General features: G+C 44.7%; 1 protein-coding gene across 1 annotated transcript; it reads left to right on the top strand.

Annotated features, from left to right (window-relative positions):
* Positions 1 to 19,539: 19,539 nt before the first annotated feature.
* Positions 19,540 to 66,337, top strand: NPC1L1 (NPC1 like intracellular cholesterol transporter 1). The gene is made up of 20 exons (XM_044279188.1): positions 19,540 to 19,661; positions 20,494 to 21,828; positions 30,380 to 30,594; positions 32,757 to 32,857; positions 33,770 to 33,942; positions 34,808 to 34,936; positions 36,751 to 36,933; positions 37,637 to 37,751; positions 37,857 to 37,984; positions 38,099 to 38,236; positions 38,918 to 39,007; positions 43,596 to 43,786; positions 51,518 to 51,636; positions 53,600 to 53,726; positions 55,818 to 55,873; positions 55,969 to 56,119; positions 57,156 to 57,387; positions 57,839 to 57,952; positions 59,659 to 59,821; positions 65,196 to 66,337. Exons 1-20 carry the CDS (start codon positions 19,608 to 19,610, stop codon positions 65,423 to 65,425), a joined length of 4,044 nt encoding a protein of 1,347 aa, XP_044135123.1. The 5' UTR covers positions 19,540 to 19,607; the 3' UTR covers positions 65,426 to 66,337.
* Positions 66,338 to 72,089: the final 5,752 nt, after the last annotated feature.

The raw sequence follows: 72,089 nt of genomic DNA, 5'->3' as shown, positions 1-72,089 counted from the left end.
ACAATCTCACACATGGAGCATTAAAGTGCAGTGTGGGGGGCAAACAACATAATGTGGGGCAGCGTGGGGGGCAAATTACATAATGTGAGGCAGTGTGGGGGCAAATTACATAATTTGGGGCAGTGTGGGGGCAAATTACTTAATGTGAGGCAGTGTGGGGGCTAATTACATAATGTGGGGCAGTGTGGGGGTAAATTACTTAATGTGAGGCAGTGTGGGGGCAAATTACATAATGTGGGGCAGTGTGGGGGCAAATTACATAATTGGGGCAGTGTGGGGGGCATATTACTTAATGTGGGGCAGTATGGGGGGCATATTACTTAATGTGGGGCAGTGTAGGGGGCAGTATTACTAATCATGGCACTCTAGAAGGGAATTACTATTGGTGGGACTATGAGGAGCACTATTACTATGGGGGCACTCATATTTCTTCAGGATAGTATTTGGGGGTATTGGGGAGCACAGCGAGCTGCAGGATAACACTGTGGGGACTCCAGGTTGGGGGATGATGATAGAAAAGTGAGGAAGCTAAGATGTCCGTGTGTCACACTTTGCAGAGACAAGACGCGGCTGAAAGAAGTGTCTGGACCAAATGGAGAAGATGATGACAGAGCACATCTACATCGGAGGAGACATCACCTGTATAGCAAGTACAGCAAAATGCGGGGGGAGGGGGGGACTTAGAGAATTGGGCCATATTCATTAGGGCTGTATATATAGTGTATTTATGTATGTGTACCATGTATATGGTGTATTTATGTGCATGTGTGTTGGATATATATGGTGTACGTGACGTGACGCCGCGCGTCCGCCGTTGTGTTGGGAACCTGTCCTCAAAAATGTTTATCCCACCCCTGACACCCCCCCCCCCCCCCCCCGTTGGCAATCTGTCTGCTTAGCCCCCTCTCACATCAGCGGTCTGTCTACTATCCAAACACCTCCCCCCCCCCCCGGCGTTACCGTTTGGGTTGGTCGGCAGGCTCAGTGAAGGACGTGAAGGGATGTCAGCGGTGGCAGGGCGGAGCTTGATGGACGTCCCCTATGTGACTCATCCCGGGGGGGGGGGGGTGACACAATTTTCTACCGCACCGGGTGACACCAGCCTTAGCAACGCCACTGAATTCTGGTAGGATTGTGGAGCGAGTGTGGACTTCGCGCTGAGATGTGAGGGAAGGGGGGGGGGGTGTTATTTTATTTGTTCTGTGTATTTTATATGTTTTGTATCTTTGATGCAAATGTTAAATGTCAAATAAAAATGATCTGATTTAAAAAAAATATAAACTTGATTATTCGCCTATTTCTCTTGATTTGCAACATTTTAATGCCAATAGCACGAAAATGAGACTTTTCTAAACAGAAATGCGCCATATCAGCCAACCTTGCCAGACTACACTTGCAACTTTTAAAATATATTTGCGACTTTTGAAGCATATTTGCGACATTTCCACTGGTAAATTGTGACTTTTGTCTCAGACTCAGGGCGTTTTTGTTATTATTTTGTTTTTGTTGAATGTGAATTTACTGACAGAACCCGCTGTTTAAATTTAGCTAATTTATATTAGATAAAAATAAATACGTCCTGTTTTATTACTTACCTATCACTTGTTCCCACGAGTTGGTTTTCTTTTAATAAATGCGTCTTTTTGACCAAAAGTCACATCTTTCTGCCACAAAAGTGACTTTTTACAGAAACCACGACCACATAAGCTGGCTTAATTGTCCGCAACAATTTGAGCCATTTCTGCCGATAAGAGGATGATAAATGAGGAATAATATGCCCCCACTTACACTTTTATAACTCATGTCTGGCGTGATGCATTCTTTATTGTGAAAATTGTGTAGAAAACAGTTTATATACACTGCCTGTCCAAAAAGAAAGTTGCCACCTGGATTTAACTAAGCAAATAGTTATGAGCCTCCTATTGGATAATTACTGCATGGGCGATTATCTTTCTGCTGGCAACAAGGTATTTAAACCCAACTGATGCAATGAGTGGCTTCTCATTTCTTAAACGACCATGTCGAAAGACACCTCTCGTGGTCGTGGAAAATATGTTAGTCTGTCTGAGAAGGGTCAAATCATTGGCATGCATCAAGCAGAGAAAACATCTAAGGAGATTGCAGAAACTACTAAAATTGGGTTAAGAACTGTCCAACACATTATTAAAAACTGGAAGGATAGTGGGGACCCATCGTATTCGAGGAAGAAATGTGGCGGGGGAAAAATCCTGAATGATCGTGATCGGCAATCACTTAAACGTTTGGTGAAATCAAATCGAAGAAAAACAACAGTAGAACTCAGGGCTATGTTTAATAGTGAAAGTAAGAGCATTTCCACACGCACAATGCGAAGGGAACTCAAGGGATTGGGACTGAACAGCTGTGTAGCCGTAAGAAAACCACTGATCAGTGAGGCAAACCAGAAAAAAAGGCTTCAATTTGCTAGGGAGCATAAAGATTGGACTCTGGAGCAATGGAAGAAGGTCATGTGGTCTGATGAGTCCAGATTTACCCTGTTCCAGAGTGATGGGCGCATCAGGGTAAGAAGAGAGGCAGATGAAGTGATGCACCCATCATGCCTAGTGCCTACTGTACCAGCCTGTGGGGGCAATGCTATGATCTGGGGTTGCTGCAGTTGGTCAGGTCTAGGTTCAGCAACAGTATGTGCTCCAAGAATGAGGTCAGCTGACTACCTGAACATACCGAAGGACCAGGTTATTCCATCAATGGATTTTTTCTTCCCTGATGGCACGGACATATTCCAAGATGACAATGCCAGGATTCATCGGGCATTTGACAATCACTTGTTGTGCCCTGGCATTGTTCTTAGGAGCTCTTACAGCCTTGTCTCGTCTATCAGGTCAATGCTGTGTGGTATATGGGCCGACTCTATGCGCCTTCTCGACTTTGCAGCAAGCTCCAAGGCCCAGCGCTTCTGGTATTTCGCAGGCACAAATGACTTCCAGGTCTTTTGCCAGTACCGCCTCAGGGAGGCCGACTACACGTAAGTTGCTCCTACGTGAGCGATTTTCTAGATCGTCCACCTTCTCCCATAGCCTGGCATTTTCCATTAAAGCCCTCTTAAGCTGTTTGCGTACCTCCTCATAACCATCTTCCATCACCGCCATTCTTGTCTCCAGCGTCTCCAGCCGCGTGTCATGTTGTGCGACCTCTGCTTTTAGCTTGTTAAATGAGAGTACCACTGTGGATGACAAGGCCTCCTGCAGATCTGGTAAAATGCGTGTCGCCACCTCCACCGCTAGGAATTTATAGTCGATGACCAGTTTTTGCTCTTGTGTGGTTGGAGCACCTGCATCTTCTCTCTGCTCAGTTTGTGTCATAGCTGGCATTTCCTCCTCCGGTGGCTGCGCCATATTGATGTCAGTTGGCGCCTTCCCGGGATTTGCCGTGGTTTTCTTAGATTTACTCCCCATCTGGACAACGTACCGGTCCATCAATCGGTGATGTATTTAGGCAGTAACTCGATTGTCCGATCTGTGGCTCTGCCCAGACCGTTTGTAGGGGATTTTCGTGGAAAGCTGTGTCTGTCAGAGCGGAGTTCTTAGTACGCCCTTCTCACCATGCCGGCGCCGGAACCGGAAGCCGGACTAGCCGGTTTGACTCACATCCCTTGCCTGGCGCATGTGCTGAATTTGGTGGTGCAGAAATTCATTCACAACTACCCCGACATGTCAGAGCTGCTGTATGCCTTGAAGCTGCTGGCCTGCCCTGTAGCCAGTGTACTCTCTGAACGTGTATTTAGCACGGCAGGAGGCGTCATTACAGACATTAAAATGAACCAGGCCTGGATCTCTCAGGACTTGTCTGCACCTTGTGCAGAATAGACAGTTCTAACAGCCTTAACCATCCATCCTTGTACTGAAGTGCACTTATTCCTTTTTTTTTTTATATATGTCCCAATATTTTGGGGGATACCCCTATGTAAAAATGCAAAATAACACACATCTGTGTTGGCTACCTATTCCTCCTTTGCCGCCGCTTCCACCTAAACCGCCACGTGAGCCTACACGGCCACATCCACCCATTCACCGCCTCCTCAACCTCTTCCTCCTACATCATTCCTATTTTTTATTAAATTATTAAGGTCTTTTATGTTTTTTTAAGTCATTTCCCTATCCACATTTGTTTGCAGAGCATTTGCCATGCTCTTAAGCATATTTTGCTGCCTTTTGCAGCCCTCTAGCTCTTTCCAGGGCTATTTTAGAGCCATTTTAGTGGCCAAAAGTTCAGGTGCCCATTGACTTCAATGGGGTTTGGGGTCAAGTTCGGGTCCCAAACCCCAAACTTTTTTTTTAAGTTAGGCCGAACCTGCCGAACATCCAGGTGTCCACTCAACTCTACTTGTGACATTGCAGAAGCTTATCGAAACAATGCCACAGCGAATGCGTGCCGTAATCAAAGCTAAAGGCGGTCCAACTAAATATTTTTGGTGGCGACTTTTTTTTTTGTGTATATTGACGCAAATCAAAATGCCATTCTTTTTGGTGCATTTTACGCCATAATTATGGTGCAACATGCTTAGTGAATGTCCCCCATTGTACCTTCACATGCATTAAAGGAATTCAGTGTGCTGTCGAGTCTCTTGTAATTAAATTCTGTGTCATAAGCGTTTTTTCTTCTAGTAGAATAAGATCTGGGAATTACTTTGGCGCGTTCCTTGCTGAAGTCCTTGGATTTGCTCTTATCAGCTCCCGAGCTCTGCACCCTGAGATAATCTGATGGCATCAGTTATTGGGGTCAAATACCAAGGCTGTTCTCAGCTGAAACGAGAAGCAATGTCACTCAGGCTTGAAGACCAAACTGCCTTGACCGGCACCAACATTTCTATGCAAAATATATTATACTATAATATGTCTTACATAAATCTGCTCTTCTACATATCAGATATTCTATACTTCCAACATGTGATACTGCTCAGCGGCATGCTAATCACTTGGAAAGAATTGCAGAAAAGATTTGAGTTAGGGCTCATGCACACAAACATATCTTCTTTCCCTGTCCGTTCCGTTTTTTTTGCGGACCATATGCGGCACCATTCATTTCAATGGGTCCGCAAAAAAAATGGAAGTTACTCCGTGTGCATCCCGATTCCGTATGTCAATTCTGCAAAATAATAGAACATGTCCTATTAGTGTCCGCATTACGGACAAGGATAGGACTGTTCTATTAGGGGCCAGCGGTTCCGTTCCTTAAAATACATAATGCACACGGACATCATACGTATTTTTTGCGGATCCGTTTTTTGAGGACTGCAAAATACATACACTCGTGGACATAAGCCCTTATCTTGCCTGTTTCCATTATTGGAGAGGGGCCACAGAGGAAGGCAGTGGCTATACTATATAGTATCCTTAGGGGCCAATATGTAGGAGTACATTAGTGTTCACAAAATAGAAGTCCACCATCATTAACCTGATAAATCATAGTTTTTTGGTAGGAGTTATATTTCTACATAGCAAAAAAATTACTTGTACAGAAAAATGTAAAAAATTGGATCAGAAGAACGGAAAAATAATGGTGGTGTGATCTCTCACTAAGGCCTCTTGCACACGAACGATACGGATTTGGTCCAGATGTGTTCAGGGTGCGTTCAGGAAAACTTGCACCATTTCGCAAGCAAGTTCAGTCAGTTTTGTTTGTGATTGCGTTTAGTTGTTTAGTTTTTATCGCGTGGGTGAAACGCGCGTGATAGAAAACTGAATGTTTACAAACAACATCTCTTAGCAACCATCAGTGAAAAACGCATCGCACTTGCTTGCGGTTGCGATGCGTTTTACACACAGCCCCATTCATTTCTATGGGGCCTGCGTTGCGTGAAAAACGCAGAATATAGAACATGCTGCGATTTTCACGCAACGCACAAGTGATGCGTGAAAAACAACGCTCATGTACACAGACCCATTGAAATGAATGGTCCTGATTCAGTGCGGGCGCAATGCATTTGCATTACGCATTGCACCCGCGCGGAAAACTCGCTTGTCTGAAAGGGGCTTAAGTGTGTTAGAGTGAAAAATAAAACAGATCCAACAATTAGGACATGCATGCCGCTCATTAAGGGCTCATGCACACGGCCGTGTGCACCCTGCATCACAGATGCGGACCCATTCACTTGAATGGGTCTGCAATCCAGGAGATGCGGTGCGGAACGGAGGCACGGATCGGAAGCCCACAGAAGCACTACGGAATGCTTCCGTGGGTTTTCTGTCCGTGCACTACTTTTTTGCGTTTTTTTTCAAGTGAATGGGTCCACGATCCGTGATGCGGGGTGCACATGGCCGGTGCCCGTGTATTGTGGACCCGCTGTCTGCGGGCCACAATACAACCACGGCCGGGCAACGGCTGTGTGCATGAGCCCTTAATGAGCGGCATGCATGTCCTAATTGTTGGATCTGTTTTTTTTTTTCACTCTACCACACTTAGGCCCCTTGGAGTTTTTTGCGCGGGTGTAATGCATAATGCAAACGCATTGTACCCTCACTGAATTCAGATTCTGGTGCTGGTTTGAAAAATGTTGAATATTTTTCTTGGGACAAGTAGTAAGGCTGAAGCTCAGCCTGCGTTTGTGGGAGGGGCGGAGGAGGCCTATTTAGTGCCACCTCACGCTCCCATCATGGACGCCGCGCTCTCACGTGACGTCTCTGCGCATCGAGGTTACAGTGCCGACGCTGCCACTCACCTACGCTGCTGCCCCTTCCAGCCTTCGCTCGAAGTATTCCTTCCTCTGGAACCGCGCTCCCCCGGTAAGCCAAGCGGCGCCTCGAGCTGCTCCCTGTCCTGGGAGCCTCGGCGCCGCGCTCCCACATACCCGCATGTCGCTTCCTGGCCCCACCTCCCGCTGATCGCCAGGCAGCATTGAAGCCGAGTCCCCAGCGCTCCCACTTACTTTGCATGTTCGCAACCTGGCCCCACCTCCCGCACCGGCTGGTCTCCAGGCAGCACTGACGCTGGGTCCCTGGCGCAGCAACCCCCCCCCCCATTAACCCCTTCACCTGGCATCCCATGAAATAGCATCCTGGCTTCACCAGGGTGCTTAAAAGACATACATTGGTTGCTCAGCTTGCAAACCCGACAGCTGAGGCCTCAGCAAAAACAGTACATACCTGGGCAATGAGCTGGCTGGGGCTCCAGCAACAACCAAAACAAGGTTTCCAAACAGTGGAAGCCCATGCACGCCGCCCACAGCCATGCATCAGATACTTCACCAAAGTCCCACACATGCCGGAGCCAGGCCCCAATCAATAAAAAAAAAAAAACTCATTTTTCAGGTACACACATACGTGGTATATTTCATTCCACGCCATTATCTGCCACAGCAGAGTCATGTCAATGTTTTTCTTCCTTAAGTTTCATCCACGCCATGGTCTGCCACGCAACAGATTCATGTCATTTTTCCTCAGGTTCACTCACGCTATTGTCTGCCACGCAGCAGATTCATGTCAATTTTTCCTTCCTTAAGTTTCGTCCACGCTATTGTCTGCCACGCAGCAGATTCAGGTCAATTTCCTCAGGTTCGCTCACGCTATGGTCTGCCACGCAGCAGATTCATGTCTTTTTTCCTCAGGTTCACTCACAGCTATTGTCTGCCACGTAGCAGATTCATGTCAATTTTCTCAGGTTCGCTCACGCTATTGTCTGCCACGCAGCAGATTCAGGTCAATTTCCTCAGGTTCGCTCACGCTATGGTCTGCCACGCAGCAGATTCATGTCTTTTTTCCTCAGGTTCACTCACGCTATTGTCTGCCACGTAGCAGATTCATGTCAATTTTCTCAGGTTCGCTCACGCTATTGTCTGCCACGCAGCAGATTCATGTCAATTTTTCCTTCCTTAAGTTTCATCCACGCTATGGTCTGCCACGCAGCAGACTCATGTCAAATTCCTCAGGTTCGCTCACGCTATCGTCTGCCACGCAGCAGATTCATGTCAATTTTCCTCAGGTTTGCTCACGCTATTGTCTGCCACGCAGCAGATTCATGTCAATTTTTCCTTCCTTAAGTTTCATCCACGCTATTGTCTGCCACGCAGCAGATTCATGTCAATTTCCTCAGGTTCGCTCACGCTATTGTCTGCCACGCAGCAGATTCATGTCAATTTTCTCAGGTTCGCTCACGCTATTGTCTGCCACGTAGCAGATTCATGTCAATTTTCTCAGGTTCGCTCATGCTATTGTCTACCACGCAGCAGATTCATGTCAATTTTTCCTTCCTTAAGTTTCATCCACGCTATGGTCTGCCACGCAGCAGACTCATGTCAAATTCCTCAGGTTCGCTCACGCTATTGTCTGCCACGCAGCAGATTCATGTCAATTTTCCTCAGGTTTGCTCACGCTATTGTCTGCCACGCAGCAGATTCATGTCAATTTCCTCAGGTTCGCTCACGCTATTGTCTGCCACGCAGCAGATTCATGTCAATTTCCTCAGGTTCGCTCACGCTATTGTCTGCCACGCAGCAGATTCATGTAAATTTTTCCTTCCTTAAGTTTCATCCACGCTATCGTCTGCCATGCAGCAGATTCATGTCAATTTTCCTCAGGTTCGCTCACGCTATTGTCTGCCACGCAGCAGATTCATGTCAATTTTCCTTAGGTTCATCTACGCTATTGTCTGCCACGCAGCAGATTCATGTCAATTTCCTCAGGTTCGCTCACGCTATTGTCTGCCACGCAGCAGATTCATGTCAATTTTTCCTTCCTTAAGTTTCATCCACGCTATCGTCTGCCACGCAGCAGATTCATGTCAATTTTCCTCAGGTTCGCTCACGCTATTGTCTGCCACGCAGCAGATTCATGTCAATTTTTCCTTAGGTTCATCTACGCTATTGTCTGCCACGCAGCAGATTCAGGTCAATTTTTCTTTCCTTAAAGTTTCATCCACGCTGTTGTCTGCCACGCAGCAGATTCATGTCAATTTTCCTTAGGTTCATCTACGCATTGTCTGCCACGCAGCGGATTCATGTCAATTTTGTCTGTTCCTTAGATTCATCCACGCTATTGTCTGCCACGCAGCGGATTCATGTCAATTTTGTCTGTTCCTTAGATTCATCCACGCTATTGTCTGCCACGCAGCAGATTCATGTCAATTTTGTCTGTTCCTTAGGTTCATCCACGCTATTGTCTGCCACGCAGCAGATTTAGGTCAAATTTTCCTTGGGTTCAGCCACGCTGTTGTCTGCCACGCGGCAGATTCATGTCAATGTTCCTTAGGTTCCTTCATACAATTGTCTGTCCACGCTATTGTCTGCCACGCAGCAGACTCATGTCAATTTCGTCTTTTCCTTAAGATTCATTCATGCTTGTCTGCCACGCAGCAGATTTACGTCAATTTAAATGTTTCTTTCACGTAATCATCTGCCACGCAGCAGTTGCCCTTTCCGTCTCGTTTTCTTTCCCTAACACATATCAGGCTTCAGTTGTGGTCTGCCACGCAGCAGTCCACGTGAGTTTTCCGGACATGCATCAGGTTCATCCACCGCCCTGACACGCATCAGGGACAGGTTCCCACGTCTCATGCGCTACTCACTCGCCCCGTCCTAATCCAGGTGCCTCGATGCGCCTCACGAGCTTCGCCTCTAGCCACGCAGCTAGCCCACGGGTTCCGGCCGCCTGCAAGGCGTCAGGTCATTCAGGGGCACCTCACAGGTGTCAGGCACGGTCAAGCTTGACTCAGCTTTCGCTCCCTGATTCACGTCAGGTCCTACCTTCTTCTGCTCTCAAACCTCACCCCATGTTTCTAGGGTCACCCCGGAGGTCTGTTCGGTTCGAAGTTCGCTAGGCGAATTCCTCAAGGTACCAATCCCAGGTCACCTTTTTTCATCCAGGTCGTTTTCGTTTACGATTGCATCAGCCAAGTCCAGGTAAGTTTGATTTCACTACTTCATTCCTTAGGATCAGGCTAGCATCCGCAGGTCTTTTTCCTTCAGGTAGTCTAGGCCAGCTCATCAGGTAGGTTGGGCCTCTTAACCTCTTCCTGGTAACGGATTCGGTCACTCTTCGGTGTCATTCAGAGGGTTTCACCGATTCACTCGCTGGTGTCAGGTGGCTCTATCACCCTTACCTTCCATTTTTCCTGTTCACAGCACGATGTCTCACGCATCGGATATCGCCGAGACTCGCTCCATTCCGGAATCGCCCGGCTCAGCCCACGGAAGCACTCTTTCATGCAGGCAATGGACCATCCCGAAACTCATGGCCGAATTAACCAGGAGAGACATCCGCTATCCTGCCTCAGCCCGCAAAGCTGAGTTGTACAGGCTACTGACGGCAGGGCCTATCTCAGCGGCTGAAGAGCAGGTGTCTCTGTCCACGGTCCAGACAGCGCTGGCCCAGCTTCATTCCGCTATCAACACTCTCACCAGTTCGGTGTCCGACATGCAGACCAGGTTGCTAGTGGTGGAAACCAGGCCATCAAGTTCAAGCACTCCCACCTCTCCGACTCCAGGCCCGTCCGCCATTCATGCCCCAACCCCAAGCCAGGCCCCCAGCTCCTTCACCATTTCCCCATCACATTTTGTTCCCGATAATATCCGAAAGGACACTTTGGCAGGTGATGCCAGACGCCGGTCCATCGGGGGTTCCTCCACCCGCCATCGAGACACCGATGATGGATTGAGCAAGCATGTCAGAACTGCCAAGTCACTCATCCATAACTCCCTATCCCTCAATACAGCCAGGAACTACAAGACCGGGTGGGAAACCTTCTCACAATTCTCCCTCAGACACCCACAAGGACATCTGGATCAAACAACTCATCTCATGGCATTCCTGGCTTATTGTCACACAGACCTTCACCTATCTTTCAGCACCATCAAATTGTACCTGGCAGGGGTACAATATTTCCTCACTTTAGATTTCCCAGGCAGCCAGTCCATATTTTCTTCCCAGGCCATCAAATCCACCCTTAGAGGGTTCCAAAAGAGCAGCAACAAGCCGGAGTCCCGCAGGAAACCAGTCACCGGGACAATGTTCAGGGCTTTTTCCACCTCCCTAGACAACGATCCTTTCGGGCCATACAAAAGCATAGTGATCAAAGCTGCCATGTATCTCAGTTTCTACGGGTTCTTACAGCCCGGGGAATTCACCAGCTCTCTGGGACACGCAAGCCTCACTTCAGACCAGCTGGTCTGGCAGCAGACCCATTGCACCCTTTCTCTCCCTTCCACCAAAACTTCCCAAGTAGGACCTCCAGTCAAAATTGTCTACTTCCAGACCTTCAATGAATGGTGCCCGGTGGCCGTGTTCAACAAGCTTCTCGCTATCTCAACAGTTTCCGCGCCAGGCAGCCCTCTCTTTCCCTTCAACTCCAAAGGTCTGTCAACTTCACAGTTCATCCATCACATCAGAACTTTAGCTTCCGGGCTGGGGTTCGATGCCAAGGCCATCTCAGGGCATTCGTTCCGCATAGGCGCGGCTTCCGCAGCATCAAGTCACGGGGTCCCAGCACACGTCATCCAGGAAATGGGCAGATGGCAATCCTCCTGCTTCACGCATTACATCCCTAATCCACGAGCCGAGATCGCCAAGGCTTTCACCAACTTAGCCCTATGAGTTCTACCCTCACATTTCCTACCCGTTGACTTTTGCCCCTCATTTAGCTCGCACCCGGCCATGGCTTCCCGCACACCCCAGCCATCTGTAGCAGACAGCCTGTCATCCCTTCCCCCCCCCCCTGTCCTCAGCCACGGTCTCTCACCGTAGCCAGGACCACAAGTAGTAAGGCTGAAGCTCAGCCTGCGTTTGTGGGAGGGGCGGAGGAGGCCTATTTAGTGCCACCTCACGCTCCCATCATGGACGCCGCGCTCTCACCCCTACCACCCTTCCCCTTTCTTCACCTTTCTCACCATCAGGCATGCCCCTCATTTAGCTCGCACCCGGCCATGGCTTCCCGCACACCCCAGCCATCTGTAGCAGACAGCCTGTCATCCCTTCCCCCCCCCCTGTCCTCAGCCACGGTCTCTCACCGTAGCCAGGACCACAACCCTTTTAAGGAGGGTGGCAAATGTTTCACATGTTAGTTATAGTGTATTTCCTTCTGCAATACTGAGGAAAATGGGTCGTTCCAGACATTGTTCTGAGGAAGAATATACTTTTTTTTAAACAGTTGATTGGAGAGGGAAAACATATAGGGATGTGCAACTAATTATCAGCTACTCATCTAAAATGATTTCAAATCCCTCCTGAGCCTAGAGGAGAGGCTGTCAGCAATTTTCACTGTGGCAGCCGCTTCCCTTGCTACACTACGGTAGATCTTAAAGAGGACCTTTCATGGGTCCAGACATTATAAACTAAGTATCAGGGTATGTAGGGGATAGTCCAGGGATCTAACTGCACTAATTATTTTTTCTGGGTGCCGCTCCGTTCTCCCGCTGTGGCCCCCGTTGTATTCTCCCACCTGGTATGCTAATTTTAGCATCAGAGCAATGAGGAGGAGACTGAGTTTTTCTCTGTGTAGCGCTGTCCAATTGCAGCGGAAAGCATCACAGCCAGGGAGATGGTATGTTTTTTTTTTTTCTCCCTGGCTGTGACGCTCTCTGCTGTGATTGGACAGCGCTACAGCCAGGGGAGAAGGAGGCGCCCATGGAGAAATACTCAGTCTCCAACTCAGTGCTCTGATGCTAAAATTCGCATACCAGGCGGGAGAATACAATGGGGGCCACAGCGGGCAAACGGAGTGGCGCCCAGAAAAAATAGCCAGTGCAGTTAGATCCCTGCACTATCCCCTACGTATCCTGATACTTAGTTTATAATTTTTGGACCCATGAAAGGTCCTCTTTAAGACAGTTTGGTTATTGAGGCAGGAATTTAAATTATGTCTCACCACACGGCATCTTCTAGATGAATGAGTGGTGGTGAGGAAGCATGTCATTAGTAGGACTTTACAGACTGATGTATGCCTCCTATTGAGTTGATGCATCTAATATTCCTTCATATCCTAATCATCTGGAAAGACTACACATTTAATTTGTACCACAGCATGTAGACATCCAGCAAGAACCAACAACATTGGAAATTAGGGGTGGACCATGTTGGGAGGAACTGCTGAGGATGAGTCCTCTACCTTTTCTCAATTCTTCTGTCGACATGACTCAGCCAGAGATTAGATGGGATGTATACCACCCTAGGTCCATACTATGTTGATGGAAGTTAAAACATTACTTGTTTATACAGTGGATTGCTCAAAATGTTAACCATTGACATGCTGACTGAGGAACTCCAGATCTACCTATATTCAGACTGGATAGAGACAAAGGATAGGCTCGGTAGGTTAAAGTATGGCAAGTTAAATGTGAGAGAATAGGGGGAAGGATGTGGGCATGTAAATTGGAATGAACATGAGGGATTAAGGACACATTCACACAACCGTGGGACGACCATGCCTGCTTTTCAGACTGCAAGCTGTGGATCCACAAAAACATGGGCACTGGCTGTGTGCACTCCACAAGATGTGGCCAAAGATAGGGCATGTCCTAACTTTAGCGGCGTGGAGACACTGACCCACTGAGCGCTTCTGTGTGCTTCCGTGTCTTTCTGGGTCTGTGTGAATGCGGCCTAAACGGAATATTTCATGATTTTTATATTGATAGCCTATCCTCAGGGTAGCCATTAGAGATGAGCGAAGTGACTTTGGATGCTTCACCTGAAGTCGCTTCGCTAAAAAATTTGTTATAATACTGTACAGAGATTGGTCACCGTACGGTATTAGAATGTATGGTCTCCGATGAGCCTAAGTCCGTTATTGACGAAGTCACGCGACTTTGTTGAATAACTTAGGTAATTGATTTTTACAGTGAAAAACCTTGGAACCTAAGTCGGCTTCGGTTTTAAGGAACCACTCGGAACCGAAGCTGAGTTTGGTTCAAAGTTTTGAAGTAGTTTTTCACTGAAATAATCAATTACTGAAGTTATAAAACAAAGTCTTGCGCGACTTCGTGAATAACTAACTTCGGCTCATTGGAGCTCATACATTCTAATACTGTATGGAGACGGATCTCCGTACAGTACTATAACAAATTTTTTAGCGAATTGGCTTTGGATGTAGCATCCGAATCTCGCTTTGCTCATCTATAGTAGCCATGAATATTTCATTGGTGGGGGTCCAACAACCCTCACCCTCACCAATTAGCCATTTCACAGTAGTAGCTCAGGCGCTGGGACTACACAGCTCCCTCTACTGTATAGTGGATGGAGCTGGCGACTACATCACTGCTCCCATTCACTTCATCCCTATTACTTCATTCTGACAGCTCTGTGTCCTCAGTTGGGGGGGTCACACTTCATGAACCCCCCATGAATAAAATCTGACATATTGCTATGATGATTTTATGGTGGATTTTAACCTTGGGCTTGTAAACTCCATAGCAAACAACAATCAAAGGTTCCAAAAAACCTGAGATATCATGATGCCCCAAGATAACAGAGGTATAACCTTAACCTGTATACCTTGCTGTGTCATATAGCAATTTCATGTCATGAGATTCCACAGCAGAAATGCATTATTTTTATAGTAAATCTGCATACATTTTCATTCATTTATTTGCAAAGTGCCCATGTGTAGTAGCCTCTGTAGTGTGTGATATTACAGTATAATGATTGGTATTCTACCAGCTCATTAAAAAGTTCACGGCAGCATAACCAGGTTATTTCATATGAATTGTGATGGATTTAAGTTTTTGTAAAAAGAATTCCTTACTATATAAGAAAGTCAGAGCACCATCCAGTCAGGATCTAAAAAACTGCACCGCTATCATTAGACATGATCACCGGAGACTAAGCACTAAACCCAGGGTACTGGACCCAAGCCATGAAAGGGGTTGTCTCACCTGGAACCTTGGTGGCATCTCGCTAGGATATGGCACCAATGGCAGATAGGTGCAGGTCCCACCTCTGAGACCTGCTTCTATCTACAGAATAACGCTCCCAAAGAGAACAAGACTGCATCGGTAGAGGGTTGCCGTCCATGTGTGGTACACTCACATTCTCTTTGGGAGCTTTGTTCTAGAGATAGAAGTGGATTCCATAGGTGGGATCTTGGTGGCATATCCTAGCAATGTTTAAGCTGAGAGAACCCCTTTAAGTAAAAGCTTATATCAAGTGGTTCACCAAGGTCTGGCAAACTATATGACTGGTACCCCAGTGACTGGACCCAATTGCCATGGGCAGGACACTCTTCCAGTGTCATTAAGGATTGAGGATCATAACAGTGGAGTTCAACATTGGAATACCTGGTGACATGGGGGCAAGAAGACATCACACCACAAGGTTACCTTTTTTTTTTTTTTTTTTTTGGGACGGATCCGTGTTCACTGACACAATATGGTGCAATTGAAAACGGATCCGTCCTCTACGGATACAAGCGTTTGCATTATCGGTGCGGATCCATCTGTGCAGATACAAGACGGATCCGCACCAAACGCATATGTGAAAGTCGCCCTAACCATACCCACTTTTCCACCCACATTACAAAACTGGAGTGAGTGGTGTAAAAAAACAAAAAGCCAGAATTCTGAGGTGAAATCATGATAAATCAGGACCAAGATGCAATAGCATCAATGCTTGATCCGAATGGAAACTTTTTTTTATTTTATTTTTTATTAATCTTTATTTTTGTTTTATAAAAACATAGGGTTAGTACATAGACCAATATCAATCACATTAGTATATAAAATATAACGATAAACATCATATCCATCGCATCTATGTATATAATATACGAATCATAAATATCCCTCCCCCCCCCATTGGCTGCTGTTCCCCTCAATTCAGTAAAATACAGCATACAACACATACATTAGTTTCTATGTGGCTCTGCGTGCAACTCTCCGATTCCTTTCACTATCCTCGTATATTTTAATTTGTTGTAGGTATGAACCCCACTCCCTTGACGAAGGCTGGGAAGCAGAGCCCCAATACCTGACCACTATAGCTTTCGCTACCATCAATCCCCTCATCCAAATCCGCCTAACCTGAGGGGGAACTTCCGTTTCCGAAGTATAGTCTCCAAAGATCACTATCGGGATCCCCGGATTATAGTTCATAGAGGATTCCTTTTGTAAAACAAAGGAAACCTCTTCCCAATATTTTCTTATTTTACTACAACTCCAAAGCATATGGGCAAAATCAGCGTTCACGTATCCACATTTAGGGCAACAACAGTCCCGATCCCTATTTTGGGGGAACTTTCCTTGGGTTTTGGGGGTATAATACAGTCTATGAAGGATCTTAAATTGGATCAATCTATGAGCACTGGATACTGACGCCTTTCTCACATTCCTGTAGATAGTAGGCCACTGTAGAGGGGGGCAATTTAACTCTTGCTCCCATTTACCTGGGCTTTTAAAGGGTGTTACAGTAGCCAGTGCCATTCGGAGTTTAGCATATAATCGGGATAGTTTCACCTTCTGGTCCTTCTGAGCGTCACAATAGTCGGAAAAAATATTCTCTTGTGGAAATATACGGCCCCTATTCCTAGAGGCTTCAAATACATGTTTCAAACGTGCATACATGAATAAATCTAATGGTGAAGTATCAATTAACCCAAATTCCGAAAGTGATTTAAATCGACCTAAATAAAATAGGTGAGACACCCTATTGATGCCATTACGTGTCCAATAACCAAACTCTGTAATTTTAAAAAATTCCTCCAGCTCCCCGTTCCCCCACAGAGGGGTGAAAACAAATGGGCCGGAAACTTTAAGAAGCTCCTTCAGCCTATTCCACACCCTCTGTATTGAGAAAGGGATCAACAAGGTTTTTCTCATTCCCATAGACCCAGTTTCTAAACATGAAAAAATATTTTCTATTGGTTTGTCCATAACTTCATTCAAATACCGTAAAAGTAAACTCTCTTTCCAGTTACAACACCGCTGAATCTGTGTACAAAAATAATAACCTTGAAAAAAAGGAAGTGACAGCCCACCATCTACCTCCGACAACCATAGATATCTCTCACAAGGTTACCTTTGACTGCGCACTGCACCAGGGACAGAACACTATGGGGCAGCATGGACTAGCATTTCCTAGGCAAGCTTTACTCTATTGGAGTGAAATGTGCATTGACATAGCATTCCACATGTAGGGCCCAAGGGCCTCGCGTGGCTCCCGTCTACTGGTTTGAAAACACTGCTATAGCTTATAATATATAAAATCTCAATACATGGCCACTTACCAGGAAAACTGTTGTTATCACTGCAGAAACACTCATTGCAGTCAACAGTATCCAAATGAGTCACGAAAATGAGGAAATGAGGGGGGGGGGGGGTCAGCAGTTGAAATACGCAGTTTATTATAATGAAATATTAATTATTAATATTATACCTTTTATTGACTTGTGTGCACTATACATGCACTGTATGACACTATCTCACATCTATCTACCTGTCTATCCATCTATCCCATATCTATCTATCTATCTATCTATCTCATATCTATCTATCTATCTATCTATCTATCTATCTACCTGTCTATCCATCTATCTCATATCTATCTATCTATCTATCTATCTATCCCATATCTATCTATCTATCTATCTGTCTATTTATCTATCATATCTTTCTATCTCATATCTATCATCTATCTATCTATCTATCTATATATCTTAAAGCTGACAGTCTGCAGGTAAAGCACATCTTGTTTGTTTCATTTCAAATCTATTGTGGTGGTGTATAGAGCCAAAAATGTTAGAATTTTGTTGATGTCCCAATATTTATGGAACTGACTGTATCTGCCTACCTACCTGTCTATCTAACAATTTTCTATCTGTCTATCTAACTATCTATCTATCCCTCCCATATCTATCTATTGGGGAGTTTCTCCAGATATGGGGCCAGTTTGTACTCCCTCTGCAGGCTCTGGTATACTGTCAGCTTCTGGGATGCTCTTATGTCGTTCCTCCAGATACTAATATACTCCTCTTTACCCTTGTGTATCGTCCTCTGGATTCCGCCCTTTGTCAGGCTGTATTGGTTGGTGGCTTGGGCAGGCTGGGTTTGGTTGACTTGTTGCAGGGTGCTTTGTTTTTCTGTGGGATCTTGGTGTAGCAAGGCTTTGTGATGGTAGGAGCTGGGACTGCTGCTATGAAGATGGGCTCTGAATGATAGCGCCCTCTTCTGGACAGCAAAGTAGAGTGGGAATCTGCCCAGTTCTGCTCGACAGGCGCTGTTTGAGGTGCCCCTGTGGACCTGGAGAAAGTCTTTGCAGAGTTCTAGGTGGAATAGTTCTGTTGGCCCAGAGTCCCACTTTGCCTGGTCTGGGTATATGTCTGGGCCCCAGACTTCGCTGCCATACAGGAGGATCGGAGCGATGATGGTGTCAAGGATTTTAAGCCAGACGGTCACTGGTGCTTTAAGGTGATACAGACGCCTTCTGATGGCATAGAAGGTTTTGCTCACCTTGTCTTTCAGTGTTTCTATGGCTTTATTAAAACTCCCTGATTGGCTGATTTCTAGGTAGGGGTAGCTGTTGGTTTCTGAAAGTGGACAGTTGTTTAGCAGGAAGGGAGGACGCCCGGCTGCTTTTCGGTTTCTTTTCTGGAACACCATGATGTTGGTTTTCTTTGGATTGATGGGCAGTGCCCACGTGTTACTGAACTTCTCCAGGATTTTCAGGTTATCTTTCTCAGTTGGCGATAGTAGCAGATCATCTGCATTAAGGAGAAATTTCACCTTGGTGTCATGGAGGGTAAGACCAGGTGCTGTGGAAGACTCTATCTATTTATCTATCTCTCTGTCTATCTATCTATCTGCCTACCTACCTGTCTATCTATCTCTATCTATCTATCTATCTATCTATCTATCTATCTACCTACTTGTCTATCTATCTATTTTCTATCTGTCTATCTATCTATTATCTCCTATCTTTAGATACGAACAGGGAAGAAAACATCATGGAACTCAAAATTAGTGATGAGCGAACTTCTGTTTTAAGTTCGGCGTCTAAAGTTCAGCTTCCGGTTAGCGGAGAATCCCGATATGGTTCCCGATATGGATTCCGACTTCCGTTGTGGTCCGTGGTAGCGGAATCAATAATCGGCCATTATTGATTCCGCTACCACGGACCACAACGGAATTCGGAATCCATATCGGGAACCATATCGGGATTCTCCGCTAACCGGAAGCCGAACTTTAGACGCCGAACTTAAAACAGAAGTTCGCTCATCACTACTCAAAATCAATCAAGGAAGCAAAAATATTTCATATGTTGGTCAACTTTTTGTGTAGACCGTTTCGTCGGTCAGCAATCTTTATGACCATTGCAGTCTGATTGTATGGATTATAAAAGATAGTATATTCACAGGAGGTAAGCACCTATAAAATATACATTCTTGTATAACTATAAATGGATCAAGTGTCGTCCATTTATTTAGTGACATTCTTTCCCTGTATGAGTCATTATTGTTCATTCCCCACCCCCTCTTCAACTAGTTAATAAGAAGCTGGATATATCACATCTGTCACTCCCAATTGGCTCCTGTGCAGAATCCTGTACTAGAAATAGTCAGATCAATATCACATTGTAAGTGCTGCTTGTACAGCTGAACGTCCCAGCTCCTGGCACAGGTATCATTCGCCTCCCTGGGCTAGTCAGAAGGGGAGAAAGATGCTGCCCAGGATTCTCACAGTAGTGATACTGGGGGTTATGCTCCCTCGTCAGGTTGGTATCAATTTGAAAACAAAGTATTTTTGATAGACAGGACTTATTTAATACTATCTAAGAGTCATTCTTACCTGTTCTGTAGACAGTGGCTATGGACTGATATCCTGGCAAACTTGGTTTTCGTCAGTCCTGGGCTGAAGTTTTTAAAAGTGGCTGGAAATCTATACCAAAAGCTTAAGCCGCTCCGATATTGGTATTCATTTGTGTACTGGGTCATCTATAACTAGTGAACCATAAAGAGTTGTCAAATTAATTGACATTTGGTAGTTTTTAGACCTAATACATACACGAATAAGGATTTATGCTACCTTGAAGGGCTTTTTACATTTGAAGGGTGCTATGATGAGGCAACGCGGTTAACTTTTCTCCATCTGATCAAAGATCCCTAAAAGGCCATCTAGACCTACATAGCTATCGAGGAGACCATTTTATACAATTGCACTTTATAATTGCTGAAACATTGACTAAACAAAGTGTCCTTTGTCTAGAATAATTTCCGAGAAGTCTTGGGTAAAGAACAACTTCTCCGTAATTAGTAAATGTAATACCATTTTGTGAAACCAGGCATCATTGACTTGTGCATAGATATGTTTAGGCAGATGTGACCTGACTTTACTCTTATTGCTTTACTTTTATTTTGCATATTAACCTTTTATCTTCAGCAAACAGTAAGTTTTTTCTGTTTTTGCTCTTGTTTGATCCAAAGTTCACTAGTTTTTTTTAGCCTCTATTTACCTTGCTAGCGTTTGATGTTCTATCCGGCTTAATTTGTATTGTTATTGCTATTTTGAGAGTAATATTTTATTCTGAATTTCTTTTTAATTGCCAGGCTAATGGAAAGACCACCATAAAGCAGGAGGGATATTGTTCTCTGTATGATAATTGTGGTGAAAATCCTGAAGTGACTAAACCTCTGCTCAAAACAGATATTCCTTGTGAATCCAATGAACCAGCCAGGATATTAACCGGGGCGCACCTCAGTCTTCTAAAAGAAGTTTGCCCAATGCTGTACAATGGGGACAACGATACACGTGCCTGCTGCTCATATGGACAACTACAAAGCATCCAGAAAAGCTTTGCACTATCTATAGCCATCTTGAATCGATGCCCCTCATGTTCTGAAAACTTTGCCAACATTCATTGCCAGAACACCTGCAGCCCAAATCAGAGCACATTCATTAATGTTGCCCGAACAATCCCTCGCAATATCAGTGGGGTACTTAAAGAAGGTGTACTGGAGTATCAGTGCTTTTACCAGCGGCAATTTGCCGAGAGATCCTTTGACTCCTGCAGAAATGTTCGCTTGCCTTCCACCGGTGGGTTTGCTATTTCTACAATGTGTGGAAAATATGGAGCAGAGTTTTGCACCAGTCAACGCTGGCTTGACTTTCAAGGAGACATCAGCAATGGGTTGGCACCACTTATCATTGATTTCAGACTTATAGACAATAATACTGAAGTTGGTGGTTCTATCGTGCCACATAATAGCACAGTGTGGAGTTGTAGTGTTGGACCAGGGGGAGATTTAGAGAATGCCTGCACGTGCCAAGACTGTAAAGAAGCATGCCCACAAATTCCTGCACCAGAGCCATTGCCAGGCCCTTTCAAGATAGGGGCTCTGGATGGGTACTTAATAATAAGCATTGTAGTTTTTGGCACATTGTTGTTTTTCTTTTTTGTGTTTTTGGGCATGAGATGTGCAGCAGACAGATGCAAGAAAGACAAAACAAAAAATAAAGAGCCACCACGGGTCCAACTCTCTGACCTGAACTGTTCAGAGAAAATCACCTACAAAACTAATGCCTCAATGGAGAAAGCATTTCAGTGGTGGGGCATTCGTATAGCTACTTACCCTAAAACAGTCATTGCCATCTCTCTAGTTGTAGTTGTTGTTCTCTCAGCAGGCATGGTGTTAATTAAACTGACTACAGATCCTGTTGAGCTGTGGTCAGCACCAAGCAGTAGAGCCAGACAGGAAAAGGACTTTCATGATGCAAATTTTGGCCCATTCTTTAGAACTAATCAGCTAATTATAACGGCTGACAATCGCCCACCATACTCTTACGATTCCCTCTTCTTTGGAAAACTGAACTTTAGTGGAATCCTCTCCCCGGATATCCTACTGGAACTTCTGGACCTGCAGACCAAGCTGCAAAACATTGAAGTAAGTACTACTACAGTCAATACCTCCTTCAGATAGATGTCTTCCCATCACCTCATTTTGAATTGCGGTGTGTATTTGTGAAAGCTTCTTGGCTTTGCTGATCGTACATTTCTTGATCTGATATACTGGGAAGAAATGGGCCATCTAGGAGCAAAAATTAAGGAGACATAGGACACATGCATTTAAGTGTTGGCACCTCTTGGTAGTGGTTCATGTCACCATTAATGTTGGGCGAGCATGCTCCGCCGAAAACCTTTTTCACTCGAGCATCGCGATGCTCGGCACATCGCGGTGTTCAGCTGAACACCACGTGTGCTCGAGCGAGATGCTCGAGTCTCCTCCCGGCACGTTTGTTGGCTGCTACGCAGCCAATAAACGTGTGGGGAAGTAGTGCCACTCACTGTAATGCTGTAGCCATGTTGGCTACTGGCATTACATTGATGGGTTGGCTGGAACGCGTCATCAGGTTCTATATAGCACCCGATGACACGTGGTTCGGCTCAGACTTAGTCAGGGCGAGCTGCAGCAGAAGGGACAGATAGTGTAGGGAGAGGAATTGTGTTTTTTTAGGGAGTTTTGGGTGTTGAAAGGTGTTAGAGACCCAACAGTCCTTTTAAGGACTATTGTTTTATCTGGCTGCGAAATATATTAGCGCAATGTGTTAGCCGCTGGTGACAGCAGCGACATTACCGGCGCTACATCTCCTGTATAATGTGTGCCGCTGGTGACAGCAGCGACATTACCTGCGCTACATCTCCTGTATAAAATGTGCGCATCATAAATATCAGTGACATTCAGTTAAAGGGAACCTGTCACCGGGATTTTGTGTATAGAGCTGAGGACATGGGATGCTAGATGGCCGCTAGCACATCCGCAATACCCAGTCCCCATAGCTGTGTGTGCTTTTATTGTGTCAAAAAACTGATTTAATACATATGCAAATTAACCTGAGATGAGTCCTGTCCCTGACTCATCTCACATACAGGACACATCTCAGGTTAATTTGCATATGTATCAAATCGTTTTTTTGACACAATAAAAGCACACAGAGCTATGGGGACTGGGTATTGCCGAAGTGCTAGCGGCCATCTAGCAACCCATGTCCTCAGCTCTACGCCCAGAATCCCAGTGACAGGTTCCCTTTAAATTTTTTCACCGCTGGTGACAGTGACATTACCTGCGCTACATCTCCTGTATAACGTTTGCACATCCTAAATATCTGTGACAATCAATTTAATTTATTTGCACATACATTTACAAAACCTGCACTACTGTACGTGTGACATACTTGCAAGCATACATACCATTTAATATGCTCAAGACGAGCACTAAGAGGACAGGGTAGTGGCCATGCTGCTGATGGTGCACGCAGAGGCCGTGGCCCTGGGCGCGGTGAAACTGTGCCTGCTGCCAGAACACAAGAAACACATTCATCCACGATACCTAGCTTCATGTCCCAGTTTGCAGGGTGGCGCAGGACAGGTGGTTGTTGGATTGCAGCAGATAATACTTCCAGTCGGTTAAGCACCACTCTGTCTTCCACAAAGTCCAGTCTCAGTACCCAAGAGTCTGGTCAACAGAATCCTCACCCTGATCCTCCTTCCTCCCACCATGAAGAGTCTTGGCAAACAAGTGATCCCACACTAGGATATTCCGAGGAGCTCGTTTCATTGCCGTTTCTTGATTTGGCCCTCTCCTCTTCCTTTTCTCGTCCTCCTCCTCTATCATATCAACATGCTTATTAGGCTGTCCTCGCTCCTAATGTTTTAGAGGGTCAGTTCAGCAGCAGACCCTCACCCCTAATGTTTTAGAGGGTCACTAGCAAGCCCTCACCCCAAATTTTTTAGATGGTCAGATCAGCAGCAGGCCCTTGCCCCTAATGTTTTAGAGAGTCAGCTCAGCAGCAGGCCTCGCACCTAATGTTTTAGATGGTCAGATGAGCAGCAGGCCCTCGCCCCTAATGTTTTAGAGGGTCAGCTCAGCATAAGACCCTCACCCCAAATGTTTTAGATAGTCAGATCAGCAGCAGACCCTCACCCCTAATGTTTTAGAGGGTCAGCTCAGCAGCAGGCCTCGCACCTAATGTTTTAGATCAGTGGTCCCCAACCGCCGGGCCGCGGCCCAGGACCGGGCCCTGGGAGATATGTTGCCGGGCCGCAGAGGAGAGAGGAGCGCAGACGACAGGCGCATGCACGGCCGACGCGTTCATCTTGCCAACATTAGTGGAGACGTCCTAATGATCGTGATCTCCACAGCCCCGCACGCAAGTGATTTCAAATTTGTTAATCTTACTTTAATAATGGCCAGTCAGGTCGTGCCTGACCGGCAGCACAGCACTGCGCTCTCACAGCTAATTACATCGCGCCCCACCCACGGCCCCGCCTCCACCAATCCGGCGCTGCTTTCTTGGTGTTATTTCGCCGCGAGTCGCCGGATCACTCAGGCCCACGGCGCACGCTGGATGACGGGAGTGGAGCAGTCTCCTCAGAGAAAGTGTGTAAATGTGCACACACCGCTGGCTTCATAACTCACAGAGGGGCACCTGGCAGATTGGCACAGTGGCAATACACAGGGGACTGGCATGGCAGCAAATCCTTCATAGGGGCCCAGCCTGGGGGACAAAATCATGACAGATATAGGGGCAAAGTGAAAAAAAAAAAAATATATATACAGGGCGGGCAAAAAATGTAATATATACACAGGGGACAAATGTAATATATACAGAGGGGGCAAAACGGATTTATAAAAAGACAGGCGTAACGATCGCAGTCGCAGAGGGTGTATATATATATATATATATATATATATATATATATACATTTTGCCCCCTCTGTATTTTTTGCCCGCTCTGTATATATTTCATGATTTTTCCCCCGAGGCTGGGCCCCTATGAAGGATTTGCTGCTATGCCAGTCCCCTGTGTTTGACTGGGGGGGGTCGGGCTCAGTGGGGGGGGGGGGCAATTCAAAGTTTGCCCCGGGCCCATAGAACTCTAGTTACGCCTCTGCCTCCCATGACGCGGCCGCTGCAGAGCCCAATACAATGAGCGGGCTCTGAGGCGCCGCACCACTGCCACCAATGAATATGTCTAATATTAAAGTAGGAGGAGGGACCGGGGAGCGTTTACCGCTGCACCGTCTCTGCTAGTGCGCTCGGCAGCCTCCTCCTCCTGACTCTTGTGTTCTCAGACCAGTCCCCAGCCAATAGTGATCTGGAAAGCGCAGGTACCCACACACTGTCCCACAGATGGGGTCACCTATTATTAATCTGAGGTACATGGTGCTATTACATTAGTACCCCCCATGTACCTCAGATTAAAAGTATGTGGCCCCCAAGCACCTCATCAAATAATGGGCAACATTGGGTTAACCATTAATATGAGGTACACATAATGAGGTTTCCTACTATTAATGTGAGGCACATGCAGGTCCAAATTGATAAAACAATATGCCTCATATTAACAACATGTAACTGATGCGATTAACCCCATGTTGTCCATTATGTTAAGCGGGGTACTTGACGAGGTTGCTATTAATATGTGGCACATGGTTTCCTCAATTTAGACTCCATGTGCCTCACATTAATAGCCAGTAACCTTATCATACTGTGGTACCCAGCACCAGCCTACACATTAACCCCATGCTGCTCAATGTCCATTATGTCAGGAAGTACTCTCTGGTGTTACTATTAATATGAGGCACAAGGCTTTATCTATTTAGACTTCTATTTGCTTCACATTAATAGTAAGTGACCCCATCAAGTACCTCCTCACATAATGGGCAATTGATACTTCGCAAAAAGTAAAAATTAAAAAATACTTACACGTTAACCCCATGCAACATTTGGTTAACGTGTGAGTATTTTTTTTCTTCATGGTATTGAATTGGTGTTGCAATACTTTTTTTTGGAGTCACATTTAAATAATAAATGTAATCGTTATATAGCTTAATATGCACCTTGTGTTTTGTCGTGCGCGTGAATCAGTCAGCGCCGACCAGCACCCTCATAAACCTCGCCCACCCCCTAAGCCCCGCCCCAGAACCTCCCCACCCCACCTGGTCCCTGGAAAAATTGTCTTACATGAAACTGGTCCTTGGTGCAAAAAAGGTTGGGGACCACTGTTTTAGATGGTCAGCTCAGCAGCAGACCCTCACTCCTAATGTTTTAGATGGTCAGCTCAGCAGCAGGCCCTCACCCCTAATTTTTAGATGGACAGATCAGCAGCAGGCCCTCGCCCATAATATTTTAGAGGGTCAGCTCAGCAGCAGACCCTCACCCCTAATTTTTAGATGGTCAGATCAGCAGCAGTCCCTTGCCCCTAATGTTTTAGAGGGTCAGCTCAGCAGCATACCCTCACCCCTAATGTTTTAGATGGTCAGCTCAGCAGCAGACCCTCACCCCTAATTTTTTAGATGGTCAGATCAGCAGCAGGCCCTCGCCCCTAATGTTTTAGAGGGTCATCAGCAGGCCCTGGCTCCAAATGTTTTTGAGGGTCACCAGCAGGCCATTTTTTTCAAGGGTGTATGATGGCCTCCTTTATGTGTAATAAAGGGTGTATTGGAGTGCCGGTTCCTTGTAATTTTTGGCAGCCCTTTCACTTAGTGCATAGGCTTTATGAGTGTTGGAGTCCCACTACATGAACAATTGTACCACAATGTGAATGAGGCCCTCCTTTATGTGATATACAGGTTGTATCGGAGTGCCTCTTCCTTGTAATTTTTGGCAGCACTTGCACTTTATATACAAGTAAATATACAGGAAAGAATGTTTCCTAACAATTGTTCCTCTAAAATCGATTTTATCTTCGGTTTTGTGCGTATTATTGTCAGTCTGTAAAATTGGCGTACTACTCGGCCAACATGGTTCCCAGCAGCGACCTGGGAGTCAAAGATGCATCCAGACATCCCCCCCATGCTGTTCCCGAACCATTTTCTGTGGTGTTTCCATCAATTTCTGACCTTTTCCTATGAACCAGACACCCTCCCCTCTTCAGAGCAGGGGGTGCCTGGTTTAATGCTCGGGTTCTCCCATTGACTTCCATTGTACTCCGATGCTCTGTAGAGCACCTGAGCATCCCGAATGTGTTCTACACCAGCACCTGAGCACTTTAGTGCTTGATCAACATTAGTCACCATGCTATCCTAGTAACAGGACAATCTGGGGCTTTTTTTATTTTAAAGGTTTTTAAAAAAAAAATATTTAAAGTTTTTTTTAAGTTGGAGACATTAGATTAATATTGGCGAAACCTGACAATTTTAGTGGGGCAGTGGTGCCATGTAATGTCTATGGGACTTCCTGAATCTCCCCCAAGGCAGATGTAGAAGAGAAGAATTGAGTTGGATTATAACAAGTCCAATTCTTTTGTTCTCAAGATAAAAAGGCACTGCCACAGGTGCCTGTCAGCAACGTTCTTCCCTCTCCCCATTCATAACATACAATTTGGCCTAGTATGCATGTGAATGGGGGGGGGGGGGGTAGCTGAATGCCAATGTATGGTCAAATTTATGATTTTTATTCATCTTTTCCATTCCTTTACTTGCTAATGTGGAGGTTTCTGTGGAGAGGGAGCCTTGTACAGGTTTATACAACCCATGCTAAATAAGGATGGAGAAAACCTATTTTGTTTCCATTCCTTCCCGATCCACATAGCAGCTTTGTTTGCTGATCTATGGTACGTACCTTTTCATGACGCACTAGAGGTTCAGTAGTGACTACATAATTTCTTCAGAATTAGATCTATTGGTCAGTAAAGTGATATATCCTTAAATCATGAGAAGTAAACATATACGTGGCCTCCTCAGGTTAGCTAGCAGTGGAGATACAAGGTGGTGCTATTCACTGTCTACTACTAAATGTGACTCATTAATGCATAGAATAGTCTTGACTTTAGCAGTCACTACACAAAATGTGTAAACTCTTGTCACTGAGGCCAACAAACATGGAGTTGCTAACAGATTTGGCATAGGTCAAAACCAGGCAGCAGAGCCTGGAGATCATGTGTTCTTCACCCTCAACTACTGATGTTCTTCACCCTCAACTCCTAATGATATGGACTTTGCTGGAGAGAAATCTCGAAATGCTATGCACGTACAGTCAATGTTTTCAACAGCTGACATGAAGACAGATTGGACATTCATATCTCCATACCAGACAAGAGGAACAGATGGAATATGACTGTATCCATGTTTGCGTTGCGCAAACTGCGAATCCACAAAACACTAGCTGTGTGCATCCCACATATACCCCTTCTGTAGGCCCCGCAATATATTACAAGTGCCTATTCTTGTCCGCAAAATGGACAAGAACAGGACATGCTCTTGTTTTTTTGCAGGGCCGTGAATCGAACATATGGATGGGAAATCACATGGTGTGCCATCTGCATCTTTTGCATTGAAATGAATGGGCCTGCATCTGATCCTCAAAAAATTGAAATCGGATACGGCCTTAGTCTTACATAAGGTGGGGTCAGAACTGGAGGAAATCTTGGGTAACCAAGTATACAACCCAAGCAGGTAGGGTACAGATGCAAAATCAGGAGTGAAGATTCGGATGAAACCAGATAAACAGATTTGAGAACACCTTTGCAGAGGTCTGGAAAAAAAAAATCCCAGACAATCTTAAATAATGCTATTACTATTTGACACTGATCTTTAAAGCGGTCATTCGCTGCATGGAATAGGTAAGAAGCAGGGGTGCAACTACCATAGCGGCAGACCATGCGACTGCTATGGGGCCCAGGGCAAGAGGGGGCGCAGTCTTAGTTGGGATTATCTCCTCTTCTACTGGAGGTGAAAACTTGGTCAGGACTCCAACCTCTAAAGGAGCAACTTTTAGCAAACGAGGCAGTGGGAAATGGCCCAAAGGTCACATTAAATTTATTTGCTCCTCAGGCTGCATACAGTACTTATAGTTATACGTAGACGCAAGATTCTCAGTCTTCTTAGTAGGGTTCAATACACAATGGTGTAATCTATGTGCTCCCAAGGCAGTTTGGCAGGGGTGATACACAGTATAGAGTGATTTGCTTGACTTTATTCCGGCATTGTCCATAATACTAAAGTTGTCACTTGTGTCATTCTCAAGATTTCTCAAAAACTCCAAAACCTTCAGCATGTCAAATATAAAACTGAAGTGGTTTCCTGCTTTAAATCTTTAGATTTGAGCTACAGTATGTGCCCTTCCGATAGTGACTATAGGTGAAAGAGCACTTGATAAAATGTGATTAATTTCAGGGGTTTCATGGCTGTTCATGCAAGTCACTTATCAATATTTCCCTATATGCTGGTCATACACCTGGTGGTCATGCTAGCCCACTGATAGGGACACAATCAGCTGAGGATCCCATGTATGGGGGTCTCCTGACTCTTCCTAGGTTTTGGGGCAGAGTGTTGGATTCCAACATGACATCCAGACTGAAATCAGGGCCATCTGAATCAGGCCTAACAATGTATTTCTATGAATTGACTAAGTGCATGGAAAGTAAATGCATGTCTTGTATGTGTGTCCAGGGATGTGTGGCCAGAGCATTGTCAGAAGATGCCAGCCCATCAACTGCTCCTGGCCAAATGATATGGCAGATGACATCCAATAGTCCTTTATCCAAACACATAGGATTTTAATTGTGTAAAACTAGAAAATAGAGTCATTGTATTATACATTAACATTTTTCATTATTTATGTTAGGTAAGAAGTGAATTCTTGTATATGAGTAATGACTGAAGTATTGACTGTTTTTTGATATAGGGTTGGTGGGATGTAAAACCTGGCACCCACACAGATCAGCTGTATTGGGCAGCAGATGGCACTGGACACTATATAGTGGATGGAGACAGAAGGAAAAGGCTCTGTCCACTGTGTCATTTCTGGTACTGGCATACTGCAGCGCAGATCCAGATCACTTAAATGGGACCCGAGCTACAGTACCCCGCCATGGCCACTACAAAATGGATAGAGTGCTTCTGGCGTCATCCACCATGGAAGGGGAGATTTATCAAAACCGATGCAAAGGAAAACTGACTTACCCATAGCACCTTTTATTTTTCAGAGCTACTTTGGAAAATTAAAGGATCACTCTGTTTGGTTGCTATGGGCGACTAAGCCAGTTTTCCTTTGCTTTGCACCAATTTTGATAAATCTTCTGCATAGTTTCTGGGGCTGATTGGTGGGGGTGCGATGTGTCGGACCTAAACGGATCTGATATTGATGACCTATCCTGATGTTAGGACATCAATATCTTAGTCCCAGAAAACCCCTTTAAATGTCATAAAATGGGTTTCACCCTATCAGGACATTGAAGGGTACCTTGCTCTGTACCCCTCCACTCTATTGGCTATAACAGAATGCTGCGGCAAAGAGCAGCCCCCACTCTGAGGGTCTCCTCACACATTATGTGGCTGTTAGATGGTTGCCTATTGATTAGAAACATCTTGGAGCCCATGGCTTCTCTTGGCAGCAAAATCACTGGGGCACCTTAATTATAGATGGTAGACTTGGTATATCACAGGATCTACTTTTTGTAGCAGAGGCTCATGTCTAAACTTTCTCCCTCCAGGTGTGGTCCGAGAAGCATAACAAAACCATCACCTTGAAGGATGTTTGCTATGCACCCCTGAATCCCAAAAATGCCTCAGGAACTGACTGTGCAGTGAATAGTTTGATGCAGTACTTCCAGAACAACAAAACGAGGTTCAACATGGAGGTGACACAGACATTATCTGGGGAGACAGGCACTGTTGGATGGAGGGACCATTTCCTCTATTGTGTCAAGTAAGTCTAAGGTAGCAATGGCAAAAATATGTGATATGTAAGGTTGAAGTGCGGCTCTGTTAGCATTATCAACCCAGTAAACCAGGCATACTGCCTGGTAGGGCTCGTCATGCTGATTAAAATGACAAATTTCTTTTGTCTTATGATAAACAGCTGCAGAGATATCTGTGAGTTTATTTTTATGCAAATGAGCAAGTTTGAGCACCAGGGTGCAGGGCTGAATCCTTGGAGCACTGTTTTGTAACACCCGCTGTGCACTGCACACTCCCCCCCCCCCCCCTTGATTGACAGGGCTTGACATGCTGAGGGCAGAGCTGTGTCCTAGCATCTATATATCATATACACCACTTACTGTAGCTGGATTTATATCATTAGAAAGCTAATCTACATATTACTGCTTTATTCACAAGTATAATATATGATTATAAAGATACCAGTAATATGTATTAGCTGTCTAAGCATAGAAAAAAACATGCATCGCTAGATGGTAATGCTATAACTTAGTGATAAGTGGTTTCCCTTGCATGTAGAGAATTTTAGATTTTTTCCCCTCTAATTTGACCCATAATAAAAGTCTAGGGGGTCATTTATTAAGACCGGCGTAATACATATATTGTGTCTATTAATAAAGCAGTAATAGGTTTTGGGTGTCTAATCATAAAAAAAACCCACTATTCTCAATATAGTAAGGCCCTTTATTAATATTCTACTAAGGATCTCAACATGCAAAACGAATAACTAACCCCTAAGCCATAGCATTACCACACAGAGGACAGTCTTTTTCTATGTTTAGAAAGCTAATACGTATTACTGGTATCTTTAGATTATAGATTGTGCTTGTGAATAAAGCAGTGATATGTAGATTAGCTTTCTAATCATAGTAATCCAGCTACAGTAAGTGGTGCATATGAGATGGTAGGACACAGCTCTGCCCTCAGCATGCTGATGTTTAGATTCGTCAATCAAGGGCAGGGGGGAGTGTGCAGAGGACAGTGGGTGTTACAAAGCAGTGCTCCAAGGATCCAGTCCCACCTCCTGGCGCCCAAAGTTGCTCATTTGCATATGAATAAAAACACAGATATCTCTGCAGCTGTTTGTCATAAAACAAAAGAAATTTATCATTTTAATCAGCATGACGAGCCCTACCAGGGTTGATCATGCTGACAGAGTCTCTTTAAAGCCATAACAGATAATGAATAATAAATCATCATGCTTGGGACTATTCAAGTTATTGATCAATCTGGATTACCAGAAATGTTGTAGCATTGGGGAAATTGCTTCTATTGTGGAAAATATTTTGTGTATGGATGTAATAGGACAAGTACAGTACCCCAGACCTGGGGGTATCTGCAGTTTTTTTTTTAATTATATGTATTGTATTATGGTCTGCCATTTTTTCCAGCGAGAAGAGGTATGGTTGGCAATGGTTGACAGGAACAGGGCTAACCACTCTGTTCTTCCCCTCTTGGTAGGAGTGGGCTGGTCCTACTTCCGTCCAGGAGGTGGAGTTCAAGTCCAGACAGACTGGAGGTAGAAGCACATGTCAGAGCTCCTACTCCAAGAGACCGTAAAAAGGAAGATAGACTGAATCAAGAACACTACCTCCAAAAGTCTAGACAGCAGAGTGGTCAGCAAAATCACAGCTTTAGAGACCCTGCTGCAGGTGAGGGACTATGGCCCAGACACCCATCATCTGGACCTTTTCCAGGCCAGTCAAACACCAAGCCTGTATCCCACTGTGGACACCTATATCCACAAGTGCATGCAAGTACCATTTAATTGCCACCTAACCAGCCACCATACATTATCATCTGGTGACCAAAACTGCACTTTCTACCTACTGATGCTGAATGCACCACAAGTTATATTTTGCACTAAGTAAAGAGAGACTTTTATACTTACTTCTGGCCTGATTCCACTGCACCAATCCCCAGGGAGCAATGGCCTGAGGGAGCACAACGTGACACAGAACCTCATCAGGGTCACTACCATTCCTATTCTCTGTACAGGTTCTTCCGGGGCTCGCTTCACAAGCTTTTCCAGTGCCCATCACAGGGATTACAGAATGTACCATCCTCAGATCGTGAAGTTCAGCATGATATAAATATACAAACTTTATGAAGAATTAATCAATTAATCAAAATAATCTTTTTCTGTTGCAGCTCACCATTGTCATTTAAGGACATTACAGACCTGGAACTGAGCTGCATGGCAGATTACGGTGCTCCAGTCTTCCCCTTCCTTGCCGTGGGAGGTTATGATGGTAATAGTCTCTTGTTGTATATAGTTATTTGGGTTCCATTACTATTAACTAGTTGAGGCAGAAATTTGGACAGTTACCAGTTGCAACCAACTTTTCAACAGCATACTAGGAAAATTAACAGAAAAAGTTGTTATATTGAGTGCAATTCAACAGGGTTGTCTCATCTGGACAACCAGTTACCAGAGCTTCTGGAAATTATAAATTGAACAACATTCAGGACCCCCTGTTAATGAGCCAAAATAAAGAATCAGTACATTCTTGAATGGCTGGCGTGTCTTTCAGTAGAGGAAGGGTATGACCAGTTGCAGCTTCCTTTGACTGCTAGTGGCTTGGGATTTTGGCAATTTACTTTTCGGCGACAATGGAAAAATATCTAATATAGCCTTACATCCAGCAAGGATTTTCATCCAGCTTTTTAAGACTCTTGAAGGGGACTTCAGAGATGGAGTTGAAGAGACATTTTGCCATTCAGTAGTTTGGAAAGACCAGGTGATAACTTCTAGGTTGCTATCCCTGTATCTCTAAGGCCTCATGCACACGACCGTATCTGTTTTGCGACCTGCAAATTGCAGATCTAGTTTGTGTGCCATCTGCATCTTTTTTGCAGACCAGTTGACTTTAGTGGGTCTGTGGTCTGCACTTTGCAGACATAGTCTATCTTTTTGTGGAAAGGACATATGGATGTGGAAAGCACACGGGTGATCCACGTACTTTCTGCCTCCGTATGTCCATTTCACAAAAAGATAGAACATGTCCTATACTTGACTGCAAAATGCGGACCACGGGCCCATTGAAGTCACTGGGTCCGCAAAAAATGCGGATCTAACATGGACGGTGTCTGTATTTTATGGACCGCAAAATACATACGGTCGTGTGCATGTGCCCTAATAATCTTTTATCCTGTGTTTTCAGACAATCGGTTCTCGGAGTCAGAAGCTTTGATTTTGACCATCTCTCTGAACAATTTCCCTCGTTCTGATCCTAAGTTTGAATACGTTTTACTTTGGGAGCAGAAATTCCTGGAACTTGTGCAGGAATATAAGAAAGATCCAAAAAGTAATTTTAGCTTTGCTTATAATTCAGAAGTAAGTGTACATTCCTCCATTGTATTCCTAACCTAAAGTTCTACTCATTAGCTTGTTCTTTCTTCTTTCCTACTAGAGCTAGATCTTCACCTGTTTAGATAATGCAGATTTAAAATCCACACCACAGGTCAACTCCACTACAGAGTCCCTGTGATTTTTATTTTTTTATGTAGCACATGCATGCGATTAGGTAAAATCTCATCCACTGTGTGGCATTACCTTTAAAGAAAACATAACCAATTATGGGGCACTTCTAAGGAAAATAATAGCAGCATATTTTAAATTTGTATGCAGCAATTCATGCCATATTAAAGGGGTTGTTCTACCAAAAAGAAAAAATAAGTAGAAATTTGTGAAAATTTAAAAAGCATCACTCACCTGGTGAAAGTCCTGCCATTCCAGTGCTTCAGCTACCATTCTTGCACACGTGATTGGTGAGACCAGTGAATGGTTTTAGTGGTCACCTGAATGGGAAAGGAACATCATCACTTCTGGCCATGGCGCTGGAACATGGGAACATATGAATGATGCTTTTTATTTTTTAACACCTCCACAGTCTACATATTTTTTTACTTTTGGTTGGAGAACCCTGTAATGATACTTTTCTGATATTCACTACCATCTATGAGCTCCATGTGCTCATCGTTGCACCTTGCTAAGGCCAGTGATATAAGGAGTGGGGGAAGGGAAGTGACAACTGCTCTTGGGCTATTTCTGTCTATAATAAAAGTTGGTGTCGCTGATAACCTGAACTTTTTGACAAGCAACTAGGGTTGACTAAGTAGCAGAATTTTTACATACTGGCTGGAATTTTTGCCATTGTGTCACTGCAATTTCTAATTTACAATTTTTTTCTTGTCAACAGAGATCTTTAGAGGATGAAATTAATCGGACCACAGCAGAAGACATTCCCATCTTTGCCATCAGTTACCTGGTGATCTTTATATACATTGCCCTTGCTCTGGGGGAGTACAGCAGCTTCCGGAGAGTGCTGGTGAGATGCTTCATTTTATATCCATTATCTTTGTGGTCAGGTCTTTTCAATTTTGGCAGAATCTACTCACAGGCTAATGTCTTAATGGGCTTTGCAGATCCTCACCTGGAGTATGATGTCAAGGGAATGCTAAAAAAATTATAAATCAGAATTTTCTTGTACTATTTTATTGCACATGCAAGCCAAAGGCTGTGCAATTGCACAGAGCCCCTAATGGCACAGTGACCCAGCACCACCATAAAGAGTGGACATCGTCCTACTGTAGAAGCTCTATGTCAATCACCTTGCTATTGCTAAATCACTGTTGGACTGCAAAAGGGGCCAAATCTGCCTAGCTCTACTCCTGGACTAAGCCAATGTGTCCGCCTGTCCCTCATGTCCCCATAGCTAAATGCTATTTGAGCCAAGCATGCTAATTCAGAGGTATAGGCTATTTATCTGTTGGCCAAAGATGCTAACTACAATGATAGCACTAGATTGGCCTTTCATGAGCCTGTTGGTACAGCTGCCCTCCACTAGGTTCTTGTTCAGCAAGTATGAACCTGGCCATCAATGGAACTACAGCTCTCCCCTCTGACCTTCCCATACCCATGCAGATTTGGCTTGGCCAAGCATGCATCTTATTTAATAAGAAGAGAGACACTTCTAGCATCAAAAGAGTTAGCAATCCAATACTCGTTTTAGTCTGCATGACCACATTGCTGACTACTTCACTGATATCATGGCCAGCTTATCAGACACTAACCTAACATTTCACAGATACTCAACTTAAGCTGGCAAAGTGCAGCCAGCTTTCTTCTGCCACTGCTTGTAGCAAAGAGATAGGTATTGCATATACAGTATCTAAAGGAAGTGAAATTGAAGAAAAGACCTCATGGACCAGGCTTGATTTCTTCAAGATTGTGGGGGCCCTACTGAAGAAACATATTTTCAGCTGTCATCATAGGGGAACTGCTGTGTACGTCCTCAATGCCAAGGTCTCTCAAAACCCAAAGTACCTCCCTCTATAACAAATGGGGAATCAAATAGCCCTTCTAGGCCCAGGAAGCAAACAAGCCTTAAGAAGAGCAGTCAGCTCATACAAAAATTACAAAAATATCAATTTACCCTTAACCAACAAGTACTTATGTGTTTAAAGGAACACTAAAAACAAGAAGAAAAAAAAAAAAAAACACCCCAAACCTCCTACCTCCATCTTTTATTTTGCTTCAATCCTATTTAGTCTCATATAACAAATAAAACAGAGAACTATATAAAGCTCTCTTTGTATCCTTGTAGTTCAGCCATGCCCCCCCCCCTCCTTCTTCTCACAATCCTGTGAGTGGCTGTATAATGGACAGGAGCAGGAGCCAACCCCCCCCCCCCCCCCCCCCCGTCCTTAACCCCACTCCTTTGCTAATTCACATCCACTCAGCCGGCTTCCTTCTGAAGATGGAAGAGGTCATCAGAAAATTAACCCCTGTGCAGTGTCACACTGGGGTTCCTTGGGCCCATCAGAGGAAATCATTCTCTGGGTCCAACCCCTATATCATCAAAAATTTCTAATGGGTTTTGAATCAAAGAAATAGACCCAAGGGGCAAATGATTATCCCCAAGGGCAGTTCCATTGAATTAGAGCCTGTGTCCACCAGAGGATCCTCTGGTACTCTGGTGGGCCAGTCCAACTCTGCCCCAGTGTTCTCTGCTGGATTTAGACTATTTGTGCCAGAATCATTCAAAAATGCTGCAGACTGACAAACAATTTTCTAGGTTTAGCATTCCTTTCAGTTTCACAGTTTATGACTCCATTGTACACTAATGTTATATTTCTTCAGGTGGACTCTAAAGTGACCCTTGGTTTGGGTGGAGTTCTGGTTGTCCTGGGAGCTGTTTTGGCATCAATGGGTTTCTTTAGCTACATTGGGTTACAATCCTCACTCATCATTGTGGAGGTTGTGCCTTTCTTGGTTCTAGCCGTGGGTGCAGACAACATCTTTATATTTGTCCTGGAGCTTCAGGTATAATCATTTATTTAAAATCCTTATTGAATGCTATAGTGTACTTTTCATAAATGAGCTTATGACATAGAAAAGGTCAGGAACATACTATGTGGTCATAATGAAGCCCATGAGAAGATGACCTCTTACTTTTTTCCTCGATCCAGCAGGTCCCGTGAACCCACCATAATTACACATAACATGTCTGTAGAAGAAAGTTTGTAAAATTCTTACCATCTCGAAGTTGCATGGATCAACCGCTCAGGAGCTTGGTCAGGTGACACTCCTCTTCTGAAAATTCAGCTTCTGCTGATGTCACATCCTTTACTAGGTTTTCAGCCTGATCTATGGATGGGACGTTACTTCCAATGTAGATCAGGCCAGAACCTTTCCTCTCCCTGGCACATGTGCACACTTTATCTACGCATGCGCCAGGGAGAGGAATAGTTCTGCCGAAGACCTGATAAAGGATGTGACATCAGCGGAAGCAGGGTTTTCAGAAGAAGGGCATCATGTGATGAGGTTCACGAAACTTTGGAAAAGTAAGTATATTACAAGCTTTCTTCTACAGGTGAGTTATGCGTAAGTAAGGTAGGCGGTGGACTTTGGTTTACCACATATAATATCCCCAAGATAGTTACTTATTTTAGAAGTTGGGGATGATCCCCCATATTAAGCACAGTAATTTGGTATATAATATATAATATGTGTGTTCTTGTTTCAGAGAGATCAAAGGCGGGAGGGCGAACGAACAGAGGAGCAGATTGGAAGAGTCCTTGGTGGTGTGGCCCCCAGCATGCTACTTTGCAGTCTGTCGGAGTCGCTTTGCTTTTTTCTGGGTAATACATTCAATGGCACAATCTTATTGACATGTCTACTATGAAGCTTTCTCATATTTATTTGGTGTGCACCACGTCACAGCTTGGTCTATCTTGTTGGTACAGGTGCCCTTACACAAATGCCTGCTGTTCGGACCTTTGCCCTGAATGCAGCCCTTGCCATCCTGTTGGATTTTGTCCTTCAGATCTCCATGTTTGTGGCCCTTGTGTCTTTGGATGCTAAGCGTCAAGAGGTAACATGAGGAACCTGGGGCAATAGGGGATATGTCAGAGGGGTACGGGGGTTATGTTTTTCCTATATATCACTTTATACTATGCTTTACTACCTGATTGTGCTCTTCCACTAGCAAAATAGATTTGATGTCTGCTGCTGTGTGAAAACCAAGACTGAAAAACCCAAGAAGAAAACAAAGGGCCTGCTGGTCTCCTTCATGAAGAAAGTCTATTGTCCCATTATTCTGAATCCGTTTAGTCGAGTGATAGTGGTGAGTAACGCTGTATAATCCACTGCACATACATTATCTCCATACACTACTACACAAAACTCAAATTCCATATACTATGTAACCCTGTACATGTACAAGGAAAAAGTGGAAGGCCCATCACACTGATTGGGAGATAAAATCTGGATGGTAAGGGCAACTTTCCCACATTTTATTATTTCATTATTTTTTAAATAAATTTTTCTCCTTATATTCATCTGTACACATCCTATTGAGTAAATTGGTTCTTCACAAATCAAATTTGTAGTGTAGTTCTCAAAAGCTTCTAATTTCTGGAAATCTGAAACTTTTGTGGTTCAACCCTCAGAAATCTCTCATAATGGCAACCACCATTTTAAAGATCAGAAGACATGTTTTTCATTGAAAAACAAAGTCACACAGTGCAGTGTGATATCAAACAGGGTGTTTGTTACCTACCTACCATCCGTGTACCCATAGATGTCATTTTAACATTACAAATGCTGTCTTGGCATTAAAGAGCTTAAAAGGGGTTGGATACAGTCCTAGGAGACCTCCGAGTGTCATATAGGACTTTGTAGGGCGATTGGGGAACATCGAATCTATTCGGACAGAATCAAATCTGCCGACACAATAAGACCTAAAATTAATTGAGGGAAATTTTCTCCTATCTTTGCTGACTGCTATGTCCTCCTCTCTTCACAGATGATTGTCTTCATCTTTCTCTTCAGCTGTGGGATATATTTCATGATGTATTCTCGTGTTGGCCTCAGCCAGGAGCTGTCTGTACCACTGGTAAATAAATTGTTTCTGCACACAAGATTCCAGACCAAAGGGATGCTGAACACTGCATAGGAAAAATGGTTGACACTTTTTGCTTTGGGGGTCACCTACTTCTAATATTAAATGTAAATTGAAAGCCAGTTTGTATACAGATTTAGGGAGATAATCATCTCTTGGCCAGAGTTGACCATGGTTACAAAGACTGTCTCTTGTCCTGGAGGACCTGTCCAGTCCGTTAGACAGACAGCACATTGATTTGAGTGGACACTGTGTAATGCTTAATTTCTCCTGAGGAAGGCTCTGAAGGGAAATTGAACACTCCCTGCCACATTTCCTCACAGCTTACTGGTGTGACTCTCCAGCAGGGAACCCTTTGGGATTTGCTTACTATTAGAGTCCATTCACACGTCTGTAGTGTATTGCGGATCTGCAATACACCCGGCCGGCACCCCCATAGAACTGCCTATTCTTGTCCGCAATTGCGGACAAGAATAGAACATGTTCTATCTTTTTCGGGAGCCGCGGACTGGAAGATCGGGGCCGCTCTCCGGAAATGCGGATGCGGACAGCACACTGTGTGCTGTCCGCATCTCTTCCGGGCCCCATAGAGAATGAATGGGTCAGGATTCGTTCCACAACGTTGTGGAACGGATCCGGACCCATTCTACAGACGTGTAAATGGACCCTTAGGGGATCTTCTAAGAAGTTGGGCCGAGAGCCCCATTACATAGAGTTTAGAAAAAGGTAGATGCCCTTACTAAATAGAGGTGGAGCTTAAGCTTTATTAAAGGGGTTGTCTCACTTCAGTAAATAGCATTTATTATGTAGAAGAAGTTAGAAGAAGTGGTTCCTCAAGTTACAAAATTAATTGGTTCCAGGACGACTATTGTATGTTGAAACCATTGTAACTTGAGTTTCCAAAGCCTCAAAATGTCATCCAAGATAACAGAAAATGAAGATTTTAGAAAAATAAGCAGATAACTAAGACAGATAAAAAAGTCCTTACATATAACTAGCTAACTAGCAACTAATCCAGCTATTTTACCAGAGAAGTGACCTTGATTGGTTGGATCTGAGTCTGAGACATTGTATGTTGAGTCTATCTGTAAAGAATAAATCAAGGCAACTGGACTTACTGTAGATTTCTTGAAAACGTTTCACTCGTTCTTCCAACGAGCTTTCTCAGTTCTGAGTGACTGTACAAGAATTCTCTGGGAATAAATATGCAACTGAATCAACATCTGGTAATTATACCCAGCATGGGGTCAGAGGTCATTATACCCAGTACGGGGTCCAAGGTGTTGATACCATTATCCTAATTGAAGTCAGTAGGTGATAATAACCTCCCAGAAAAAGGTGTCAAGACAGCATTGTATGTGGCAGACAATAGATGTCTAACCCCCCCCCGCCTCTATTCAAGCTTGGCCTCTCCATTTTTACATCCCATATGTAGCTGGGGTGTCTGAGAAACGCAAAAGGATTTCAATAAACATCACATCCCTGTCTGCTTTAAACCCAGCAACACACTGAGGCATCAACTGGTTCACCCAAAAGACCCAACGCCTAAACACAAGATGAACAACATTGTGTACGCAGTCCAATGCAATGAGGAATGCTCAGAACTGTATATCGGCGAAACAAAACAACTACATCAGCGTATGGCTCAGCATCGTAGAGCCAAAACCTCTGGTCACGATTCAGCCGTGTACTTACATCTAAAAGAAACAGGTCACATCTTTGAAGACAGTCAAGTACGTGTTTTGGATAAGAAGGCCGATTGGTACAAACGAGGTGTGATAGAGGCCATCTATGTAAAAATGGAGAAGCCAAGCGTGAATAGAGGCGAGGGGTTAGACATCTATTGTCTGCCACATACAATGCTGTATTGAGAAAGCTCGTTGGAAGAACGAGTGAAACGTTTTCAAGAAATCTACAGTACGTCCAGTTGCCTTGATTTATTCTTTACAGATATACCATGACCTGGATAAATGAGAACCTTCACAGATATGTTGAGTCTAGTTTTAACTTATGATGGGTCAGAAAAGACCATTATATGTTGAAAATATTGTTTTCTATAGTGTACAAGCATGACCACCGCTGCTGGATTGCAGGGTGGTCATAACCATGGAAACAAGCAGTGTATAATGTAATGGAAAAATGAATCCAGCCAGCAAAGGAGGCAATAGGGAGAATCACAATACATTAGTAAGTGGCTTGTACTCACTTCCTCTACGTAATAAATGCCACTTACTGAAGTGAGACACCTTTAAGATTTTTTTTTTATTTTTACAATTTTAGCTGCAGTATCTCTGTAGGCAGGGCTAGGTTGATAGGGTGGCAATGTTTAGGGGTGTAATTTATAAATTAGAAAATTAAACTTTGCCTTTAAATTTCTTTGCACAACCATTTAGAATCTTTGTCTGTGTGGGTGATAATGGTACAGGTGCCAGGGCACAATGAGCATTTCCATTTAGTGCATGGGTGAGGATAGAGCTCCAGTCCCAGAGAAGCAGACTCTATGTACTGAAGGAAGGGACTAGTTCAAGAGAGTGGGCATCGGGTGGCCCATGATTGAGCCAGGAGCTAAGGTACCCCAGTACAGATACACATTGGGAACTGCACTTGTGGATGGGATCAGGGTGAGAAAAATAAGTATATATTATAAAGGAAGAACGCTAGGGACTTACCTAAGTCAGGGACTGAGGGGCACTCAGTGAGTTTGTTCCACTGACGGTGCTTATTATATGAACTAAGCAGAGAATCCTGGACAGGGGGACATGGACACCCCTCATGTATCATTCAGTCAATGGACTCCCACAGTTCAGCTCTCCCGAATGAATCCCATTTATTCATAGTGAAAGGAATTTAACCCTTAATGTACGCTAAGCGCTGCCTTATTTAATATACATATTTTTGGGGGGCAGTCTGCTTTTATGTTCTTCTTCTAATACATTTTTTGCTTTGTCAGGGCAGTATTTATTACACAATGCTATTATTTTTTTGTGTGTGTAAGCTTTTATTACAATGGTCTAAGTCCAGCTATAATCCGCTTTCCTGCTGTAGTGTAACCTGAAGGTACGAAGTGCAGTGCATCATACAAGTAGAGACGTCTGATCTACGTGATATCAGGGGCGTTAGACAAAACACAATGTATGGCCAAGAGCCGCTGAGGGATAGGGCTAATTAGGGTGCCTTCCCTCGCGGCGTATTTTGCGGCAGAAAATTCTGCAACTAAAAATCAGTTACATTCACCTGAATGGGGCTTTCAGAAATCCATGTGCTTGCTGCCCCATTCAAATGAATGGAATTGATTTTCAGTCGCAGAATTTTCAGCCACAAAATTTGCCGCGTGTGAAGGCATCCTTAAAGGGGTTGTCGAGCTCCTTCAAAGTTCTTACCAAAAGCTGAGAATGGTATAAAACGATAAATGGAGTAAGACTCGGTATACATGAAGTTGGAGTCTACCATCACACGTATATGCTCAAGTTGTCCACGTCAGGGGGCTTGAGATGAATGCCATGGAGTGTCATTTGTCACTTATAGGATCCCATTGTAAAATGAAAGTACATTATACTGCACGGTATGCTTCTTTTCTGCTCTGCTTTCCTAAAACGGCATGCCGACGCATACTGTCATCTGGATGGAGGCTGAAAGGACTCTTGGGCCTCTCCGAGCGATGATGTTTCAACACAGACATGTGACTGTTGCATTAAATCACTGGCTGCAGTGGACTTCACTATTGTCACTGCTGCAGCCAGTGATTGGCTGCAATGGTCACATGAACGTGTCGAAAAATCACTGGAGGCCAAAATACACTGACCACTGAGGGACCTGGAAAAAGGCAAGCCAGGGGCAGGGAATCAAGTTTATTGCGCACCATATTACAAGGTAGGCAGACAACCCCATTAAAGGGGTTGTCCTACAAAAAAAAAATCAAACCAGTACCTGGATTTGAATACTTTTGTAATTAAAAATTTAGCATAGCCACTGAGTTATTCAACAAAATGTATCTGTATAGCGCCAACTGCTGTTTGTCTTTTTTCTTTGACCTGCTCACTGAGAAGGCCGCACATGCTCAGTTTCACCCTTCAACTGCCTCCTGAGCTGTGATAGGGAGAGCATGGACACGCCTCCTCAGCTGTTATAGGGAGAGCATTGACACGCCTCCTGAGCTGTGATAGGGAGAGCATGGACACGCCTCCTGAGCTAAGGCAGAAAAGATACTCCCCTGAGCCGTCAGTTTGATATAAATCTAGCAGAGCAGTGAATGGTGAGATCTCTGCATCTATGTGAGGTACAGGGCTGGTTATAGCTGTGTTAGAAAGAGATCGTCATGTTCTATATGATGTCTGATTTTCATTATTTAGTCATGGGATAACCCCTTTAACTATAAAGCTCCTCCTTGGAAGGGAAACCTTTAACAATGATTGAGAATATAAATTCACTGGCAGCCTGTACTATGTAAATGGAGTGATAAGAGAAGCTCAGCTTGACAGAATACAGACTGCCATAAACAGCTCCTGTATTCTGCTGATGGTAATTTGCAGCCCGGGAAGTGAGAGAGAGAGATTTAATTTCTCCATGACTTATCTCTCCACAGGATTCCTACGTAATTCAGTATTTCAATTATCTCAACAAGTATTTCGAGGTTGGTGTCCCCACGTACTTTGTGACCACAGGTGGATACAACTTTACCTCAGTGGCTGGAATAAATGGTATCTGTTCCAGCTCAGGGTGTGATAATAACTCAATGACACAGAAGATACAGTATGCCACTGATTATCCTGACAGGTAAGTACTTCTGAGATAAGTCTGATGTTATACCAAGAAATGAATGGCTTGTATTACTACTCTCGGAGCAAAACTAAAGGGGGTACAGTGGTTGCAGTTGCATCTGAAGGGGCTTGAAAGGTCCATCTACCTCACGTGAGAAGACCAGTGCTTTAAATAGAGAGATACATGGGAGACCCTGTTAGGAAATTTACAGTGGGTCCAGGATACGCCTCTGAATAGTTGAGTAACTTTGTAAATACATATATTGCATTACTTATTTTGTACTGAACCTAAGTTATATCCTTATATCCAAGAGCAGCATTCACAATTCTGCCAGTTTCAGAGCTGAAGTGTCCCACCTGCTATCTGCCCTCCACTTGTTCAGTGTCTGCACATAGCTTGCTCTGGTGATTTTCATTGTGGAAGATATACAGGGTGAGTCAAATGTTTTCCAATGGGAAGGGGGTCATGTAGTATATTAAAGAAGACTATAGTTTTCTCAGAAATCGATTGCCACAATATCTCTTGTGGTTCAAAAGTTATCAACACAGAAGTTTGTAACAACAATCGGCAATGTACTCTGAGATGCACAGCTATTTGACATGTTCAATGTGTTGTCCATTGTCCTGAACACAGAACTTTTAAGTTTTGAACTTTCTGTGTTGATAGCTTCTGAACCTCAAGAGATATTGCAAATCTGATTGCGGCAATCGATTTCTGAGAAAATATATTTATTTAAATATGTTCCATGGCCTTCTACATTTAAATAATTTGCCCATGATCTCATATGGCGGCTTACAAGATGGCAGCCAAGTTCCGGACATAGCTGTCACGCTCTAATGTGGGAGGGAAACTCCACACTGAACATAGTAGGGAAACGGGAAAGCAAATAAGGGAAGGAAGATGGACACCTCCTAGTGCAAACCCTAACCAAAGCCCTGACTGACTACCAGTATGAACAGACCCCAAAGGTAGGTGAGTTCATACACAGGAATACCTAAAATCTTTTCTAATCCTAAAGGACCCTGGTATTAATGACAGGAATGAGACAACCTGTTTCTCCAAAAGGAAGGATGAAAGGGAGTCTCTCTGAGGCCTAATAAAAAACAACAAGGGAATGCAACACACAGAAAAGTCAAAATAAAATACAAAAGGGAAAGGTAACACTTAACTTCCAAGAAGCTATGGTAGCACCAGGAACTCAGCTGAGATCCAAACACCAGCTATCCACAGGTCCAACTGAAGCTATAAACCGCACAGCATTGTGGGAGAAACAACTATAAATAGGGAAAGTTAAATGACCACAATAGCAACACCTGGAAGTAAAAGGTGTGGCCAGTACCAGAAACAACACAGACACCTATTGATCCACAAGGTAAATATGTCAAATCAAACCATGTGTTGCTAGTCTCAAAGATCTCCTGCCACTCACTGTCGCGGGGACTTCCGTATGTCTCGGTCTTCTCACTCATTACTTGCTGGGGTATTCATATTTCATTTTCCTTTTCGTTTCTGAAATAAAAGGGTGCCCTCAGACTTTTGACTCACCCTGTATAATATGCTGGATCTGCCATTGATCTGCAGATAAGAATTCCATTTCTATGGACAGCCTAAACCCAGCCATTTCTGCCATGGTTATAAGGCCAATCTATCACTTAATGAGATGATTATTGGCGCATGTTCAATTCTTGCAGCTAGAAATAAGATATCTAATTGGTGTATTGGAAATCATTCTAGCTGTGGCATTGCAGCGATTTTCAGGATCTTCTTGGAAAGTTGTGAGAGATCTTGTAACTACTCAAAAAAAAACAACAACATGGAGGCAACTCACAGGTGACCAAATGTCACCATGAGGGCCATAAACAGTAAATGTGCAGTTACCCAGGAGAGGGGAGCAGAGGATATGAGTAGTAGTAGTGGCTATGATGGTGGCAGCTGTACTCACAGTTTGCTGTGTCAAACTATACTCTGGAGCTTCCTAGGGCCATGCGGTGGTAGGAGAGCATATTTTTTCTTCCCTTGGGGCACACCTTGGTTTTGGGGCTCCTGCCTGGTGGTAGCTGGGGTGCCTTTAATGGTGAATGTTTGGCAGAGTGCAAGTGTAAAAGCAACAATGATGGTAGTTGTAGTACTTTCACACTCTAGGCCTTCTCAGATGTCTGGTCTATTTCCTTCAGAGGAACTTTGGTAGCAGTGTTGCTTCCTTGGCAGCTCAGACATTTTGGCCTAGTCCATGCAGGAGCTCTCAGCACACACGTCTCTACTGTAGCTTCTTCTCACACTAGACTCTACTAAACTAAACTGCTAATCAGGGGGTGGAACCAGCCAATCACCTGGCAACCAAAACACAATCTGCCAATTGTTAACTGTTACTTCACCAAAACATTGCTATCGAGTGCATATCAGCACAATAAATCACAACATTTAACTTAAGAACATTGCATTAACTCTTTTAACATTGATTAACCCTTTGCAGTAGTCCTCTGGGGTACTGCAGATGAAAGTAATCCAATCTTGCTATTTCAGTGAGACCGACTGACTAGCAAATGTACAGTATTCTCCCATGCAGACTGATTTTGAGGGTAAAAAGAAGCGGATATGGCAGTGACTTGTTCAGCTTCTCCCCACTGTAAAACATGCACACTCGGCTGAGCAGAGTTTACATGTTAATGGTAGAGTCGAGAGGAATAGTTGTTGGGGAAACAAGCTCACTCTGTCTAAAGTGTAAGGTCAGCTTTACATTGGACATTTTATTATCAGAACCATTATTCTCATTTAATTAAAGTACCATTAATTCCAGGTAGAAATGATAGGAGCTCACATCCATATAGAACGTGTAGAATATGCATGGACTGACAGACTCTGCCCGGATGGCTCACAATCTACAAGGAAGGCATTCTTTCTTTACTACCAGTATATACTGCTCAACCCTGACTCACCTCTTATCTCCTGTCTGTTCCTCTAATCTCATCCTGCCTGACTGTGGATAATGCATAAAATAGTGTTTGGACTTTACCGACCTTCATTAACCTCTTGGGGACACATGACGTACCGATACGTCATGATGTCCCGGTACCGGTAAGTCATGTGTAGTTCTGATCACCACCGCGCGGAAATGGGTGCCTGCTCAACTCAATTAGCAGACACCCTGGGACAATGTGCCCCCCGGTATCGGCGATCGCGGCAAACCGCAGGTCAATTCAGACCTGCGGTTTGCTGCATTTCCGGGTTATTCGGGTCTCTGGGGACCCGATAACCCGGAACAGGATGGTGATCGGTGGTGTGATAATACACCACCAATCATCATCCTGCGATCCTGAGAGGTGAGGGTGACATCACCTCTCAGGATTGCTTCTGATTGGCTGCAGGGCGGGCGGGAGGTTCAAATTATTGCAGCGCTCCTTTCCTCCTCCTTTCTGTGTCTGGGAGCGAGGACCTAGCACCCCCATATCTGCCCAGAACCCCCCTTTTGACCCTCCACAGTGCCATCTGGCACTAAAAGATATTTAGGGAAAGGTTAGGGACAGGTTAGGTTAGGCAAAGATGGAAAAAATAAAATAAAGTTTTAACTGTTACATCACCCTAATCGGGTGTCCGGGGTCTACAGCACAGCTGTGTGACCCTAGACCCCCCAGGGGTGCTGCAGCTTGCCCCCCCCTGCCCCCCCACACACACTTTTTTGGGGGCGCAAGCAGTTTTTTTTTTTGCGTACGCTGAATGTGCCCGGCACTCTTAGCGTCCAGCCACTGTTAGCGCATCGCCCACCCCACCGCTGATCAACTCCGGACGGCTGGTCAGCGAGTTTGAATATATATATTTTTTTTTCACATTTTTTGGTCTTTTTTTTATTTAGTTAATTTTTTTTTCTGTTAGTTTTAGGGCAAAGTCCGCGAACACCCGTGCCCCCACACACACGCACACTAAATAAAGATTTACACACACACACGCAGACACACACTCCCCTATGGCCCACCGGATGTTCTCGGCCGAGGAGACATACACCCAGCTTGCCTCCGACTCGAGAGCCCCAGTGAGGATGGATGACCCCACTTTACTATTGTCATCCGTGTCCTCCTCATCATCTAGCTATGATGATGAGCCCCCAAGGCGGCAGAGCAAGGGGACCGCCATGCCAGGGACCCTGTGGCCCACACTAGTACAAGCAGCTCTGGGGCTCGTACTAATTTCCTGCCCACCAGATAAGTCCACCTGAGCCCCCTACCGGTGAACTTGCATGGTGTACTTCAGAGCATTTTGAGCCTGTGATTCCTGATTTTGTTGGCCAAGCAGGAATCCATATTCCCTCAGTGGGCTTCACTGAATATGACTATTTTAGTCTTTTTTTCAGTGACCACTTTGTGAATCTGATAGTAGAGCAAACTAACCTGTACACCCAACAGTTCATTGCTCAACACCCAGGCTCCTTTTTGGCTAGGGCTGGTGGCTGGACTCCCAAAAAAAGTGCAGAGTGTGTCACAGGAGGGAGATACAGAAGGACACCACTACTCAGTGCGACACGTGCCCCAATCATCCGGGCCTCTGCATTATTGGTTGCTTAAGGGAGTACTACTCTTGAGGGGTGTAGTTTCTTAGATGGGGTCACTTTTATGGAGTTTCTACTCTTGGGGTGCATCAGGGTGGCTTCACATGGGACATGGTGTAAATAAACCAGTCCAGCAAAATCTGCCTTCCAAAAACCACACGGCGCACATTTCCCTCTACGCCCTACCGTGTGCCCGTACAGTAGTTTACGGCCACATATGGGGTGTTTCTGCAAACTACAGAATCGGCGCAATAAATATTGCCTTGCAAAAATAAGCCTTGTAACGTCCGTCCCCCCCAAAAAATGGCATTCCCAAAATGTAAAGCAATAACTATTTTTGGAGGTATTACTATGTATTATAGAAGCAAAGAAATTGAAACTAATGTGCTAATGTGCTAATTTTTCCAAATTTTGGGTAAATTTGGTATTTTTTATAAATAAAAATGAGGTTTTTTTTACTCCATTTTACCAGTGTCCTGAAGTACAATATGTGACGAAAAAACTATCTCAGAATGGCCTTGATAAGTAAAAGCGTTTTAAAGTTATTCACACATAAAGTGACACTTGTCAGATTTGCAAAAAGTGGCCTGGTCCTTAAAGGATAACTGTCACACTTAGACCCTAATTTCAATTTTCATATATGTAGTGAATAATAACATGATATTCCAGAATCAGTTACTATTAGACTGACTTACCCCATATTTAATAAGATTCAGCCCTTAGCAACCAGTCTGCATAAAACTGCAATTTCACTATTCAGTTAAGATGGCCGCCACTGCCCTCACCCTGAGGCTAATCCCGCCTGCCCTCACTAGCCAGTAACAATAGCCCCCCAAAAGTGTCAGTAACCACAGCCCTCCCCCTAAAGGGTTAATCTCCTGCAGCACAAAGGGGTCCTCTTACCACATGTTGCTTTCATGTATACACTGAGCAGACGGCAGATCTCCCTTCCCTGGTCTGCGCTGCTTCAACTCTGCCTTCTCCAGCTCTGCTGAGTGAGGGAGCGTCTGCCAAGCGCAGGGACAGGGAGAAGTGCACACAGCCCAGGCACTGTTATCAGCTGCTGGGGAGGACCTGGCTCTAATCATTTACTTACAGTCCCTGGCTGTCTGTAATCTGACCTTGCACACTGCGTGCTTCTGCGTCCTCCGTCCTTCAACACATAGACGGACCAGGCCTAGCAACCCTATTTTAAGCACAGATAAAAGTAGGCAGTACAGGGAACAAAACTGTGGAATTAAGGGGTAATTGAGTACACAGTGAAAAGTTTAAATAGGGCCACCAAGAAGATATTAATCACCACAATCCAATCAGATTTTTATAAGCTTATGAATGCGTTATCATAAATGCCAAGCTTTATAAGTACCACTGCATGTAGTAATATTGGCACTGTGTATGTGTATGGCACTGGCGGCATTCAGCCTCTCTCAAAAGAGGAAAGCAATGCCATCAAGTGGTCAACCTGGGAAATGCTGTGTCTTAAAAATTATAGTCAGTTTGTCTACTCCTTGTCACTCTTCCCCTTTATCGACCTTTTTATTTAAACTTCCCTCCTTTTTCTCCTTAATATTACTATATTGTCATGTTACTATTCTCTGTCTCCTTGTATCCCTATGTTGAGGGACTACAAGGTCCATGCAGGCTTACATTAATGTTTGAAAATAAGATATACAATGCCCATTCCTGTATGTAATATTTTATTTATTTATTGAAAACAATAAAATATATGGTTTTTTTTTAAGAGTGGGTTCACACAATCTCGGACTGGCCCACAGGGGTACAGGTCAATCCCCCGGCTCCTAGTTTCCCACCCCCTGCACAAGTGGCACATAACAGAGTAGACGTAATGCACTACATAGAGATAGGCAGTGTACAGGACATCAACCAGCCTATCTGCTATTAAAAAAATGGGTAGATTTTTAAAGAAATTATCCGGTTTATTATTATAGACACGATCAGGTGGCGGAGATGACTTCTAAGTAAGTCGGTGTCCTCTTTTCCCCAGGGACTCGCCAAAGAGGGTGTGGCATGGAAGGGGAGGGGCCAGCGGCCCGTCTCATTTACCATTTTCCACGCCTGTTTTAGGTGCAGAAAATGGTCTAAATGTAAGATAGCTCAGTAGCTGTCTTACATTTAGAGTGGGCGGTGGATGCGCAGAAGTTTTGCACAGGCCAGTGTCTCTCCATAACACCGGCTGATCCACCGCCAGTCCAGGGCTTTATTAAGACCAATGTCTAAAAGTTCATTCAGTTGATCAGGAAAAAACAGCATAAAAATGCTATAAAATCTGCTTGTGCAGCGGCCCGGAAGGAGCCGGAGTAGAGGACAAGTTTGGTAGTGGCTCTGCCGCAACAATTTATCACAGTGGGTATCCTCTCGCCATTGCTCCCTAAGGCTGGGCAGTGACAGACAGGCACACCCTTTCTTCTCTGGGGGCATACCCTGGTTCTGGGGCTGCTGCCTGACGGTATTTGGGGCACTGATGATGCTAAGTATAATACACGCTATATAACAATGCATTAAATAAACAATGTGACATAGAGAAGAAAAAAAAAACAAGTGCGTGTAGGGGCCCTAAAGCGGGTCATAAACGTGAGATTTAGGGTAGCTTTTATTATAGCATTTCTTAGATAAATATTACATTTTTAAGTGTACTTTATGAGTTTTTTTCCAGTGTTTTTTTGATGCTGTGGACAGACCTGAACTATAAAGAAATATAAACTCCACTATGTGACCCCCTTTGCATCCCCACAAAAAAAGATAGAGCATGTCCTATTCTTGCCGGCAATCACAGACAAGAATAGGCATGTCTAACATAGGGCTGGCCATGTGCGGTCCACAAGTTGCGGATTCGCAAAACACGGATTTTGCGAAAGACTTGCAGACGTGTGAATGGACCCTAAAAGGGAGGAGCGAGAAGGACAGGAATGGCCAACACTGTATTCTATGGGGATTACGGGAATGGTGCGAACATTGGTGAGACCCCCACCTTTCAGACACATCCTATGGATATACCATAAGTGCCTTTGGTCAGAATACCCCTCCTTAGTGTAACTCCAGCCAGAATAACACCCAACGGACAGATGCAATTATAATTTTTGTACAGCACTTTAGAATATGTTGGTAATATTTTGAATACACACTGTGCCTTGTTCTCCTATTGAGCTAAAACATCATCATTTTTGTGTGCTGCTATCTCATTCCAGATCTTATTTGGCAGTCCCAGCATCTTCCTGGGTCGATGATTTCGTGGACTGGCTAAACCCGTCATCAGATTGCTGCAGGCTACATTTAATCAATGACACATTCTGCTCCTCCACCAACAGTAAGTATCAGCTAGAGCACCACGAGCAAGGCAACCCAAGACAATGCCGTACATACTGACGCTGCTGGACATAGTATAGGGTGACCCACAAAAAAGTAGCCCGCCTCCAGCAATAGTACGACAAGATGCACCAGCAAGTGGATTATTTTTTTCAATAACCCACAAGTCACAATAGATGCAGAAAGTGGTCCCCGTTCACGTCTCTCTGCATTCCTGAGCGGGTCGGATTCTGTTGGCTGATACTGCTTGTGATGCTGCTGATGGTGTTTGTGATGTTCTCCTTGAGTTCATCCAGGGGATGTGGTCTTGTTAGCGGACAATTTCTGGTTTAAATTTCTCCCCAGATAAAAAAATCTCATGTGGACAAGTCTGGGGAACGTGGTGGCCATAACCCCTTGCTCACAGTTCGCTCTTCCGTAAACAGTTGATAAACCCATCCATGAGTTCTCTGAGGAGCAACATGTTTTCTCATCAGCCAGGACATTTTTTTTATTCTATAGCATCACAACCAGTATCAGCCAACATAATCCGACCTGCCAAATGGTGCATAGACCTGAACGGGGACCACTTTAAGAAACTTTTATGACTTGAGGGTAATAAAGAAAAAAAAAACACTTGCTTGTTGATCTTCTCATACTGTCGCTGGAGGTGGACTACTTTTTCGTGGGCCACCGTGTACTTTCAGCTAGGGCTCCTAACCTGCTGTGAAACTACAATGCCCATTATTTTTAGCCCAAAATGAGTAAAATGCAATAATAATAAACAGTTACCTCTCAAGGTGTCCATGGCCTTTAACCTATTAAGCAAATAAAATCCCAAAGTTTTTTTTTACGTTTTAGACATTAAAGGGTTTTCCCATCTCAGACATTAGGAAGATATCGCTAGGATATGCGCCCATTGTCTGATAGGTGCAGGTCCCACCTATGGCACCTACACCAAGAACAGAGCCCCGAAAGTTGTGGAGGGCACACTGCACATGCACTGGATTGGATATTTCCGTCATCCCCATAGAAATGAATGGGAGTGGTGGCCGCGCAAGCGCTGTGCGCTCCCTTTCACTGCTACGGGGAGCAGCGCTAGGTCCTATTCTAGCGATATGCCCCCTTTAATAGCCTAGCCACACTATATTCCAAAAACATTGGATAGGTAGGAGTCCCACTTCTGAGACCATGCCAGGCATAGCATGCACATACATCACCATCTCTCTATTAATTCTTTGATGGATACCATCTGTAAGACGTGGCTTTTGCTTAGGATGTCTTATAAGGTAAAACACTTACGCCCCTTTCATGATGCATCATACCACTTTTTGTGATGTGTCACGTCCGTTCAGGGCATCTATGGGTGCCGGGGCTGATGCAACATCCTGATGCCATGTGGCCATGGAAGGCTGCTTTCCTCCAATAGCTGTACAGGAGATTTGCCAGCTCCTCCAAATGTCCAGGAAGTCTCTCCTTCTCCGAGTGCTGGGCAAGTATGCATAGAAGTGTCCTTTGGTATACACTGGGTGTGAAAGCATTGGCGTAACTTTATTTTTATTACATACGGTAATTCTGATGCACTTTCCTACATTGACAGATACAGTAGAAACATTTTATTACTATGGGAGTCAATGGGTGATGCATGAAACCATATGCCTACATACTTCCATCAATGTATACCTCCAATAGATGAAAAATATGTGAACAGAGCCTAAGGTAATCAGTGGTGTTGCTATAAGTACAGGCAGGCGTTCGTATCGTGGCCTTCCAAATGCCACATAAGAAGACACCAGTATTATACGTGGCACATGGTAGGTGGGACAGCTCTCATACAGATTTTGCATTGGGGGCCAGGAGCTTCAAGTTGCACCTCTGAAGGTAACATATGCCTTACATTATGATCCTATGATGTAGAGGTAGCTTTTGTCTGACTCTTGCTGGTTTTGGTCTGTCTAATCTGATGATGACCCTTGTAATTACAGACTCGCTTCTATGTATCAGGAAATGTATGAGAAATCCAACTGGACCTCTGCGACCAACAGTGGAAGAATTTAACAAATATTTGCCTTATTTTCTGTCAGACTATCCAAATCTGAAGTGTCCAAAAGCGTGAGTTAACTGGCCATACATTTAATTTAGCATTCCAGTACTTTTACCATCAGGGCACTGGTAGGCTGGCCATATACATCAGAAGTTTGGCCGACAGCTATCTCTTTCAACTTCCTCCCATACACTCAGCCGAGCATGCTTGTGTTCTCAATAGGGAGAGTGAGAGTGAGGTCTGCAGCTTCCAGACACCTCTGATGGCAGCTTATCTCCTAAGAACAAAGGTATCGGCCATGTTGAAACCCAACAACCTGATCCTGATAGCACCAACATTATCTGGAGTTCTGTTCTGAGATCACCATTCACATCAGTCCCCATCAACAATGAGACTCCAGTCTCAAACACAAGCACTGGTGTCAATTTCATAGGAAGCCAATAGCCCTATCAGAATGTTTTTTGGGATGCTGGAGAAAACTGGAGAACCCATAATAAACCCACATAAACACAGGGAGAACATACACTCCCCATGCAGATGTGCTTGGTTGGCTTCAAATGCAGCCTTCAGTGCCAGTAGCATGTCTTCAATGGAGGCAGAACACATGACTACTATAGGTCCTGGGGGGAAAGGGTGGCTTGGTGCTATGCTTTTTCTCCTGTCCCCAACATAAATCCACTGCACTTTTCTGCACCCACCACTATTAGAAGCTCAACGCCAAGATATCTTTACAGCTGCCCAGGGGCATAGCTAAAGGCTCATGGGCCCTGGTGCAAGAGTCAATATCAGTCAATATCAGATCGGCAGGAGTCTGACACCCATCACCCCTGCCGATCAGCTGTTTAAAGAGAAGGCAGCACAAAAATTCCCCCCTTATTTTTTAGATCAGACCCCCATATAAAACCTCACATGAGATCCCACTCAGACCAGACCTTTTTTGTCAGGCCCCTAATATCAGACCTCAGATAAGACCTTTACCCCTTCATGTCAAACCGCCCCAATATCAGATCTCAGATTAAACCTCCATTAGACCTTCAGACCCTATTCATATCAGACCTTAGACCAGACCCCCATTAGACCTCCAGACCCCCATATCAGAAGTCAGACCAGACCCCCTATCAGACCTCAGACCAGACCTCCAGACCCACATTAGACTTCAGACTAGACCTCTAGACCCCCCATTAGAGCTCAGACCAGACCTCCAGACCCCCAATCAGACCCACATTAGATTTCTAGATCCCCATAACAGACCCCAGACCAGACCTCCAGACCCCCGTTAGTCCTCACATCCCCCATATTAGACCTCAGACCAGAACTCCAGACCAAAATCAGACCCACATTAGATTTCCAGACCCCCATATCAGACCTCAGACCAGACCTCCAGACCCCCATTAGTCCTCAGATCCCCCATATTAGACGTCAGATCAGACTGTAAAATAAATAAATTAACTCCCTCTCTTGCTCCACCTCCACGTCACAGTGCGTTCTGTACGTCCTGACGCTGTAGGCAGCCAGGACAAAGCAGCAGGAGGAGGGATAAGTACAGCACTCACAGCACTTCACTCCCTTGCCTCCTGCATACTAGTATTCCCTTTATAAGCCTCTGGGCCCCCCTGGCTTTATTTACCCTCTGGGCCCCCCTGGCTTAGGGACCTGGTCGCAACTGCGACAGCTGCAACCCCTATAGCTACGTCAGTGCAGCTGCCATTAAGGTCAGTGGCAACTGTATTAATTCCTGTGCACTGAGCTCCTCCTAGTGGTGGCTACAGGCAGCGAGTTTTATCATGTTCTTTATTTAGTGAAACAGGAGAAATATTAAATTATGCCAGTTGTGTGGTAGAAATACATAGACAAATATGGTGTTCAGAAAGAGTTTCATATTTCTGAAGCACCTGTTCCACTTTTTCCAAAAGAGGAGATTGGTAAAATGGATAAGGCAGATGACGATTTCCTTAATTTTTATTTATAAAAATTTTTCTCCACTTAATAAAAAAAATCTCAGGAGGTGGGGTACCTCTAATACGTTTTGCTATGGTGCCTAGGAGATCTGTGTACACTCTTGTCCTGTGCTTGAGAACAGCTACCGTGCTGCCCTCCACATCTGCAGCAAATATGGTTGGACTCGTTCCAAATATAATGTTTTTTTATTTTTTTTCCAGGGGTTTAGGTGCTTATGATAATGCTGTTAAGTTCAACGATGCGGATGAAATTATAGGTAAAGGCCTTTGTGCTCTACGTGTGAAATGACTCTTCATATCTGTGGTACAATATTGCATTCATAAACTCACCTTGGTTTGGTATCTTGTGCAGCAACTCGTTTCATGGCATATCATACGCCCTTAAAGAACTCGCAAGAGTATACGGGTGCGCTGAAATATGCCCGAGAACTGGCAGCTAATATAACAAAGACATTGAGGCAGGTTCCGGGCACAGATCCTGATTTCAAAGTCTTCCCTTATACGTGAGTCTTCTACCTTTATTTTATTTAAGATCTATGTTTGCATAAGATTGTATAGTATTAAAGGGGTTGGTCACCTTTTTTTGGTAACTCTCCTCTCCTGGCCAGAGAGAAGCATACTTATGTGCTCCCCGACACTGCTGGGTCTTGGCTCCTTTTTTCCCCGTCCTCAGCTGCCTCTTTGGGGTCCCCCTTTGTCAACACCCGCTACAGCCAATTAATGGCCTCAGCGGTGACCTGCTCCCCTTGCATCAGGTCAGTTGGTCACGTGACACAAGAGGTGCAGGTCACCGGTGCGATCGTCTTAAGCGTTGTTAAAGGGGATGTTGATGGCAGGAGACCCGAGCAAGGCAGTCGAGGACAGGAAGCAAAGGAGCCAGCTCTGGGGAGCAGGGAAAAAAGCTAAAGGGCCTTCTGTCTCTTTGTTCATGGGATCCACAGGGTTCCCATAGGGTGGGCCACCCGCCAGACAACTACTAATCATATGAGATATCATATTACGTGATCAAATCACACCCCAAGTACTCCAGTGGGGTTCACAGAAAGTCAGTGTGTCTAGTAGGCAATCTAAACCCTAAACAGGGGTGGAATCTACCACCACAAAAACCAAGCTTGGGGCTCCAGAGATCAGGGGGCCCCCTGCTGGTCACAAGAGACTAAAGGAGCCAATATACCATCTGTGCAGCAAGTTTAGGTATACAAGGGTCCAGCGGAAATGGGGTCTTTCCCAGCTGTTGAGCAGTAGCAGCAGAAGTGCCTGGGCTCCACTGCTAAGCAGAGAGTAGGGCTTAGCGGGCTGAAGGAGGAGGAGCTATATCACTGCAGGGTGGAGCTTAGCGGTATGACAGGGTCACCAGACATAACTTTGCTTAGGACCCCAAAAATGCCCACACTTATAATAACTGGAAGCTATAATGAGGGACTAAACATAGATTTAGCAAATTATGTTGCTGTAATTACGCTATTTATATGCAGTCTACTGTCTTAGAATATGTCACGTGTAGTAATATCTCACCCTATGTAACACTTCTTTATGCAGGATTACGTACGTCTTCTATGAACAGTATCTCACCATTGTACAGGAGGGGCTTTTCACTTTAGCCATCTGTCTGTTGCCAACCTTTGTGGTGTGCTGCATCCTTCTGGGCATGGACCTGCGCTCTGGCATTATTAACCTGCTTACCATTTTTATGATCATCATAGACACAGTTGGCGTCATGACTTTATGGGGCATTGATTATAATGCTATCTCCCTCATCAACCTTGTAACGGTGAGTGACTACTCCTTATCACATCGCTATATTGTGCCAGGGCAAATTAAGGATTTTTAAGGGGGGTTTTACACATTCGTTAGGCCCACATTTCTGCATGTACTTCATGTCATGTGATTTTTACATGGGATAGTATAGATAGTGGTCGAGAATGGCTTTGGGGTTAATATTTTTTTTTTTTTCCTGGTAGTCTGTGGTTGTGATGCTTCCCTTCAGACACCCATAGAACTAAATTATACATTTTCTGCAGCCGCCACAAGGGGGAGCTCACTGCCTGAATATTTATACAGCTCCCACTGAACTGAATGCCAGCTGTATAAAATCATATGTAAGAAGCTCCCTCTAGTGACAGTACTGGGTACTGCAGTTTGGTTCCTGCATGAGAGGGGATGAGTGTCTGGATATTTTGAAATTTATTTTTTATTTATAATTTATTTTTATTTCTCTACAGGCCATTGGGATATCAGTAGAATTTGTCTCTCATCTTACACGGTCCTTCGCCATGAGCAACAAACTCACCAAAGTCGATCGAGCAAGAGATGCTACTATCTATATGGGCAGCGCTGTGAGTATAAGAGATGGGATAGGAACCAAAGAGAGACACCATAGTTCAAAGATATCAAGACACTCAAGAGTGCAGACATTTAAGACTTAAAGGGGTTGTCTAGCAAAAAAGAAAAATCTTTAAATGGCTCAATGTGGTGTGCATGAATAAAAAAAGGTCTATTCACCTTACTGGTTCCCAACCGCTCCTCTTCTGACCACCTAGTCAACTTGCTGTTGTCTTTGTCCTACTGAGGCGATGATGTCCTGACACAGAGACCTGTGGCCGATGCAGACAATCAGTACTACATTTTATTCTCGCTTTGGGTACATTCACACGACCATATGTCCGCAAAACGCAGATCCATAAAATACTGATGCCTTTCATGTGCATTCCGCATGCGTATGTCCTATTCTTGATAATAAAACAAGTGGCAGGCGCTATATAACCTGGGGTCGCATGGAGAAATCACACAGTGGATGTGTATATAACATGATTTATTATAAAGTATAATTAATAATATAAAACATAATATTATGAAACATGATTAATAATAGGGGACAGACCGTAATTTAAATATAATTAAAAAAATCTATTATAATAATAATAATAATAATAACAAGCAAAAGCAATGTAGTTCCTTGGTGACAAAATCATGAATTTATGAATAGATGGCTATTATTGATAGCTACTATATAAATAGGCAAGCGTCTTCTAGACCAGTATAAATAGACTGGCGTCCCCCTGATACCATGTGGCAGTATCGTTTTGCCAGGATACTTGGATAACAGGGGAAGCAATAGTTGGCGATAGTAATTAGCGAATCGGATTTCAGGAAAAATTCGATTCGCCTAGAAGCCGAATCTCCTTGTGCTTCGTGTCAGCGAATTGATTTAACCTGAAATAGTATAAAAAAAAATTAAAAAAATTCTAACTTACCATCATATCTATCCTGCAGTAAAGATCCCGCTGATTACACACTTCATTTAAAGAACATCCCGGACTACGTGTTTCATAATACCTATTATGTTTTATAGGATAAATTATACTTTATAATAAATCATGTTATATACACATCCACTTGATTGATTTGTCCATGCGACCCCAGGTTATATAGTGCCTGCCACTTGTTTTATTATCATTTTTGTTATTATTTATACGGCAACGGGTGTGCCATAGGTAGTGCACCCATATATACATATCTAAGAGGCCCTGCTTTATTTTACTATCGGTATGTCCCATTCTTGCCCACAAATGTGGACCACTGACCCATTTAAGTCAATGGGACTGGAATTTTTTTTTATTCTGGCAATTGACATTGTTGCACACCTACGCTCTCTGTGTCAGCCTCTCTGCCTGTCTACAGCAGCCTCCCTTTTCTCCTCCTCTCCCTCCCTCTCCATAGACTTCTATGTAATCTGATGCTCCATGAGCAGGAAGCTGTTTTCAGTGAAGATCAATCTGAGCAATTAAACATGAGAGAAAGTAAAGAAAGAGGGAAGCAGGAGACGAGTCTCATAAGAGAAGGACACACCTTTCTCGGAAAAGATATATTACAAAGTTTCTTATATTCTTTCACCAGCCGTATCATATAAACATACAGATAGATAGCTATGAAAACATTGCACATTTCACTAATCTTATTTTAGTAGTAACTTATTGACAGGTAGTCATCTGTTGACCGCAATCCCCCAGTCTCTGATGGCGTTTTCTTGTTCTGAGTACAGGTATTCGCAGGAGTAGCAATGACAAACCTTCCGGGAATCATTGTTTTAGCGTTTGCCAAAGCACAGCTCATTCAAATCTTCTTCTTCCGGCTTAATCTGACCATAACTCTGCTGGGACTGGCGCATGGCCTCGTCTTCCTCCCGGTTGCACTCAGCTACTTTGGTAAGTTGGATCCAGTTATTCAAGTCTAAGAAATTCAATCAATCATAAAGTATCTCTATATTTTCATTTACATGCATATAGGTATGTGTTAATCAGCACGTAACCAATGGGCCCATTGCCAGCAGCAGAGAGTTCAGATGACTCTCACAGTACTACGCTGTGATGTCTGTGCTATGTAATGGACACCCTTGGTTAACTCACTCATGTCTGGTGGTGCCCAAGCTCCTGTATATACCACTGTATATACTTACCTGATCTCGACGACCTTATTGGGGTAGAGCGACGTAGCATTGATCTCGTTTTTCTTCACTCTTCATCTGACTGTATGCGCGGCCAGAGCCAATAAGAGGACCAAGCCCTCCACCCGTGGACACCGCTTGCTGTGCGGTAGAGAAGTACAGCCAGCATGGTGCACATAGAAAGACAGGCTACGCTTGCCTATCACTGACGCCAGTTGTCACGGCCTTTGGTTTGCGCTGTGACACTGTTGCCACACTTGCAGTTGCCCGCGGCAACGTGTTGCTGTGAGAGCATGTGGTGGCAGTGTCTCGGCCTTCTGGGTGATTGCCGTGACATGGTTGCCACGCATGCTGTTGCCGGTAGTAACGTTTGGTATGCTTGTGTGTGCACTTCCCCTTAAGTGGCTTCCTTCCTCTGTCTGGTGTTGGAAGGGTTAACTCCCTTCCTAGCAGGGGCGTAGCTATAGGGGGTGCAGAGGTAGCAGTCGCTACTGGGCCCAGGAGCCTGAGGGGCCCAAAGACCCTTGTGACGCATAAGAAGACGCCAGTATTATAGAAAGTGCATGCTGGACCAGTTACACTCCTGGCTGGAGGGAAGGGGTTAGGCCAAGATCTTAGCATGGGAGGAGGGGGTGCCATTTAAATTTTTGCCTCAGGCAGCACAAAGGTTATGTGCTCCCCTGCCCCTGCCCCCCAAAGCACTGAGAGGAGGGGGCCCAAGCTGAACTCTTGCACCAGGGCCCATTACTCTTTAGCTACGCCCCTGCTTCCTAGTGTTTTGTGAACACTGGGTTTATGTGTGTGTGGGTCTGGATGCTTGGGCTATTTAGCCTCTGCTGGATGCCTGAAACTCAGGGTTCCTCTAGCCTTTGTGTATGCTGGTGGTTCACTGTTCCTGGCTTTTACCATCTGTCCAGTGAGGGCCACACTTGTGGTCATTGATGTTATTATGGTGTCTCTTTCCCTTCCTATCTTTTGGTTTGTGTGGGTTATGTTCAGGGTGTTGTATGTCTTGTGTGGTGTTACATGGCTGGTGATGTTTGGCGTCCAGCATGTTTGCTAGACATTTACCTGTCTCACGTTTATTGCAGCTATGGTGTCCTGGGTTCCTGTGTGGTTGTGGTGTGCAGGGCCGGACTGGGACAAAAAATAGGCCCGGGCATTTTTGACTGAGCAGCCCAATCACATGACCCCCAACAGGCCCCACCCCTGTGCAGTCTAGGGGCGGAGCCAAACCCGGAAGCACAATTGAGGGGCAGGGCCAGCCACCAGTAAGATAGGAAGGCTTCAGCCAACACACAAGCTTTGCAACAATATAGGAAGCTACAGAAAAGTCTTATAATATCCTCAGTGGATCTCAACCTCCCCATCCTCCACACCCTGTACAGGTCAGTGCCCCCGAAATTGCACTCACAGTTCTCCAGCAACTCTGGCAAATACCACCTATTCCGTACAGGGTGGGTTTACATCTGCGTTATGCCATTCCGTTATAGGTTCCGTTTCAAACGGAATATAACGGAATGGCCAGATGGAATGCGAAACGGAAACCTTTAAGGGTCCATTCACACGTCCGTTGTTTCTTTCCTGATCTGTTCCGTTTTTTGCGGAACAGATCTGGACCAGTTCTGTACCCATTCATTTTCAATGGGTCCTGAAAAAAAATCAGACATTGAGCTGTCCGATTTTTTTCAGGACCCATTGAAAATGAATGGGTACGCAACTGGTCCAGATCTGTTCCGAAAAAAATGGAACAGATCAGGAAAGAAACAACGGACGTGTGAATGGACCCTAAGAGGCATTCCGTTTTGCTCTGTCCTAATAGAAGTTTATGAGAAAGCATAACGGATCAGTCTGGGTCCCCTTATGCAAGACGGACTTTGTTTTCCGTCTTGCATAACAGGAACCAGATGGATCCGTTTTGATTCCCATAGACTTTTAAGAGGACGGAGAGCAAACGGAAAGCCTCTTGCAGAGTCTGCACTGTACGAGAGAGAGATAGCAGTGGCTGTGAAGGGAAAAGTTCCAGCGCACAATGACCGCCCCAGAGCCTTTCTGCTGCCTGACCGACCGTATGCTGCCACAGCGCCAGCCTGCAGGACATCAGAGAGGCCTGGGGGCCACACTACAGCACCAGCCTGCAGGACATCAGAGAGGCCTGGGGGCCACATTACAGCACCACTACATTTACTTATTATCAAAAAGCATCATACATAACCAAGCAAAAGCCAGAATATAATAAAAGACAAAAACATTAAACTACATTTATAATAAAACAATTTACTTGAAAAAGAAGCTATTCAGTCGTCTGCTGTACCGTCCTCTGCTTGCTTCCACTGATTATGTGCCCTCCTTTCTGTCTCTCCTCAGTGCGCAGGCGCACTGTTATGGGGGATCTGTGGATGACAGTATGACACACTGTTATGGGGGACCTGTGGATGACACACTGTTATGGGGGACCTGTGGATGGCACACTGTTATGGGGGATCTGTGGATGACACACTGTTATGGGGGATCTGTGGATGACACACTGTTATGGGGGATCTGTGGATGACGCACTGTTATGGGGGATCTGTGGATGACGCACTGTTATGGGGGATCTGTGGATGACACACTGTTATGGGGACCTGTGGATGACACACTGTTATGGGGGACCTGTGGATGACATACTGTTATGGGGGACCTGTGGATGGCACACTGTTATGGGGGATCTGTGGATGACACACTGTTATGGGGGATCTGTGGATGACACACTGTTATGGGGGATCTGTGGATGACGCACTGTTATGGGGGATCTGTGGATGACGCACTGTTATGGGGGATCTGTGGATGACACACTGTTATGGGGGACCTGTGGATGGCACACTGTTATGGGGGATCTGTGGATGACACACTGTTATGGGGGATCTGTGGATGACACACGGTTATGGGGGCATCTGTGGATGACACACGGTTATGGGGGATCTGTGAATTACACTATTAATGGGGCATCTGTGGATGACACTATTATGGGGGCATCAGTGGATGACGCACTGTTATGGGCATCTGTGGAGGACACTCAAGTGTTACGGGCATCAGTGGATGACACACAGTTATGGGGGCATCTGTGGATGATGCACTGTTATTAACAGTGCGTCATCCACAGACCCCACCCCATAACAGTGTCATCCACAGATATCCCCTTAATAGACTGTTAAGGGGATATCTGTGGATTGCATGGCACTGTTATGGCGGCATCTGTGGATGACACTGTTATGGGTGGCCGGGGGGATCTGTGGATGACACACATATATGGCAGCGCAAGCATCTTGTGCTATATATATGTGTCATCATCCACATGATCCACAGATATCTCCCCCCCCCCCCCATAACAGTGTCCCTCCCTATTGTAAGACAGACCCCGCCGTTCCTTATGTAAGTGAGCTATTGAGCTTGTAAATAAACTTGTGCAAAGTATATGAGTAGTTAGTAACTACTCATATACTTTGCACAAGTTTATTTACAAGCTCAATAGCTCACTTACATAAGTTACTATCTAATAATTCATCAATCACTATCATCACTAACTTACTACCTTGGTCCAAGGCCCTTGGACAGTCAGTGGGCAGGTGGCAGCTGGTGGGTGGCTCCAGTCCAGTCCCGCTCTTCAAGTTCAAACTAGGCGGCCGGCGGCAGCGTAACGTGACGTGACGTCACTCACTACGTAACGCCGCACGCGCATGCTCCTCCCACTTTATTAATGAAGGCAGAGCAGGCGCGTGACGTCGGAGTGAGCGACGTTACGCTGCCGGCCGCCGGAAGATGGGAGGCGGAGCACAGGAGGCGGAGCACAGGAGGCGGAGCACAGGAGGCGGAGCACAGGAGGCGGAGCAGTCACAGTCAGTATCTCTATGTGTGGGCTGGCAGGAGGCGGAGCACTGGCAGTCACAGTGACAGGGGGTGTGATTAGGCCATACCCGGCCGGCAGTCACGCGGCACACCCACTCGAGCCCTGAGGCGGCCCCCCTGAGGCGGCCCGGCCCACCGGGCAAATGCCCGGTCTGCCCTATGGCCAGTCCGGCCCTGGTGGTGTGTGCTGTGTCCTTTAATGTTGGTGTGGACAGCAGCACTTGTGCATGGGTTCCAGTCAGAGACTCCTGTTCCTCCATGACTGGGATGAACAGGTCGTCTCTTCCCTGCTCCTTGGTGAGGGATTATCAGGGCGACTCAGGATCTCTGGGAATCCAGAGTATGAGCTGTCCTACCATCAGGGAGAGGATTAGGGACGCTGTAGGAGGTGACCTGCTCCCTCATTACCCCTTTTGGCCAGGCTGATCCCTTTTACCCTTTGACACTGCACAGTGGGGGGTTTCCCCCACTCCCCATCGTGACACCAGTCTTAGATTGGATGGTGGCTTTTGCAATACCTTCTGTTGATACCTTATTATGGTGTACCGTACAGTGCTTAATTAATGCAATCATACGGTGCCCGTATAACACTGCCATATGGTGCTCAAATAGAAGTCTTGTATCTGAAATATCATTGCCCAATCAATCAAACTAGTAGCCACAACTATATATTTCCACCAAGGGTGGGATTATGGGTGGAAGCTGTGGGTGGCGAACTCGTCATAGCTAGTGGTACTAAGGTCATGCACCGCTAAGGTCATCCCTGCCTAATACCTTCCTCTACAGTCCATGTACATGCATAGGTTGTATCCAGGAATGGATACAGGTCCATCTCCCAGCAAACTAAAAAGGGCAAAGTCAAGGTGTTTAACCCTGACCTATCCATACAGTGCTATTAGGCACACAAACACATTAAATCAAAACATTTCACTTTAGCAATATAGCATTATAACAATCAACCTTTTGCAGTAACCCTATTCTGGGGTGCTGTACATGATTGGGTTCCAGAGTGGCTGATTCAAACAACTTCAGGATGGTAAGTATATTGCAGACTTTCTTCAGGAGAATTTTATGTTATGAGGGTGGGTTTGCGTGACTCGCTTGGTCTCCGGAAACCCCTTTAAATAAGAGATGCTCCCTTCCTGTGTCTGCTCATTTCCTTCCAGGTGAATAAAACTGTATGTTGTAAGTAAAGGATTGTGCATCTGGTTTTGTCCCATGCTCTGATGTTTGCAATCCTTTGTATGCAGGTCCTGATGTGAACCGAGCAGTGTTACTACAGTATCAGGAGAAAGAACAGAAAGGCAAGGACAGCAATGGGCAGATAGACCCTAATGTATATCATGACATCACCCTCCAGGAAGAAGGGAAAAATAAAAAGGAGGAGAACGGCACCCATGTATATGATAACATGGCCTTCCAGGATGAAGGGAAGGGCACAAAGGAGAAGAAAGCATCTAAAGAGAAAAACAAATCTTAAGGACGCACTTTGCTTCTCTGCTAGTGCATTTCATTACCTCATGAACTATTGGAAGATCCAGCCACTTCTGCATACGATGCCAGCCCACGGGCTGCGGCGACATCACACCAGACACTAACTGTGACTCTGTTCACATAGAAATGCAAGGATCTGATGGACACTATGTAAACTAGGAAAAGGTGTAATCTTCTGGGTCCTAATTGCATCCCTGTAATAGGGGCCATCCTCCCACTATTACACCTAACTTATAGTACTGGTCTCTTCAGATGGGGCAAAGAGACATTTGGGCCCCATCATATGCCGGGGCATGCAACCTCTGCACCCCTTATAGATACGCCCCTGTTTACTTAAGGGGTTGCCTGGCTGATGTTTTCTTAGTCTTAGACTCTGAATGTTATACAAATTTTAAAAACTTATACTCACCGATCCCCTGCCACCCCCATACTGACAATTCCTGGGTCCTCGCTGGTCTCTACTTCATGGTCCCTCTCGACATGCAGGAGATGACTGCTAAACAGTCAGTTCCTGAGGGACCAGGAAGAAGAGAACAGCGGGGACCTGGAGGTAGTCGGAACGGCAGCGGCAGGGGTTCCGTGCGGCCTGTATTGCTTCTTAACAAATTTCTATTTTTTGGACAACCCTTTTCAAACAATTAGAAAAAAATCTATGTCACTCCACAAAAAGTCCTAGAAAATGTTAGTCAATAATGTGCAAACAATCCAGGTGAGTGTAAGTCACACTGTTTGATGCCGGACGTTTCGGTCCCGTGTGGACCTTTTTCAACAGTGCCTCTGTGGCAGCAGAAATACAGAAAGTCTGGACTTTGCTGGTGCAGGACACAATGTGGAAGCAGTTGATTTTTTTTTTCCGTTAATATTATATCGACAAATAAAGTCATATTTTTGCACCTTGTCTGTTTTACCAAGCTAATGCTCAGAAGCTTTTGGTTAGGATTAGGTGTTCTGGGTGATAACATTTGTTGGGTAAAAACTAGATTTTTGTTGTGTGGTCCAAGGACGTACATAGCATGCATGATCCTGCTGTTGGGGATATGGGCCCTTTAAGAGGCCCTTGAAAAGAATCTCCCCTTTCCAGAAGAAGTGCATTGTTAAAAATTGGCCTGACGGTCAGTGAAAAGGCATGAGCGGAACAAAAACCCAGGGTTTTAATGGGGGGGGGGGGAGCAATTTTGTTCTTTGCTACGGGCCCCATGTCCGCTGTGTATGCCAATGGTCTGACCCCCTGTTCTCAGGATATCAGGGACTTACAGTACTTACCAACATTATAGTTTGTAAGCCGCACATCGAAATGCCCCAAAACTACCCGGTAGCTGGGGTTTACATAAGACATGCTAATTTTTGGTCGAGGACAACCGAATTATCCAGGATTGTCTTTGAAAATTAGGGATACTTCTTGGAAATTCTAGACTGTTGGCAACTATGCTTCTGTTTAGGAAAGAAAGCAAACCTCTTAAAGGCTGTAATTATATGTGCCACCACTAGGAGGCCTCTGCTGATTAATTTATGAATGAGTTGATACATGTGGAAATCCCTATGCAGTGAGCTCCCCTAGTGGCAGTTGCAGGAAGACAGAATTTTATCAAGTTACACTTGAACCAGGTAATTTGGAGCCCAGATCCTTATAAGAATTGTAAACCTACTTATTAAATAAAATAAAAAAATTTAAAATTAAATGATAGGTGGCTGAGATTAATCCCCGCACCATCCTAGACAAAATACCATTATTATACAGCAATATACTGTAAATACCATAAATGGATAAGTGATATCCAGTAACACAGACCTCCAGGTATATTAGATATTATCCTATAACCACCATGTAATTATACCAATATTAATCCCTTCTTTAACAGTGACATTAGGTATTAAACCACTCTACAGTAGACCAGCAAGGGTTTCACAGAAATACTGTTACTTACCGCAAACCTCCTCATAGGAAATTCTATCATGCCATTTATGTAGAAAATTTGTAAAGTCTGTATAAGCCTGGGCAGAGATTCACCCAAGGTCTGGCAACAGGGCAAAGAGGATCCCTCAGGATGATTACAGGTAGTCATTGGACGGTATTTAATACAAAGCTATACAGTAAAAAAAAAATAACTTTACTCCATAGTATACATTTTCTTACAATTAGATGCTATGAGTGACCAGTGATGGCCAGTTCGCATTGTTCGCCCCCGAACACATGCGGGCTGCCATCTTTTTTCACAAGTCCGGTGAGGCACAGGTAAGCCCTTACCTGTGCCTGTGCGCGAGCCGGTCTGAAAACAAGTGCGGTCAGCGGGAGCAGGCAGTTCAGAAAACAGCCACCGGGGGCATTCATTGGGCTGTCTGCTCCCGGTGACCGCATTTGTTTTCAGACTGGCTTGCGGCACAGGCACAGGTAAGGGCTTACCTGTGCCTCGCCGGACTTGTGAAAAAAGATGGCAGCCCGCATGTGTTCGGGGGCGAACAATGCAAACTGGCCATCACTGTGAGTGAATATCACTCTATCAGAGGCATATGTGGAGGGATTATCCCAATGTATATCTCCAACCTAGGCTCTATACCATGATGTGAACGAAGGCTTAGAAAGGGTTATCTAGTTGACACAACCCCTTTAAGCCCTTGTCTTCTGAATACTTTAGTCACGTCGGCAAATCATCCCTGGTCATTATCTGAATAGCATGGCTATTAAAAATTTGAATGCGGCATGTGCCCTGCCACTCCATTCAAAGACTATAGAAACCTCCAAGTAGAGCACTTTTCATCTCTGCCGTATCACCGATCTAACATTTATCACCTACCCAGTGGATAGGTGATAAATTATTCTGACAGCCCTTCAAGCCATTTTGCAAATAGTTAACAAATATCCTACCACCTAGTATTAAAAATTTGTAACAAACCCTGTGAAGTCTGATCTTACAGTCATACTCTCCTCGATCTGTCACCTACCGGTATGTGCCGAAAGCCTGCCTAATGTATGCTAGCAATAAGTAGCGATATACCGTTTGTAGTGAGCTCCCTCTAGTGGTGTCTTCCGTCAGCCAAAATATAATTTTAATTTTGTATAGCTACCTGGCAGGACTCCTACTGGTCATCAGATTTCTGTATTTCGGGGACTTTAAAGACAACTGAATCCATAAAGTTTAAGATCTATTTTACAGCACAACCAGCTTCCCAAGATTACTGGCCTCTACCCAGCTGAAAATGACAGATAATGTAGAATAATAGATTACACTTAGATACAGAACAAATGTTACCGTGAAATGAGAAATATCTAAACTTTTAAAGACTGTCTGCAACAGAACTATTTTAGGTGATGTTTATTAAATATAATAAAATAACAAAACATTAATCATCTCCATTCTCTGATATTTCACTTTATATGGCACCTAAAAAGGAGAGGTTAGATTTGGAGCCTTGGATATTTTGAGTCTAATCAATGTTTAAAGAGGTTTTTACCCATAAACAACATGTATTACCTATCCTTTGGATGTATGGTCGCTGAGTCCCTGAGTCCCTGTATGAATGAAGCGGTAGTGCACACACGTGACAACCACGCTATTCTCTGTGTTTAAGGCTAACGGAGATAGCCATCATTGACCCTAAGAATTGGTGATCACCTCATTTCTACAGTTGTTACATACCAATTCTTACTTTCCAGGATGAGATCCCAATCAGGGTCAGAAAGGCAAAACAAAGTACCAGTGGTTCCTCTAATGCAGGGGTGCACAACGTTTCCTGGTTGGGGGCCACATTGCCAGACTGAACCAATGACGAGGGCCGAAATTAAAATTTAAAGGTGTATTACCAACTGAAATATTGTACTTATGGCATATTGAACACACAGTATATACCATTGATGTCTAGTTACACTTCCAGGACTCCCATCTAATGGGAGAAATACATGAAAAATACATGTGGGCAGCCACAAGACATAGGCATACATGTCTGTTACCAGATGGTTGGGGGCCGCACAGAATGGTATCAAGGGCCGCATGTGGCCCCCGGGCCGCAGGTTGTGCACCCCTGCTCTAATGGAACCAGCATTGAGATCCCAAGGTCCAGCTAAAGACAACCCAATAGGAAGATGGTATGACCTGTGTACACAGTAATAACAGCAAAGTACAGGATGCAGTTGAAAGCGGATGTGTACATATTCTGGTAAACCCTCAGAATAATTTTCTTTGTGGGAACCTCAGGAGCCCCAGCCCAATGCTGGTCCAAAGTGTGGAAGAAGTTACAATTTTTTAATACAGACCAACTGCACAGTACAACTGTGCATTGCCGCAAAAGTTGTACACACTCACTTCTAGTTGTACCCACAGGCAACCTTCACCCACTCACTCCTAATTGTATCCTCATGCAACCTTCATCCACTCACTTCTAGTTGTACCCACATGCAACCTTCCTCATGCAACCTTCATCCACTCACTTCTAGTTGTACCCACATGCAACCTTCCTCATGCAACCTTCATCCACTCACTTTTTGTTGTATCCACAGGCAACCTTCACCCACTCACTTCTACTTGGACCCTCATGCAACCTTCACCCACTCACTTCTTGTTGTACCCACAGGCAACTTTCACCCACTCACTTCTACTTGGACCCTCATGCAACCTTCACCCACTCACTTCTAATTGGACCCTCATGCAACCTTCACAGACTCACTTCTAACTGGACCCTCATGCAACCTTCATCCACTCACTTCTAGTTGTACCCACATGCAACCTTCCTCATGCAACCTTCACCCACTCACTTCTTGTTGTACCCACAGGCAACCTTCACCCACTCACTTCTAATTGGACCCTGGAGTCTGTGAAGGTAATGCACGTATAAGGCTAATGGACTTTATAGCTTTGATTGGGATGAACGGCATCCAGTCCCCAGTCATATCGATGTGACACCTTGCATATGCTGTTTTTGGGTCTGCACTTCATGGTAGGAATTACACCCCTCAGCTGGATTTGTTTGCTAAATATAGTTATATATGTCTCTAAGGGGAGCACCTATGACAGGTGCGACATTCCCTGTGAAGGATTCTTCATGGCTTTTTCCATGTGATCTCCAGATCAATCACCGACTAGCAATGTATTCATGACAAAGCAGGACTCATTTTTAAAGAGGATACACCTCCATTCCAGCCCCCATTGTCATTTTGCTGTGGACCATGATAGCTTTTGCGAGTGACAGCATGAGGTCAACAGAATACACATGTAGCTGGATGTCCGGCTCATTGCCCAGTGTCATACAAACGCCTTCTGTTGGTTTAGGTAGACACTTTGCTGTCCTAGGGTTGGGATGTGATGTCCAATTTCACTTACAGGACAGGTTTGCCTCTGTGCACCTCTTGCTGTCATTCCAGTTCATGGTTATTCTCCCAACCACTGGGAAATTTTAAGTTGAACAATGCTGACATTTTGAACTATACACGTAGCGAACTGCTGGAGTGATAAACCAAGGCCTCTCGGTTCAAGGGTTCTGTCCCTCCGTTTCTGAGAAGCGGTGATAACTGGCAGGTTGATGAAAAGGAGGCATCACACATTCCATCCAACTTGATGTGATCTGAATTTTGAGGTTTTATGTGTCTAAAAAAAATGACTTTCAATCTGGCTTTTACACCTCCCCCCACATACCACAGATTGGAGCTAGGTGCTTGAAAACTTGATCATCTGCAGATCTTAGGGACATCTGCTTCTTCCTCGATTTTCATAGCCTTATGGCTTGTCCAGAAATTTTCTGATGACTCTGGTGCAGATCAAAACAAACCTTAAGAAACGATTGTCTACAGAAGGGATCAGCAACCTTCGGCACTCCATCTGCTGTGAAACTACAACTCCCAGCACACGCTCACTTACTTGGCTCCCATAGAAGTGAAAGGAGGATTCTGAGAGTTGTAGTTTCAGAACAGCTGGAGTGCCGGAGGTTGCTGATCCCTAGTTTACAACGTATGATTTTCTAGACATAAGTAAAGATATAGCATTCATTCACATATAGCCCATGACAAATATAGGTGCTGGACATGTCAGGCATTAGTCATGAAGGTGGGCTGCTCAGGGTCTAGTGATTGTTAGGCGCAGTGTTCCTCTGGCAGGCGCTGAGTAAACTGTGTAAGTCAGGGCTGGTTCGGGTAACAGTCAGTATAGGGATCACAACACAAAGTGATTTTTATTATAATGCAGCAAGATACGAGATACTGACAGTTACCACATGGTTTCCGTTAACTAGGTAGATGCAGAAATCCCAGGATTATTCATTCTGTGTGTTTCCAGTCAGACAGCTTTAGCGTCAATTAAGACATATTTCCAGTTAGTCAGAGTCTCTTGGAAGGATGTGACTAAGCTATAAGAAGGCGCAGAGGAAGCTGTTGCACCTAGGTCCTGGTTCTTGAGGGGCACACAGTGGTGCACCACCAATGAGGCGAGGTGAGGCACCAGGTAGGGGCCGAAGGGGGATTTTCTGATTCTGCAGTATAGTATTGGGAAGCGCAGTGGGCACAGTATGTGGCGCTGTATTACCCTGTATGTTTTGTAGCTCTGTATGTAATGTTTTCCAAGTATGTCTTTGACAGTAGGGCTGGAGGGAAGGGGTTAGGTTAAGAAGTTGGCGTAGGGGGGTTGGGGCGCCGTTTCAGTTTTCGCCTCAGGCAGCAGAAAGGCTAG

This window comes from Bufo gargarizans, chromosome 2, assembly GCF_014858855.1.
Source record: "Bufo gargarizans isolate SCDJY-AF-19 chromosome 2, ASM1485885v1, whole genome shotgun sequence".
NCBI classification, from domain to species: Eukaryota; Metazoa; Chordata; class Amphibia; order Anura; family Bufonidae; genus Bufo; species Bufo gargarizans.
Note: the sequence above shows the minus strand (reverse complement) of the source record. Positions and strands in the feature narration are given on the sequence as shown.

Excerpts from the sequence above, each read along its gene's own strand:
- NPC1L1 (XM_044279188.1), top strand. The coding sequence starts at position 19,608 with ATGCTGCCCAGGATTCTCACAGTAGTGATACTGGGGGTTATGCTCCCT. Across the intron at positions 34,937-36,750 it reads GCAGCTTCCGGAGAGTGCTG|GTGGACTCTAAAGTGACCCT; the intron begins GTGAGATGCTTC and ends ATATTTCTTCAG. Across the intron at positions 51,637-53,599 it reads ATTCTGCTCCTCCACCAACA|ACTCGCTTCTATGTATCAGG; the intron begins GTAAGTATCAGC and ends TTGTAATTACAG.